A 72089-nucleotide genomic window follows, 5' to 3' on the forward strand; every position below is an offset into this window, starting at 1 on the left:
TAGAATCGTGACAAAAATAGAGAAGAAGATGAACAGTAGAATAATAATATTGATGTGTATGTGCGCGCGCATATCATAATGTATTTGGTTAATAGAGAGAACTCTTTTTTTTTTACTGACCCTCATAATTTACGCAATAATTAGGTGTTAGAGAATGTCTGGTATCAGAATATGTCGAGTAAAGGAAGAGGTACGACCATCCTCAGAGGAAGGTTCTATTACGTGTATATGTCAGGGTTGCGAAATATTTCCTGACGAGTAATTGTTATTCTTTGATAGGTTGTTACGATTTTCTAACATAGCTATATCTTGGAAAAAATTTGACTGGCTCTGGGGTCGATCGGCTGTATGCTGGGAGACTTGCCCTTGAAGAGTGGGCAGCTAAGTCTCAAAAGGTTCGATCGACTTCAGGGTTCACCAGTTGTATGTTGGGAGACTTGCTCTTGAAGAGTAGGGAGCTAAGTCTCGAAGGTTCGACCGACTCTAGGGCCGACCAGCTGCATACTGGGAGTTGAGCCCATGAAGTGGGGAACTGAGCTCCGAAGGTCTGGCCGGTGTTGGTACTGATCGACTATATGCTGAGAGACTTCCATAGGAGAAGTAAGTAGTTAAGTCTCGAAGGTCTGACCGACGCTGGTGCTGATTGGCTATATGCTGAGAGATTTGCACAGGAGAAGTGGGGAGCTGAGTCTCAAAGGTCTGACCGACGCTAATGTCGATCGGTTATATGTTGAGAGATTTGTACATGAGAAGTGAGGAGCTTAGCCTGTAAGTTCTACCGACACTCGGGCCAATCAGTTGTGTACTTGGAGCTGAGCCCATGAAGTGAGGAGTTGCGTCCCGAAGGTTTGATCGGTGTTGGAGCCGACCGGTTATATGCTGAGACACTTGCACATAAGAAGTGGGGAGCTGGGCCCTAATGGTTTGACCGATGCTAGGGTCGACCGAGTATATGCTGAGACATTTGCACATAAAAGTGGGGAGTTGGACCTCGAAGGTCCAACCGGCTGTGTACTGGGAGTTGAACCCAGGAGTAGTGGGTGGTTGAGCCTCAAATGTGAGTGATCTGTCTGACTACGTACACCCTGACTATCTTCTTGACTTTGACCGTCACCTCCCCTTGACTTTGACTGTTATATCATCTTGATTTTAATTATCACCTCCTCTTGACTTTGACTATCATATTATTTTTACTAATCTCGTATTATTTTCGGGACCATCCACGATACGTGGTACTAATATACATACTTGACATTCTTGTTTTTATTTAATTTTCTTTATCAGGTGATATTTGTTCAACATTAGACAGACGGACATCTATTTGAGAGTATACGGAGAGGAACATATATCCTAGACGACTGGGTATGAGATGAGCAACACTCTTAGCGAGAGTTTGACTGAGGCGAATAGAGCAAGTTCAATTCAGTTGAACTACCAAAAGTTTGTTCAAGGTAAATGAGTACAGGGATAGAGATGAAATTAGCTGCAGACTGCGGAGTTATTTGTTTGCATGTATTTGAGGTGAAGGGAATTTGGTGAGAGTGACAATTATGTATTAGAGGTGTCGATTAATTGTGGCTCAGAGCATTGGGATACACTAGCAAGTCTCCAATGCTGCCAAAAAGCCTCTTTTATGTGAGTCTTCTCACTAATGATACATGATACACCATGTGAAAACGGTGCATAGGTGGATCCAACCTCGGCTTAAATTTGTTTGCAACTGTCAGCTAAATAATTCCGGCACGTGTGACTTTTTTTCATTGGTTAAATTCTGAGCACATGCATTAAATCTTGTTCGCAATGGTGTTACCATCTCAAAGAGCATGTCTCATCGAGGACCTAAGTTCACCCCCATCAGTTATTCCTCTTAAACCAAGTTGTAGAAAGATCAGTTCAAAATCTCCCATTCTGCTGCCTCCGAGAGTTCTCATTGCCACTTTGGTAAAACGTCTAGTTTTTCTATTTTTTTTGTGTAATTATTTTTTTTAATGATACCATATGCATATCTTGATATACTTGATTACATTTTATGTACAAATAGCCTCCATTTTAATTGCATTCAATTCGATCAGATTGCTCTTTTAAACCAACTTGAATCTTCAATTTGGTTGATTTGAATCCAATTCAATGAAATCATTATGATGATAAGTTCATTTGTTCTATCTCAATGGACTAATTAAGTTGAAACTAAGATAATGTTCATTCTAACCCTTCCAACATCCTAGTGGCTAAATTTAAGAATATGATCAAGTATTACTTATTGAGCTCCTTCCTTGTGGATGTTAATTATTCTCAAATAGAGAAAAGTTATATTCCTCGTACTAGTTGTACAATTATATTTCAATCTGGCTTTAACTTTCACTTCACTTATTCATTCAGTTGGAGATTAATCATTAGCGATTCTCCCCAAAATTTAAGGCTATGCCCTAAATATTAAAGTGGTTAATAATATCTAATTTGCTTCCCTTATGGTGTTACAACATCTCACCTTGAATTGGATGGAAACCTAAATGTATTTCAACTTTTCATAAACATTTTTTTTAATGTCTTTCGTTCCTCAATTGGCCAATCCCCACTCTAATTCGGGGTGGCCTCTTCTATGTGACCTTGACTTTTCTCGGTTGGAAAAGATTGTGAATCAATTGCTCACCCCTTTTCCAACCCTTAGGCAAAAGCTTCAAAAGAAACTAGAGTTGAGACTTCATCTAAGATAAATCCAATCGTTTCCAATGGTCTAGCATTGAGTTTTTTTAAGTTGCTCACAACTTTCTTATAAGTAATATGTAAACTCACTTCCTTCACCCCAGAAGTGATCTCCTAAACCCTTTGAGATTGCTATAAGATCATGACAGTGATGAGTCTTAGAAAGATGTAAGCTACAGTGTCATGTTTCTCAAACTCTTAGTGAAAATTTCACATCGTGAATAAATTGAAATTAATCACTACACACGGACAATGTTTGGTTCTTCCATGAGACTGAAGTTCACATAAATTTCCTCCCTAGTGAGGTTGGATAGGATTTTAAACGCATCCAAGATTGGGATCTAAAACTCTAGATAGGAGAAGATTGGAAAAAAATGTACAACTTCCACTTCCTTCAAGTCGGTCAAAGAGGATCACACGTTGATAAAAGGAAGTCTTAACTACAGTTAGATAAAGGAAAGTCCAAGTGAGTCAAGGAGGACTGCACGTTGACAAAAGGAAGTTCTAATTGTGGTTAGACAAAGGAAAGTCCAATTGGGTCAAGGAGAACTGCGCGTTGGCAAAGGGAAGTTCTAACTGAGGTTAGGTAAGAAGAAAATTTAAGTGGGTCAAGAGAATTGCACTTGATGATCAAAAGTCTAACAAAAAATTGACACGAGATGGAAAGTTCAAGTAGGTTAAGGGTTGACCAAATACTTGGTGAAGGAATCCAATAGTTTACAATTGACCGAATGTTGGGCAAGAGAACCTATTGCGTCCATAAGATATTTACATATCTCCATAATGACATGATATTATCCACTTTGAGCCTAGACCGTCATGATTTTACTTTTGGGCTCTACCCAAAAGATCTCATGCCAATAAAAATATCATACATCTTTTTAAACCCATAATTTTTTCCAAATCTTTTAAATGTGGAACTTTGACTGAATCCCAACAATTCTTCCCTTAAACGAAGGACCATCATTATTCTCATGGTCTGGGCCTCCCCGTGAGCATCCGACCACTCTTGATCTGTTCTGGGTCTCCTCGTAAGCATCTAGTCACCCTGATATACTTCGGGCCTCCCTGTAAGCATCTAGATTCGGTCACTCTTGACCTGCTTGGGGTCTCCCTGTGAGCATACGGTCACCCTGACATGCTCTGGGCTTCCCTCAACTTCGTTCAAGGTCACCCCACATGATATCTGGTATAGACCATGACTTTGATACCATTTGATGTGCCTAAAAGGAATGCACATATTTCCACAATGGTATGATATTGTCCACTTTGAGTTTAGACTCTCATGACTTTACTCTTGGACTCTATCCAAAAGGTCTCATACTAATGGAGATATTATACATCGTTTTAAATTCATGATTTTTTCCAAATCTTTTCAATGTGAGACTTTGATTGAATCGCAAAAGAACTCTAGACTTGGATTAAGTAAGTTAAGGTTGGATAATCAATTGACCCTAAGCTAATTGATTAGACAATCAATTAGGGCTTAATTCGCGAGAGCATAGAAGGTGCCAGAATTGATTGGGCAATCGATTCTGACATCTTTCTAATCTATTGATTCAATTGATTAGGTAGTGTTGAATCGTTTGGGAAGAATGCTCAATCAATTGGACAGTAGTTTATCGCAAAGTGGTGGAATCGATTGGGGCAATTGATTCTGTCATCCCTAGTCGATTAGGGCAATCAATTAAGGGCTAGTTTGCGAAAACACAGAGTGTTGGGGAATGCAATTGATTGGGAGAAGAAGGAAAGAGTCGTTGCGTTATTTGGACGACTAGATTATTCTGATTTAATATGACAATCGATTGGGAGTATAACTAATTGATTAGGAGCCTTAAATTAGCACGATATAAAGGATTTTGCGAAGATTCAAATCACTTCTTTTCTGCCATTCTGTGTCAATTCTTGAGCTTTCGAAAGAGAAGTGTTGCTGTACTTTCCAAACATCATGAGGCAGTCCAGAGAAACAAGAGATCAAGAGCAAGGTTTTTCATTGTTGTATTTACTTTTCTTATTCTTATTGTATCCTTGTTGTATTTCTCATGTTGAGATTGTACGAGACTTCTCTTTCTTCCGAAAGGAGATTTTCATAGTGTATACATGAGTGAAAAGAGTTGACCCTTAATTTAATCACCTCAAAGAGATGAATACTATCTAACAAGTTAGTATTGCTTTGAGTTATCCGCTGCAACCTCCTCTAGCTCTCGGAATTTTCTAACATAACATTTCCCCAACAAAACTACTAATTGCCTCAAGGTTTGGTGTAATGTTGAAAAGCAAGATACATTTCTCAAACAACTATGATTCAATTCCAAGGACCTACATATGACGATTAAACTAGTAGTAAAATTAGAGATTATGATAAGAGCCATTAGATTTTTTGGATTTACTTGGTAGATAAAATATTAGGTCGGATTGTCTATCTCAAAATTATTTGGGCTGTAAGATCGAATACCTGGTATATATAAATTATGTAGTTTAGCAAACTTTGTATTGTTCGTTGGGAATCAAAATTTGATTTGAATTTAACCAAACTAACCAATTCTGCTTTAAACGTGATCGAACTCAATTCACATGGTCTCTTTCACTTCATCTTAAAATATATACTTAAAAATTTACTTATGAGATAAGACTGGTGTGATATTTTCCTCCGTAATCATATAAAGATAGATTTTTCTCTTCGTATACAAATGTTTAGATACTAAATGAAATTATCAAATTATATAATAAGTACCTTTAAATTAAAATCTAAATGTCACTAAGTTATATTATACAGGTTATCGAATTGTATTATAAGACCTATTAATTAGTTGTATGATAATTTCTATAAAATTAAGTATATATGCCATTAAATTTAATATTTAGATTTATATTTTTTATATAATTATGCTAAGAGACTCAAACAAGACTTTTCCTTAGCTCTGATTTTGTTTTCTTTAATTGTTTTTTTTTTTTACCAAAATAGATACTCTACCTACTCGTAGTATTAATGGGGTAATTAAAGCATTGGACGAGAAGTCAAACATCGTAATCAGTTATCATTATTAATTTATTGCTCGCATTAAAAAAAAGTAATATCAATTACTAAGGGTACGAAATAATAACATTTAATGCCCTAATTGTGATATAGTAGTAAAATATTTAAGAAAATAAATAAAAAGATTTAACTTTACCCTCCGCAAGTAGTTGATTTAGCAAGATCTATCTTTATATGCAAGTTTATTAAAAGCTATTCGGTTAATTAATTTCACAATCAATTTGCAGATCATAAAAAAAAAGAAGATAGATTGAAAGAAATTGAGACGAAGAACAAAAAAGTAAAATGCGACATGATTTGAACATTTAGAAAAGTATAATGCAGTCCGGTTCATAAAATTGAAAATAGGAGCCTGATAATTTGATAAATTGATCATGAATTAGTAAGGCTTCTCTCCCACCACGTTCCCAGGGGGGTCGTAAAGGCACAGCGTGAGCGTCGCCGTCGCTCTTCCCCTGCCACTGCCGCCGCCGCACACCGCTTGCGCGCACCCGACGCTCGTCGTCCTTCGCCACACCACTTGCGTGTAGGTGCCGCAGTCCTCGTGCCCCGCCGCGCACGTGTTGTTCGCGTAGTCGTAGTACTTCCCCTCCGCCACCCACGACCGCACTGCCTCCGCAGGGCCCATCGGGTAGCTCGCCCACGCCTGGTTCGCCCCGTACTGGCTCGACCCCAAGTCCGCGAACCCGCACGCGCTACGCTCCCGCTGGTCCCGCGTCACCCCGCTCGCTGTGGACGCCAGCTGCGGGCTCCATCGGAGCGGCGGCACCCGGACCGCCGCCCGAGCTTGCTTGTGCGGGTCCAGGTATTGATCCGCCAGGGTGGTCGCGGGCGGCGACGGAGACGGCACGGCAAATGGATCTCCCTGGAGCAGCCTCCCGCCAGTGATCACTTGGAAACTAGTAGTGATGGATAGGACACACAGGAGGTGGTGGAAGTGGAGAGTCCTTGAATCCATTGGGGACTCCATTTCTGCAACTGGAGATGGTGTTGATGGTGTGCATATATAAACTATAAATTATATGATTAATTAGTCAAACTTTAATTGTTTACTAACATTTAAAAAGTAAGTATCCATTAATTAAGGTTAATATGGAGATATTTTGAGTTGGCTCTCTGGGCACCCGTACAGAATCGAGTATCGAACTGTGCATGCACGGCCAAACTGCCCCTGGAAGTGTCTACACAACACGTGCGTCCCTGGCAGATGCCCGAGAAGGTGAGGGAGAGGGATCGAAGCGACCTGAGAGAAGGGCCATGTGGGATTGCTGGGATCTGAGGGTGCACTGCCTCGTGCAATGTGTTAAATTCTTTAGATATATAAGTCATTGTGCCTCGGCATATATAAATTATATAAAATAAATATTTTCATATCTTATCCGAAAATTGAGTCAAATGGATTATCGAATGAGATAGATGGAATATTAATTGAATCATAATATCTCGAAAGAAAGATATGCTGAGATGATTTTTATATTGATCAAGTCGTCATAAGTTTTCTGGTAACACTATCTGTAACCAGCGATCGGGTTGCCCTGGTCCCTGGTACCCCGAGGCAAATGGTAAATCCAACGAATATATAAGTAACCGATTAATACTAGAATAATAAAATGAACGAGGAGTGAGTACGAGAACGTACCCTGGTCGAGGGAGCACCCTTAGATGGGGCGCTACTCGAGTTGTTGTGACACGGAAGAGTAGATGGATAAGCCGGATGAAGAGCTGGATCTAATAAAGCGGAGTCGGACGCGTCACGGAGCCGGAAGCGGCGGCACGAAACCAAATGCGACCTCGGCATGCAGGTAGTGATAAAACATCGGTACGCAACCCGGGATAAGACATCGACATATAGGCCAGGATAAGATATCGACATACAGACCGGGATAAGACAACAACACGAAGGCTGAGACATAAAACATCACACAAGTCTGGTCAGAACATAATAACAACGAGGGCTTGGGACCCCGATTGACATCGGATGCATACGGCACTACGGGTCGAGCGTCGGAGAATCGGACCGACGGATCTGAGGTGCCGACAGCGGCACCGACGACGACGTTGGAAAATGCAGGGATGGTCGGTGGCATGCCTAACCGGTGATAAGGGTTGTGGCGACTGAGAAGGAATGGATGAGGCGTGCAAAAAATGGGGAAAAGTGGCTACGGCGATGGACTGTAGTGTCGGCAGCAGCTCTGACAGCTACGACGGCAGCAGGGAGAGAGGAAGAGGAGGGCAGTGAGTTTCTGAGAGGGAGAGGGAAGAGGAAGGAGGTGGTCGTCGTCGGCCGCCGTCGCTCGAGGGTGGCAGTGAGAGATAAGGAAGCTGCCCCTTCCCATTCCTCTTGGCGGCGGAGAAAAAACCAAGCCTCCTCCAAGCGTAAGATGTGGTATGGTTGCAGAAGAACGAGAGAGGGAGAGAAGATGAGGTGGCGGGCGACGTCGGTGCCGATAAGGATCGTGAGAGGGAGGAAGAAGTCCCTCCTCTTGATTATTTCACTTTTTCCCTATTCCCGTATTACATCCTATCTGTCACATGCTTGTTCGGATGCTGCGATTTACCTCCCTCATGATGACCTTGGGTCGGGTACGACGGGGACACTGAGAGCGAGCGTTTCGCCTTTTGCCACTGATACGGATATTGGGAGGAGGGCATAGGAGAAATTAAGATGAAAGGGAGAGGCGTTTTGGTCTTTTAAGAGGTGAGGGGTTTTTGGGGTCTTAAGGGTTACTGTAGCTTGCGGGGAAAGGGGCTGCTTCGGGCTCGTTTCACGCCGCCACCGCCAACAGAAGGGAGAAACTTCTTCTTCCTCATGCTCTCACCCTCCACGCCGGCGCCGCCGCCGGCCATCACCTCCACGCTTCTCCCTCTCTCTCGCCGCCATCCTCGCAGCGCCAGCCACAGCGACGACACTCCCTTTTTCCTCCCCACAGCGATGACGACAGCACCTTCTTCTTCCTCTCTCCCGCGACCCACACTGCCGCCGGTCACCTGTCCTCTCGCGACGCAGCCACCGGGCAGTCCACCTCCATCTGCCATCCCCTCGACTCCTCGCGCACACTGTGCCTCAAGGCCGAGGCCGCCGAAGAACACTGCCGCAGCCCAAAGAGGCTTTCGGCGTCATCGGCAACGACCTCCCTCTCCTCGCTGCGCCGCCACCGGCTCCCCCTCTTTGCTGCGCCGCCGTCGGCAGACCGCCACCGCTCTTCTCGCTCTCGTGCACGCCGCCGCCGAGGCTGTTCGTCATTGATGCCTATCGTCGTCGGGACAGAACCACCCTTTTCTCCCGTTCCCTGCACAGCAGCTTGGTTCGCCGGCAGTCACCGGGCGCCGCGGCCTTGCTTGCCGACGCCTCCACGCGATATAGCATCCCGGACCAACATCCCCCGTGCGACAACAATCCACGTGTCGGCTGTCCTTATGCCGATTTAGTCCAGGCTCCGATTCCGTCTCGTTGTGTGCCAGCCTTCGTGCCGTATCTCGTTCCAGCTTTGTGTGTTGTGGTGTTTCAGCCTTTGTGCCATTGTTATTGGTCGGCATCACTGATTTGATCGTATTATGCTTTTGTTGTTCTCCCGGCCTGCGTGCCGAGCCCGTATCCCGTCCTGCGTGCCGAGCCCGTATCCCGGCCTGCGTGCCGATCTAGTTTCCCGGTCTGCGTGCCGGTCTCTTATCCCGGTCTGCGTACCGGTCTCTTATCCCAGTCTGCGTACCGATCTCTCATCCCGGTCTGCGTGCCGGTATTATATCCCGACCTATGGCTCATCTCCCGGTTCCATGCCACGTCCAGCTCCTCATCATCAGATCCAGCTCTACAGCCTGATCGGAGTCATCCACTCTTCCGGGTCGCGACAACTCGAGCCGCGTCCCATCCGAGGGCGCCCCCCTGGGCCAGGGTACGTTCCTCGTTCATATTTCGTATGCATTTTCATCATTTCACGGCTTAGTCTTGTACTCATATTTTCGTTGGATCTGCCTCGAGCATCGGGGTACCGGGGGCCGGGTCAACCCGGTCGCTGGCTGCAGGTAGCGTTGACCAGAGGACTTTTGAAGACTTGGTCAACATGGGAGCCATCTCAGCACACCCCCCTCTGGGACGCCGCGACTTCGTCAACATTCTCGCCACCTCACCCGACGGTCCATCTGACTCAGCTTCCGGACGGGATCAAATTTGGCGCCGTCTGTGGGAACACAACAACCTGTTCCGGAACGTGAAGAGGGACAATGTCAGAAGGTTCTCTGTCATTATCATATCACAGTCCCGGAGGATCCCGACACTTCGATCCTCACTCCACTGGTATTCGGGAGTCGAGGGATCGAGTGGAGCTTCAGCTGGCTGACAGGTTAGTTTTTCCATTATGTCTTTTCCCTGACTCCACGGGTATTCAGGAGTTAAGGGACCAAGACAAACCCTTAGCCGGTTGGCACAACTTCCCGATTAGGTACGCTACGAGCTCTGCTCTCTTTTTACGATTATAGGAACTGTTATATTTCCCTGATAAAAGAGTAAGAGCCTAGTTTCGTGACCAAAGATTAGAGCCTTCAATTTCTGATCGGACACTAGGGGCCCAGCTCCCCGCTCATACACTTGGGGCATAGCTCCCCGCTCATACTCTAGGGGCACAGCTCCCCACTCATACACGTGGGACGCAGCTCCTCGATCATAGACTCGCAGTACCACTTCCCGATCAGGACCTAGGGGCCTCGCTCTTTGATTACCGGCTAGGGACCTTACTCTCCGATCGGGGACCAGGGGCCCAGTTCCCCCATCATGTGTGCTACAGGCTCTGCACCCTTCACCATGAGGCTCTGCATCCTCTTATTGCTACAAGCTCTGCATCTTTCACCATGGGCTCAGCATTCTCTTACTGTTATATGCACCTCACTCTACTATTATTATTTGCTCTGCATCCTTCACTTGTTGTGCAGCCTCTTACATCTACAGGTGTTGCTCTCTTCACCCACGGTGCTCTGTTTCCTTCTATGACTATGGGCTCTGCTCCCTTATATCGGCTTCCCGCCCTTTATCTTCTCCCCTCACTCCACGGGTATTTGGGAGTTGAGGAATCGTGATAGAGCCGCAGTCGGTTTGCATCACACCGCTGTCAGGTTTCGCTTCTATGGGCTTCAAGGCTTATCCTCCCCCGTTCGGGGTTGGGCTATTACCACCGAGCCCGGACCAGAGTATTACCCTCGGTCTCGCATCAGAATATCACTAACGATCTCTCTGTCAGGCGGTCAGACCAATGCTCATTCGGTCTTCCAGAGACCAAGTCCTGGTCAGACCTTCAGATCAAGGCTGGGTCAGACCTCCAAACTGCTTCTTTGTCAGGCCTTCAGATTGTTTCTGGTGGCCTCCAAACTGCTTCTTTGTCAGGCCTTCAGATTGTTTCTGGGTCAGACCTTCAGATCAAGGCTGGGTCAGGCCTCCAAACTGCTTCTTTGTCAGGCCTTCAGATTGTTTCTGGGTCAGACCTTCAGATCAAGGCTGTGTCAGGCCTCCAAACTGCTTCTTTGTCAGGTCTTCAGATTGTTTCTGGGTCAGACCTTCAGATCAAGGCTGGGTCAGACCTCCAGGTTGCTTCTTTGTCAAGCCTGCGGATTGCTTCTGGGTCACAAGACTCCAGATCGAGTACTGGTTAGGCCTCCAGAGCACCTCCCGGTCAGGGTCCCAGACCCTCGCCCCAGTGCGAGTTATAAGTGAGCTCGGCTCTCACGCTCAACGACCTCTCAGTCGGCGCTCATCACTCGCAGCTCTACATGACACTCGTCATACTCGCTTTACTCGTCTCTCTGCCCGGCACTCAGCTCCCACGTTCCGCTCACTGGCTATTGCTCGGTCAGCATTCGTCGTTTTACTCGCCGCTCTGCTCGGCACTCATCGGGCACGCTTCGTTGCTCTGTCCGTCACTTGTCCCACCCACCGCTCACTTGCCGCTGCGCCCCGCACTCGTCACACTCGCTCGAGGCTATGCTTGGCACTCATCCTCCGTGTTGCGCTCACCGCTATAGTTCGGTCGGCACCCCGCTCAGTCGATACTCGCTCAGTCATACACTTGCTCGGTCGGCACTCACGCGGTCGCGCTCACGACTTTGCGCGTCCATCATTATCTTAATTGCCCGGTCACGATTTACGCTCGTTCGGTCGTACGTTTGTCTATTCACTCGGCACTCACAGCTTGGCTTATCTATCACTCTCTCCATTTGTCTGGTCGTGATTTCTTGTCGCTCGCTTGAATTTATTGGAGTCGCTTGCTCGGCATCGCCTCAGCTACTCGTTCGATGTAACAAGACGAGCTCAGTGATCTGATTTCGCGTTCGGTAGCGATTCGGTTTGGGGCTTGGTCTAGTCAGTCGGACTTGCGCCTCCTTCGACTAGACTTGAAGGGGAGGCTTGTGATACGGATATTGGGAGGAGGGCATAGGAGAAATTAAGATGAAAGGGAGGGGTGTTTTGGTCTTTTGAGAGGTAAGGGGTTTTTGGGGTCTTAAGGGTTACTGTAGCATGCGGGGAAAGGGGCTGCTTCAGGCTCGTTTCACGCCGCCACCGCCAAAAGAAGGGAGAAGCTTCTTCTTCCTCATGCTCTCACCCTCTACGCCGACGCCGCCGCCGGCCATCACCTCCACGCTTCTCCCTCTCTCTTGCCGCCATCCTCGCAGCGCCGGCCACAGCGACGACACTCTCTTTTTCCTCCCCACAGCGATGACGACAACACCTTCTTCTTCCTATCTCCCGCGACCCACACTGCCGCCGGTCACCTGTCCTCTCGTGACGCAGCCACCGGGCAGTCCACCTCCATCTGCCATCCCCTCGACTCCTCGCGCGCATTGCGCCTCAAGGCCGAGGCCGCCAAAGAACACTGCCGCAGCCCAAAGAGGCTTTCGGCGTCATCGGCAGCGACCTCCCTCTCCTCGCTGCGCCGCCGCCGGCTCCCCCTCTTTGCTGCGCCGCCGTCGGCAGACCGCCACCGCTCTTCTCGCTCTCGTGCACGCCGCCGCCGTGGCTGTTCGTCATTGATGCCTATCGTCGTCGGGACAGAACCACCCTTTTCTCCCGTTCCCTGCACAGCAGCTTGGTTCGCCGGCAGTCACCGGGCTTCGCGGCCTTGCTTGCCGACGCCTCCACGCGATATAGCATCCCGGACCAACAGCCCCCGCGCGACAACAATCCACATGCCGGCTGTCCTTATGCCGATTTAGTCCAGGCTCCGATTCCGTCTCGTTGTGTGCCGGCCTTCGTGCCGTATCTCGTTCCAGCTTTGTGTGTTGTGGTGTTTCAGCCTTTGTGCCATTGTTATAGGTCGGCATCACTGATTTGATCGTATTCTGCTTTTGTTGTTCTCCCGGCCTGCGTGCCGAGCCCGTATCCCGTCCTGCGTGCCGAGCCCGTATCCCGGCCTGCGTGCCGATCTAGTTTCCCGGTCTGCGTGCCGGTCTCTTATCCCGGTCTGCGTACCGGTCTCTTATCCCAGTCTGCGTACCGGTCTCTCATCCCGGTCTGCGTGCCAGTATTATATCCCGACCTACGGCTCATCTCCCGGTTCCGTGCCGCGTCCAGCTCCTCATCGTCAGATCCAGCTCTACAGCATGATCGGAGTCATCCACTCTTCCGGGTCGCGACAACTCGAGCCGCGTCCCATCCGAGGGCGCCCCCCTGGGCCAGGGTACGTTCCTCGTTCATATTTCGTATGCATTTTCATCATTTCATGGCTTAGTCTTGTACTCATATATTCGTTGGATCTGCCTCGAGCATCGGGGTACTGGGGGCCGGGTCAACCCGGTCGCTGGCAGCAGGTAACGTTGACCAGAGGACTTTTGAAGACTTGGTCAACACGGGAGCCATCTCAGCACACCCCCCTCCGGGACGCCGCGACTTCGTCAACATTCTCGCCACCTCACCCGACGGTCCATCTGACTCAGCTTCCGGACGGGATCAGCCACAATGTTGGTCGTCCCCCCAAAACCCACAAAGTTCCCATTTTTGAGCAGTGCACTCTTTCCCCTTTAATGCTCTACCCAGTGATATGATGAAATTGCCACTTCTCTCTCCTCTAATTCCACCTCTACCATTAACTTATATCCCGTCCTCATGGGTTGGATCAGCTGGAAGGGTGTCTGACGCTTGCAACGGAGGTTAAGGGGTCGAGGGTCGCCAGTTGCACACGGACGTAAAATCTCAGTCTACTGCGCTTTAAATTCCACTCGACCCCCAGTCGCCCCTCCTGCCCAGCTTAACCGTGATTTATCCCCTCTGGATATCTGTGGGGTCGGACCCAAGAGGCCGCTAAGGTGACGATTCCACCTTTTGCAGCCATTAACTTATATCCATATCAACTGTAAAATAATATTACTCAAAATTAGTATTATTTATTATATAAAAGTTTTAATCCGAAAATAGAGTAAAATTAAGTTATCAATTGTATCTCAAGTTATTTAATGAGAATGTCTTATGTCATCCATATAATTGATGAGATAAAAAATAAATATATATCATCATATTTTTCTCGGAGAATTGATGAGATATAAATGGATTGATACGATTATTTTTATATATACAAGAGTCGAAGCAGATAAATTAATACATTATGATATAAACAGGATAAAAAAGAGAAAATAATAGTAAAAATTAAAGAGGGAGAGGGGAACATAGAATAATGAAAAATTAAATTATGCATCTATGATTTAAAAATGATAAAAAATTAAAATTATTTATAAGTCTTGAAATTATTTTCAGTATAGAAAAAAAAGTCACATAACTTAATTTTAAGCTTCATCAGATTAAGATTTAGTTATTAAAGGTCATATTCTTAATTAACGGATTTTGGGCTTTCAACGTGCATATCAAGGGAAATGCCCCGTGCGCCTATATATACAAGTTTACTATGCTACGGGCTCGTTGTCGTGCGACCCTATGGATTTTGGATGCCTAGATTGAATCGAGGCGTCCGGATTGAATCGAGGCATCTGGATGAATTCAATCAAAATATTTTTTTTATTATTTATTTGTTTAGATATATTATATATATTTAGGGTTCAAAATTTTAAAATTTCAGAACTGACTTATAATGAATTTGAGTCAATAAAATTTTTCTTTTAGAGTTCAGATTTATCTCTTGAATTACGGTGTTCAAAATAAAAAAATTTATATATTCACAGGGTATATTATATGTATTTAGAGTTCAAGATTTTAAAATTTAGGAGTTATGTTATAATAAATTTAAGTCAATAAATTTTTTTTTTTAAGATTCAGACTTCCCATTTAATTTATAATGTTTAAAATTTTAATTTTTAAATAAATATGCCCATAGTAATAGTAATAGTATAGTGTATCTTTAAAATTATATTGATTTAAAAAACAAAATTGAATCATGTACTTCGATACTACTATAGCATAGCATGACTAGATATATCACTGAGCCGCTCCATTACCTAAATAAGCCTTACTGCACTGGGCTATTGCCTTGATATCCACGTTGAAAGCCCAAAATCCTCTACTTCCACAAGGCCTCTCCTTGCATGCTCCGTTTGGAATTGCTTTTTGACGGGACAAGAAGGCTAATGGTGTACTGTTATTGATGATTTAGACGGGGCATTGATGCATAAACTGCTATTAAAAACGGAAGTGAAAGCCCGTCAAGACATTTCAAATTGTTTATGTTAAGAAATTGCTGCCTTCCATAAATTAAATTCAGTGGGTGATCAGATTCAAGTTTCTTTCCGGCTGTTTTTAGAAGATGGTGGCGCTTTTAGTCCACTTCACTAACACAAAGAAAAGAAGCCAGCGCGAAAGCAAAAGCAAAAGCAACGCAACTACGGGCTCAGCTCGCGCCTGGCCGCCTGCCTCGACTCCACCACGTTGCCCTCGCGAGAGTCGCACACCTGCGTGCTAAACCGGAAACGGAATCGGCTTCTGTCCGGCCGATGCCGTCGGCGCTCACGTTCCTCCCCTTCATCAACGGCCGCCAAGCCCTCGCCGCCTTCCTCCAGCTTCGCCAACGCCTTCTTCATGCTCGAGCACTCGCGCTCCAGCTCCTGCACTCTGTTCCGCATGCTGTCCATGTCCAGCCGGAGCACCTGGTTCTCCCGCATCGCCGCCCGCCATGCACCGCCTTCTTCGCCGGTCCCCCTGTTCCCAGCCACCGCTGCTGACGGCTCTGTCGTCTCTTCCTCGGCCACCAACAGCGTCCCCGCAATCACCCGCCGGAGCTGCAGCTGCTCGAAGAAGAGTACCTGCACCACTGCCCGCAGCGGCAGCCGCTCGTTCTGCGCCGCGTGCGTGCATGCCTCCAGCGTCAGCTTCCGGCAGTCCATCACGCCGCACAGCCTCTCCTTCTCTTCCTCGTTCATCCGCGGGTGCGTCTGCCCAAGTTTTTAAAACACAATTTAACAGATAGAAGAACAACAACTACGATTACGTACACTTGATCTCCTTACCTTGAGATAGATGTCGACGGCGCGATAAAGGCCGTCATGGTAAACTCGAGCTTCGTCCGGAAGCGCCACCGCAAGGCCGTAAAATTTGTCCACCTTAAGATTGGCGTCGGATGCTATCTCCGCCAGGTACGCATCCACCAGCTTCCCGACAGACTGAAGCGAACCGGTCGAGGATGGCGTTCCCGCCACCACCGCCGCCGCCCTTTCCACCTCTTGCCCTTCCTCTCTGAAAGGTGGTGCTTGTTCGGCCTCTGTGCCAGCAAGGTAGTAACCGAGGATCCGCTCGACGCAGTCCACGTCGTATAGCGTCTCGGCATGGTAGGAATAGCTCGGGATCAGGAGATTATCCAATGTCGCCCGCTCCAGCTGCAAGGCAATTTTGCGTTCGAGAGCAGTTCGCGCGGCCTCTGAGGCCCGGAGGATGTGGGCGGTCCGGAGCAAGCCGAAGAGGAACTTGGTGGCGGTGGAGGAGGAGGCTACCACCGCCGAGTTCTTCCCTGCAGGAAGGTTTGCGATCACTGTCTCCAGTAGCTCCCGTTGCTCAGTCTCCGATGCTACAGGCGCGGAGGAGTGCTTCCGCCTGGAGCGGGAAAGCCCCGGAATGGACTGCTGAGCATAGGAGATTAGAGATCCTTCGATAGCGTCGGAGTTCAGTTCGCGCGCCTTCATTGCGGCGATCACGCGCTTGTACATCGGGAGGCTTAGAATCGCGAGATCCTCCAACCAAGAACCGGCTCCGGCGGCGAACGAGGATGACCGGACGCCGTTCCTGCGACGGAGCAGCCCGGTCTCGATACCGTTCCAGAGGATCTGCTCGCCGCTGCCGCTGCCCCCGCGGTGCCCTTCGTTGGCCAGCCATCCGAAGAGGGAGTTCGGGTCCGCGGCAGATGCACAGGCGGCGATGGCGTCTATGCATCGTTGGGTGATGGAGAGGTTGTCGGCGAGCGGCAGTAGGTCCTCGCACGACTTGAGGGTCTGGATTGACTGTCGGATGCTGGGAAGTACGGTTTGGGCGAGGAACCTCTCCGTGCGAGCGACGAGGTTATCCTCGAACAAATCTTCGGTCATCTCGAGGTACTCCGCAGCGCAGCGAACCGGCGCCACGTTCCAAGGGCTGAGGTCGATCTTGACGCCATAACAGAACTTGGCGGCCGTCTCGAATGCCTCGCAGTTGGCCGGGAAATCCGCGAGCGCGATGTGTCGATAAGCCGCCTCCTCCATCTCCTCTTCCTCCTTTTCTATCTCCTCGATATCTGCTCCGTCATCACCCTCCTGTGGCTCCCCTGCTTCAACCCTTTCCTTCCGCCTTCTTCTCAGGGCAGTTTTAGGGTTTTCCTCCATCTCCGTGATCAGCCGCTGAATCCTCCCACTCCTCGCCATTAAAGGAAACTGCTCACAGGAATCAAAAATAGCAGCAAGTTTTTCTTGCGAATTTCACATCCAATTCGACGAAGAACCGAGTTGAGGTTCACCTTATGGAGATGGAAACTCATCCCATCTACTTCGATCGCGATATCACTCGGCAATCCCGTGGTGAAACAAAACCTACAAAGATCAAAACTTTCTTATTCCCAAATTACGAACCAAAACAAGAAAAAAAAATGTAAGAGAAAACCGCAATGGAGCGCAAAATTCACCAAGCCTGGCCCTTGGAACAGGGCTCCTCCTTCGCCATCGCCGGTTCCTTCCGCCTAACGAGTCCCCTACTCCGAGAGCTCATGGAATCAGACCACCCCCACAGCGAGCTATGAAATCCCTAATTAGTAATTCCCCCCAACCAGGTGAAGCAGACCACGGCCAGCAACACAAATAGCGGTTTCGGAGACCTTCAGAAGCAAAGTGTTGCCTCCGGAAGAAGCATCTCTTTCAACCTTTGTTTCCATTCCGCCACCATTGCCTTGTCCACAGACAAGACAGGCTGGTTCGACAAGGGCTGATCGAAAAGGATGGATTCTAAAGATAAAGGCGAGAATGAGCAGCGGACGCCCATCAAAAGCCTGCTTTGCTTGGCCATTAAAGCACGGTAGGCGAACCATTCGACCTGAAACTCCATAATTAATTTGCCACAACCACAATAATAGCGAAGTAGGTAGAGAAATGAAGCTCGTTTCAACCAAATCTCCCACGCAACTCATCAGACTTTTGAGGCCTCGTCGTGCAGGCCATTCAGACTCATCGATGCGCATCTACCTCCCGCTTCACAGGGCATGCTGCAGTTAATGCAGCGACCTCCGCCATCGCATTCGAACTCTACAACGACCATGTGTTTGCGTGAATGCGCAAATGATGGATCGGTTCTACCCTACCCTACCAAATGGCCTTGGCCCAATTCTTGAATCTATGATTGCGATCAGTTCTGGTCACTAAATGCTCGTCGTTAAAATTAGCATTGCTGTAATGACTCATGTGAGATTATAAAATGAGAGAAACATGAGTTATACTTGTTCAATTGTGTGAATTCCCAGGTAAGGCTGTTTTCTCCGTGCGTGACAATGAAATCGGCATGGGCTCTGCAGTTACATAAACCATCACTCGAAACAATGAAGGTGGGGACTAGGACAGAGTGTTGCAATAATGCAACTGCTCCCACTTGTTGTTCCATTGAGTTGGTTGTGCATGAGAATCGAGTGACCATGTAACCACAAAAGAGATGACCCTTCTGTGGCTCCCACATGCCTCTGGCTCTTCTGGGCGAAGAGAGCTTCGTAGAGAATTCAAGTGTTGTGACTCGTGTTGCTTTTCACCAACTCTTTAATCAATTATCCGACAGATGACTTCACTCTCGAAGATACAATATGATCGACAAAAGTGGTTAAATATGTTACTGTCAAGAAGTTGAAATGGCCACAAAATCACAATTAGGCAACTAAATTAGTTGCAAAATCACTTGAAAAGGTAGCTGCAATTTCATAGCCAACTCGACCGCTCACAATTTCACCCTTTGGTGTTAATTTCAGAGTCAGACGATCACTCAACCAAACAACCACAACCTTATGATCTCTTGGCTACAATTTTATAGCCAACAAGCCTCTACAATCTTGCGGCTAGCTTAGCCACTTGCCCATAATTTCACGACTAGAAATTTTGTGGCCACTTGACTAAAATTGAGGCCTAATCTTTGATAACTTAAAAATTATCATGTTTGATTTGAATATTTGGTAAGATTTTACCTAAATGAATAAAACTAAAAGTGATACACTAGCATCCCAAATATAAAATATGAGCGAATTCTTTCCGGATTAAGTAGTCTTACCCAACTAATTGTCCAGTAGAACTAACTTTTATTTTATTCAAATTTATTTAATAAGGTAGCAAAGTAAAGTTGAGTTGAGGTTAAAATTATTCAAGTTGTTGAAATAGTAGTTATTTCTTTTTTCTCTTTTTTTTTTCCTTTTAATTTGAGCTTGATTTTAATGAGCTCAGATCCTCTGGTCCAAGATCTCCTAGACAAAAAAAAACCCAACAAATATATTGGTGGAGTGATTTGGACCCCACCTGTTAAACAGGTGGGGTCCAGATCACTCCACTAATAAATATCCAAGGGTCCAGAACTGATCCAGGGATCTTGGACCAAGGATCCCTGCCCCCATTTTAATTTGTTTGATTAGTTTAAATATTTCTACGCTTTTAACTGAAGCTTATTTGATTTTATTTTAAAATTTTATATTTATATATTTTTTAAATTATTTAATGAGAATAAATTTATTTATTCATTTAGATTTTTTTATTTAAATATTTTTCATAATATCTGTTGATGAACATTTTAATCTGAACGCATACGTTTAAGATAGTTTATTTAATTTAATAAATTGTCTAAAATTATTAATTTAATTAGCACACGTAAATTAAACATTAAACTTACATTTAGTTCATGTACAGCCCCACCTAAAATTATTCCTTCAATGCATCACCTACACACTTCCTCGCACAAACACAAAAGGTAAAGCATACAAAGGATTTTAAGATTCTTGGATCTAAATGGATTTAAATTGAATTAATCGTGGCAATTAAAAAAAATATGATAAGTCTAATGGGATAAAAAAACTAAAATACCAATTAACTTTAAGTATCAATAAAAATTTGATCAAAATAAATATCTTTGTACTCCCTATCTCAATGTCATTGAGTTGAGATTAAAAAGAAAAAATCCATAACAAATTTAAGGTACCTCAAAGGAGGTTAAAATTACCTAAATATTTTTTTTTCTTTTATGATCCTTTTTTTAAAAAATTAAAATCAAATTTACAAATATAAAATTACATCAAATCTCTAAATCCAAATTTAATTTCATATTGTGAACATTTGAACGCATATTATATTTAAATTTACTTAATTTTTTAAGGACTAGCAATTTTTTTTAAAAAAAAAAATAATTGAAGCTTGTCTAATTACCTCTACTTATGTTCATTTTAACATTGTGCATATAAATATATTTTGATACTATATCTTCATTTAATCATGTGCTTTTAAGTGTACACTAGACATAATGGTTATAGTCTGATTGAGTGGTATTTTCAAATTATTTATTATTGAAAGCTTAGATCTCGGATCTTAGGGCATCTTGTGAGGATCGTAAATTGATAAAGAGGGATTTCTAAGATAGTGTTGATAAACTGAATTGAACTATCAGGCAATTGAATAAGAGGAATTATGTTGAAAGATTGTTGGTGTAATCGTTTTTGGGTTAAGGTTGATCAGTTTGATCAAGTTTGAGTGAATTCGAGCTTGAATTTCGATGTTTAGAGAATATATTTTGGACAATATGTGAGAAGAGGTCAAGTAAATTAAGGTTGACCAGATACTTGACTAGAAAAGTTCACGTGAATTTGGAAAGACTGTACGTTGGTAAAAGCAAAGACCTAACTATAATTAGACAAAAGAAAGTTCAAATGGGTATCAGAGGACCGCAAGTTGACAAAGGAAAGTTTAAGTGGATTAAGGAGGATCGCACGTTGGCAAAAGCAAAAACCTAACTACAGTTAGGCAAATAAAAGTCCAAGTGGGTCTTAGAAGACCATATATTAGTAAAAGGTAAGTCATAGCTATGGTTAGGCAAAGAATATTCCAAGTGGGTATGGGAGAAAAGCACGTTGGTAAGAGAAAAGTCTTAACTGTGGTTAAACAAAAGAAAAATTCAAATGAGTCAAGAAGGACTGCACTTGGTAATTGGAAGTCCAACGAGAAGTTAACAAAGTCCAAGTGAATCAAAAGTTGACCAGATATTTGGTGGGGAAGTCCCAATAGGTTACAATTGAATAGATATTGGGCAAGGAAATCCTAAACTTGGATTAAGCAAGTTAGAATTAGACAATCGATTGACCTTAAGCTAATCGATTAAGTAATCAATTAGGAGGTTCCTGCGAGAACACAAAAGGGCCCAAATCGATTGATAAATCGATTGGGCCAAGCCTAATTGATTGGGACAATCGATTAAGGCTGCTCCAATTGATTATGATGGATTTCTAATCGATTGGGAGCTTCGTGAAGAGAAATCGCAAAAACAATGACCGAATCAATTGGCCCATTCGATTCAGCCACTTCTAATTGATTGAGTCAATCGATTAGGCAGTATTTTTATCGCAAGAGAAGGAATCGATTAAGGAATCAATTAAGACCATGCTAATCGATTGGGATAATCGATCCCAATCGATTAAGACCTTTCGCGAGAAAATAGAGAGTTTGGGAATCGATTGGAAAATCGATTAATTTAAGACTTTTTGAATTGATTAGGATTGCTCACCAACAATTAGGGTTAAAAAAAAAAAGAGTCGTTCCGCAAGTTGTTGGATGGTCGGATGACGTGATAATTGATTAGAGAATAACCTAATTGATTAGAGACATCAAGTGAGCCCTAGAAAAGGATTTTCGTGAAGGTTTGAAGGTAGAATCTCTCTGACACACTCTACGCTAGTTCTTGAGCCATTGGAATTCAAGTATTGTTGCACTTTCTAATGATTAAGAGGTATCTACAAGCTACAAAAAATCAAGGAAGTTGTTTATTGTATTGTATATTTATTTTCTTATTGTACTTTCTTGTTGTGAGCTTGTACAAGATTTCTCCACCTCTGGATTATTTTTGAGGAGTGTTTGTCATAGTAGAGTGTGTGCTTTGTATGAATCATTAGATTAATCATCTTAGGAGATAGATATTAAGTAAATTCAAATATTAACATTGCTTCAAATTTCTCTACTATAATAAATTAATTAAATAAAATAATTAGAACTAATCTTCTCCTTTGATTTTCGGAGTGTCCTACCAAATTAGATAAGTATCAATCAATTAGAAGGCTTGATCGAATTAACTAGATCATGATGCCAATATATATTAAAAAAAGGGTCATCTCATCTCAGTTAACTGGTTGTATTATTAGATCAAACATTTAAATTTTAATCAATCGAAAAATATTTTGAATAATAACTTTTACTTTTCTGAAAAGAACACTAGACCCAATAAAATCGTTAAACTCGTCAGTTCGATTTAACTATTAGATGAATATTTATTAAAAAGAATGATTTTGTCAAACCATCTCTTGAGAACAAATCTAAAAAAATCTATTATCTTGACCAACTATAACAAATTGATATTTTTATATGTTACTTAACTATTTAATAACTAATCATTTTTTTTAATTTTATCATCCTTTTTAATAGTGGAAAGAAAACTATAAGTAAAAAAATTTAAATGTAATAGTTTGTTTATATTAGTGTGATTTAAATTTTAGATGGAAGAAGTAAAATTAATTCTGACGGATAGAGTTATGGTTTTAATGGCTGTGGGGAAGGGTAGAGTTTTTATTTTTTTAAATAGTTTTTACGGATGATGATTCATAATATTTTTATAAAATCACAAGAGATTAAAAGTGACTTAAGAACCTTCTTTATTCTTTTTTTATAAATTTATAAGTTTTTTAAAATAATAATAATAATCTTCAAGATGAAGTGTTGATTCGGTGGTTTGGAACCATGATCGGATCTAAATGGAAGACCTTATTCTGTTAGCGAAAGTTTTATATTTTTAATTCACAATCGCTAGAAAAGTAAAATATTAAAGAATAAAATAAATAAATAAATATTTACTATCCCCGTAATTAAAAAAAATGTACCAAGAAATTAATAATAAATATTGATTTTTCATTTTTTAAAATTAAAAAATCTCATAATTTTAATCTCTCCTCGACCTGCGAATCTCTCACATCGTCGCCATTTCCGCTCTTCCTTCGCAGGCGAATCCCAGCCATTACTCCTTCCGCGAAGGGCTTCTCCAAAATCCGGTTCCATAGAACCTCGACGACAGCTCCTTCTCCAACGCCGCCAGCTCCGGCGAGGCCATCTTCGTAGGGCACGCCGCATCATCCCTCAACCTCACCAACGACCTGGTAGCGTGGAAGTTGATGCCGTCGTCGTCGCCATCGCCATGAAATGGGAGGACTCTGTTATTCATCAGAAGTCCGGGCCTCTTCCTCACAAACCCGACGCCACGGCGAGTCATTCCACCGGCTCCGCATAGCGCCCGCCGCACGATCCCCGCCGGCAGCTTCACGGCCGCCAGATAGACGAGGTTCGCTAGGCCGCATGGGCAGCAACAGACGACGGCGGTGCACTCCGCCGCGGTTTGCCCGGTCGACTCCGCGATCCGTGCGCCCAGATTCGGCTTATGGTTTTCCTTCAAGAGGAGCGGTACCTGCCGCTGGCACCGGAAGGACCGATAGGCAACGAAGACTGGGGCAGCTCCTCCTCCGGCTTGGTAAGGAATGGGCGCAGGAGGATAAGATGACTCCTTCGCCATCCTCTCCTCCCCCGTCGTTCAGATTTCTCCCAGCTCGATCGACTCCGGAAGTCGATAGAGAATTTATATAGAAGGGAACACCAATTTATATATATAAAAGATGGATAAATATCACGCTTCGAGTCAAAACGATCTGCGTGGACATCGGACGGATATCGACAGATCGATGGAGATGTTATTTGCTGAATTTTGCTGCATCTTCCTGAGGTGTCAATTGGTGGCTAGCTAGTTAATTTTGGGCGCTCAGCTGGATGACCAGTCTACGCGCGATCTAAATTCCGATCGATCGATCGATCTATCGAGCGAGGTGTCGACATGTCAAATTCAGAACCAATTAAGGGACTTTTCATCAGGTTGCTTTCCTTTACCATCATTACCCGAACGTTGACCAGATGCCAACTTCTTCGCATTCTTCCAAACACGAATGACGTCGTCGCGTCCCAAAATTCCCCCGAGTTAAATTCCGTTGCGTCTTCGAATGGTGGCGCCGGCGGCTGTGGCTAGCTGCAGGTTCCTTTGGTCAACGTTCTGGGAGAGGTGGTTGTTGGGCAACGACATATATATCTCTGCTGTGACCGGGTGAGGATCGGAGGAGCGACGGTCGCCGGCATAGGATTAACGGGCGCGAGTCGTTGCTGCATCCGAGAGACGACGATGGCGGCTGTGTATCTCGTGGGAGCATGAAGAGGAAGAGGGCTTCAATCTAATCTCATGATAATTTATATCCTCTCCTTCCATGTCTTCCTTCTACGTTCCATTCTTTAACTTGTGTGGTTGTTGGACAAATTGATTCCTTCTTCTTCTTCTATATGTGTCACAAGATTGAGATCCTTCGTGCTGCCAAATGCCAATAACACCTCAATCGTATGTGCCATCAGGGGTGGATTAAGAAAATAATTATTAAACGTATCATATAATAATAATAATAATCTCTCTAAATTTTCATAAATAATGTATATTAGTCGTCCGAGGATTTAAACTTAGAGGTGTGTTTAAAGAAAAACCAAACTTGAGACCAACTATATATCTGCTTATTTTTAAAGGGCCAAACCATATATATACTAAAACAATAAAAAAATTATATAAAAATAATATTATTTAAAAATTTTGGGGCCCATGTAAATCCGCCCGTGTGCCGCAACTCCGAGGATAGGATAAGAGCTGGACCATACTTGAGTTCATGGACAATTGCCTTAGTGAAAGTCATTTATCTGTCATCGTAAGCAATGCTTTGAATCCAAAATAAAAATGTCCCCTAGGAGGATGCAGTGGCATAAGATATTATTATATGAGGATTTGGAATTAAAATTTGACGTGTACAAGAACAAGTATACATTTTCTTATATTTTGATCATCTACACTAATAACTAATAACTAATAACTAATAACTAATAACTTACTTTTTACATGTTGGCTTGCGGATAAATTGACGAAGTACTAGACGAGCGAATCACTTTTCTATAAAGTCATACAATATTTAAATAACGTAAATATTAGATTTATTTAATCAACTTTGATATTATATTAGATCAAACCAATTTCTCATTGGACTACAAATTAATAGAGCAATTTTTTAAAGATTCATCAACATCATATCATATGTTGATTTATTATAAAAAGATAAAATGATACAATTATTCCATACTATAAAGTAAAAATTTATTCCTATTATTATTTCTTTTTTATTTTTTTTCCATCTAAATCGGGGCATTATAATAATTACGAACTCGTAATTGCTACATAATTATAACAGCTACAATATAATAGTTGTTACGACTGAGCTATCGCATAATTGTAGTTTCTACAACATAGAAAAAATTTAAGACTAAAATTGTTCAGAACTTCTGAAAATGATTTAACGATATTTTTTAACCTGGAACCTAGTCGTTACAGGTTCCACGGCATAACAAGTTGTAGATGTATAAGCAAGTTTCGATTTGATATATTTTACATCTCATAGTTCAATTTAAGTCAAAAGTTATAACATTTCAAAATTTAAGATTTAACATTCACGTTGTAGCAACTACGATTTTGTATTTGCTACAATGTGAATGTTAAACCTAAATTTTGAGAGACCGTAACTTTTGACTTGGGTTGAATTATGTGATACATAATATATCAAAATGAAACGTATTCAAAAATCTTCGATTTGATATATTGTGTATCCTGTGGTTCAACCTGAGTTAAAAATTATGATCTCTTAAAATTTACCCAGTATACACATTGTAGTAACTACAGTTTTGTATTTACTACAACTATGTAGCAACTCAATTGTATCAGTTATGAAATCATAGCTGTTACAACTACATGTTTAACTTTAAAAAGTTATAACTTTTTATTCAGATTTAACTACAATGATATACAATATAAAGTAAAAGTTTATTCCCATTATTATTTCTCTTTTATTTTTTTTTCCAGTCTAAATTGGCTCATTGGCAGTTATGAACCCATAGCTGCTATATAATTATAGCAGCTACGATATCGTAGCTGCTACAACTGAGCTGCCACATAGTTGTAGTAACTACGGTTATGTAGCTTCTAAAACATGCAAAAATAATTTTAAGACTAAAATTGTTTGGATCTTTTAAAAAGGATTTAAAAAATAATTTTTGAGCCTGAAATCTAGTCGTTATGATTTCTATGCCATAACAAGTTGTAGATATATGAACAAGCTTCGATTTGATATATTATGTGTCTCATGTGTTAAATTCGAGTCAAAGTTATAATATCTCAAAGTTTAAGGATTAACATTCACATTGTAGCAGTTATAATTTCATAATTGTTACAATGTAAATGTTAAACCCTAAATTTGGACAAATCATAACTTTGACCTGTTGGTAGTTTTGAGAGCATGAAAACTAAAACGAAGCAATTAAAATAATAATGCGGAAACCATAAACACTCACATTGATCTCCCGAAGAACCGCAACCGAAGACGTCGGTCGATGAAGAAATTGCTGCTGTCGGAAGCACAATCACGGAGCAACCGGAAAGAGCTTCAATATTCACGAACCAAATCCCACTCTGGATGTTCTTCCTTTGTTCGACCAAATCACCTCACAGCTCTCTTCTCTGATCACCTTCACAATCCCTTTGCTCACCTCGATCGCACCCACTCTTCTGATTGCCTTGGACGCCACCATTTATATCAAGCAAGACATCGGTTACCAACCGATGCCTTGATGACAGCTTTAAATGGAGGAAGATGAAGGATCGACACCCCTTCATCTTCCCGACGTTGCAAATGATGCAACGTCTAACATCTCCCACTCGTCCAAGTCAATCCATATGGTCACATAGACCATGTTAGTCACATAGACTACAAGGTGATCAAGTCACGAAGACCGGAGCGAAATTAGTCACAAAGACCAAATAAGTCATGAAGACTTTGTGAGGATTAAGTCACGAAGACCAGAGTAAAATTTAGTCACAAAGACCAAATAAGTCACGAAGACTTTGTGAGGATCAAGTCACGAAGACCAGAGCAAAATGTAGTCACAAAGACCAAATAAGTCACACAGACTTTATGAGAATCTAGTCACAAAGACCATATCAGAACATCCATTCCATACATTAGGGAAAATGGTTCGTGCGACAGCAAGCACAGTGAGCATTCAATTGCTAAGAAGATTGTCACACCTTACTTAGCTGCTCCATAGAACAAATCAGAGACATAAATGTCCATAGAACAAATCATAGACATAAATAGCTTGTCTTTACCCCAGATTAAATTATTTACATCATCATGAACATCTCTAATCCCTCATGTTGACCATATGTCAAGAGCATGTTCAACACCTCCAATTAAACAAATTATTCACAATTACATTTTATGTACTGAACTAAAAATGTAACCGGTACCAGTGAATAAATGTCGCAGATGTAAATCAATCTTAATCTTCCTTTTTAGCTAGAATCCATTCATTCTAATCAGTTGCTTTCCTAGTTATGCTCCATAGACCGAATCATCCATAGCCAATAGGAAACATGCTAAAGTAGCAGACACTGATCAGAACTTCAAGTAGACAGCTAAATAGTCACTTAGGGTAAAATCGAGATTAACTTATAATCTCAAGGGTCTCACATAGTAGAGAAGCAGGGATCCATTCTCCTACAACCCTTCTTGTCGCCATAGCACATGTGGTATGAATCACATGCTGCGATGTTATTCTCTTTACCAAAAAGAGCGCATGTTTTTCCTAATTTTAACATCGTACAGATTATGATCTAGACATTCCCAATGTCTAATCCTGAATTCAACATATGAATTCTAATCTGGTTTCAAGCAGATTCAGTAAATGGTGGGTGCATTTACTCTAATCATTACACAAATGATCTCATCTTGACACTAATATCAAGGCGACCTTAACTTATGGGTATGTCTCTATTCACAGCTACAAAAGTTGTCCCATAAGTAACGGTCTTACCTCTATTCGTACTTAACAAATAGAGATGATTGTCCATGTGAGTGGACCAATCCTAATCTGCCAACATGCTTATCGAGACTTTTATTCGAATGTAACCAAGACATATACACTGAATAGATCATGGAATTTTTTTATTTATCAAAATGTCTTTACAATTGTTACATTCTCCGAAGTCCCAAAGACTTCATATGCCCATGAAATGACTCTTTAGTCAATGGCTTAGTAAAAGGATCAGCAAGCATATTCCGTGTAGGGATGTACTCAAGAATAATCTTTTTCTTGTCAACAATATCCCTTACAAAATTATACTTAATTTATATATGCTTGCCTTTGCTGTGATATTTGGGATCCTTGGAAAAAACTATCGCAGCTTGACTGTCACAGTACACAGTAACAGGACTCCCACTATCCTCAGCAATCCTCAAATGCTTCAGGAACCTTCTTAGCCAGACAGCCGTTGCACAGCCGTTGCACAAGCCACATACTCAACTTCCATTGTCGACAAGGCTACACAAGCCTGCTTCTTGCTGTTCCATGAGATGGCGTCACCATTCAGCAAGAAGACATAGCCAGATGTGGATTTTCTGTCATTAAGGTCCCCTGCCCAATCTGCATCTGAGTAGCCACTTAGGCTCATATCTGATCCTTGGAAACAGATGCAATAATCAGCTGTTCCTTTAAGATATCTGAATATCCTCTTTACCGCTTTCCAGTGTCTCGATCCTGGGTTTGACTGGAAACGACTAACTAAGCCAACAACATAGCTTATATCGAGACGAGTACACAACATAGTGTACATCAAACTACCAATAGCACTGACATATGGTTTCTTCTTCATTCCGGCTATTTCCTCAGGAGTCTTGGGATACATACTTTTGCTCAAGACAGTACCTTTTGCAATAGGCGTCTGTTCAATATTACAATATGACATATTGCAGTATTGCAGCATCTTAGTGATATAAGCTTCTTGAGACAAACCCAAAAGCCTCTTTGATCGGTCTCTAACGATCTTCACTCCTAAGATGTACTCTGCTTCTCCCATATCTATTATGTCAAATTGTGATGAAAGCCAACTTTTAACTTCTATCACACTCTTTATGTCACTTCCAGCTATTAGCATATCATCAACATATAATGATAAAATGACAAGCTTTCCTTTTTCCTTTCTTAGGTAAACACAATGATCCTCATTGATCATTTCGAAACCATAAGATAATATTACTTCATTAAATCTTATGTTCCATTGTCTTGACGCTTGCTTTAGCCCATATATAGACTTCCGAAGTCTACATACTCTTTTCTCTTGACCTTCAGCAACATAACATTCTGGTTGTACCATATAGATTTCTTCGTCAAGATTACCATTAAGGAAAGCTGTTTTTACATCCATCTGATGTAATTCCATGTCATAGTGTGCTACTATAGCTAGGATGACACGTATTTACACAAACTTCACAACTGGGGAGAATGTCTCTTCAAAGTCAATACCCTCCATCTGGGTATATCCTTTTGCAACCAATCGAGCTTTGTATCGATTAATCGATCCATCTGCTTTCCTCTTTACTTTGAGAATCCACTTATTCCCAATAACCCTTCGGCCCGTAGGAAGATCGACTAAATCCCAAACTTGATTTTTTCTCATTGACTCCATTTCTTCATCCATTACAACTTTCCATTCTTTTCTAACTGAGCTGCTCATAGCTTCCTCAACTGTTCGAGGTTCCTCATCGTCAACTGGGAGAACCATTAATGCCTCATTCTCAATATCAAACCTTCTCCGAGGAATAATCTGACGATTACTTCTTCGAAGGTTTGACTGTTGAGAAATTGACTCATTCAGTGGCAAATTACTCCCACTCGGTTGACTAGATTCAGGCATCTCCTGATTTGTTGATAAAGGAACATTATCCTCCTCCTCTATCTCATATAGAGGAATTGTCTTATCAACTTCACCTCGTGTTGGGAACTCAGTTTCTAGAAAAGTAGCATCTCTTGACTCTATCTCAGAGATGGTTCCATCTTGTCGCTCACCAATAAAAACATAACCCTTAGAGGTCTCAGAGTACCTTATAAAGATACTTACCTCTGGGTCCTAGTTTTCCATATTCGTGAGTTTTATCATGAACGTAGGCAGCTGACCCCCAAGGTCTCAGATTACTCAGATCCGGCTTTCTGCCTGACCAACGTTCATGTGGGGTAGATGGAACTGACTTTGAAGGCACTTTGTTAAGTATATAGGTCGCTACTAATAATGCATCTCCCCAATAGGAGATTGGCAAATTAGCATGCGCCATCATAGACCTAACCATTTCAAGAAGAGTCCTATTTCTTCTTTCAGCAACCCCATTTTGCTGTGGAGTTCCAGGGATAGTAAGTTGTCTAATAATCCCTTTCTCATTACACATTGTCTTGAACTGATCAGACAAATATTCTTCTCCACGGTCAGTGCGCAAGGTTTTAACCTTACGTTCCAATTGATTCTCAACTTCATTCAAGTAACGAATAAAGCAATCCAATGCTTCAGATTTGTGAGAAATCAAATACACATGACCAAAACGTGTGAAGTCATCGATAAATGTAATGAAATAAGAACTCCCATTTCTGGCCTTCACATTCATTGGACCACAAATATCCGAATGAATTAATTGCAATGGTGAATCAGCCCTAATAGCCTTACCAAATGGTTTCCTAGTCGCCTTTCCAGTAAGACAATGCTCACATATAGACAAGTTAATCTTAGCATGAGTGTCTAATAGGCCCTCCTTAGCTAATCTATTCATTCGTTCTTGTCCTATATGTCCCAATCTAGCATGCCAAATTTCATTATTAACATCAGCATTACTAGTAAGAGCAATGTTTGAAAAACAACTATTATTATATGGTTCTACATCAAGAACCATAAAACCATTTGTTACATAATCATATCCAATTAACACAGAGTTAATTCGAAGTTCCACACAACGGCTATAAAAATTTACATTGTAACCTAAATCAAGAAGACAAATAACGGAAACCAGATTCCGTCGAATCTCAGGAGCGTACAGGACATCATGTAGAAACAAGGTGCCTCCACCACGTAGGTTGAGCTTGCAAGTGCCAATTCCTTTGACTTCAATTCTTGCATTGTTTCCTACATATATCCATTTGTTGCCAGCTGGTATCCGACGGTACTCCACATATGTAGCTCGATCACGAGCTACGTGGTTTGTTGCTCCTGAATCTACAATCCACAAAGGATACGAATCAGCTAACAACACTGTACTTGCAACATATTGCTCGTGGAAAGAAGACAAAAATGGATTTACCTTTTTAGGCTCAGAACAATCCCGAGCAAAATGACCCTTCTTGCCACAGTTGAAGCAAGTCAACCTGCTCTTAGGTTTTTGTCCATATTTCTTTCCTTTCTTCTTGATTTGGTTTTTCGCAGCAACAGCATTAGTCTCCTTTCCTTTCCCCTTTCCTTTCTTGAACCACTTGTTCTTATTCTTGGAACCAGAACCTTCAGCTACAAAAGCTTGACCCGAAATCCTTGCGGATTCAATCCTCTCCGCCTCAAGTTCCACATGGCGTGAGACATCAGTGAAAGTCTTGATACTCTCACTATGGGTCAGGTTCTGTTTCATCGTTTCCCAAGAATCAGGAAGGGAACGGATAACTGCCTGAACCTGTTGTTCATCGGTCAACGTATAACCTGTAGTCTTCAGCTCTCGAATCATGTTACCCATCTCTCTGAGATGTTGGGCCATGGTAACATTCGAGCGCTTCTTACAACTATCAAACTTGATAGTTAGCTGACGGAGCTTACTCAGACTGACTCCACTGTACTTCTCTCTAAGGGCTACCCAGACAGCATGAGCCGATGGTAATGGCTCATACTCAAATACCAGGTCATCCACCATTGAACTAATCAATATACCCTTAGCAATGGAGTCCTTCTTTTTCCATGCCTTATAGGCATCAAGGTCACGTCTGTGCTGTGTTGTGGAACCATCAACCGGTTCCTCCATGATTTGGTTTACAACCTCCAGAACTTCTTGTTCCCCAAGAACATATTGTATCTTGAGGTGCCAAATTTTGTAGTTATCCCCATATAATTTCTCACCCTTATTGAGTTCAGCTATGATGTTTTTAGTTGCCATGATCTACATAAATAAACAAATTATTTATTATTTCAGTGTAATTCATATATGTGCAACTATTTATTGACTCAGTGTAAATTAGAATTAGTTTACAAAATCAAGTGATAACATTGTTTCCACTCATCATTTGTATGTTCTAATCTAATCAACACTGATCAATTATATTACACATATCCCAACTAATGAACAAATCATTTTATATGAACGAATCATATTTATATGAACTAATCATATCATGAAATGAACTAATCATTTCCAAGTTAGTTAACATATAACATAACTTTTATTATATGATTCTGTTTGTACAAAACAACAGAAATTATTACATGACTCAAAAACTAGATGAGCTTACACTGTTCGTACATACCGACAGTAACAGAACACTAATAAACTAGATAAGTTAGCACTACTCCCACTAGGATAAATGCTAGAGCAGTGGGTAATTGCATCCCATTTATCCCAGATTCTATGATAGGTGGATCAGCCTCAGATGTATCCATCAGATCCATCTCTGGATCTTCTACACATTCCTGAGGATCCTCCTATGATCCTTCAGGATCCATCTCTGGATTGTCCTCGGAATCCATCTCTGGATCTTCCTCAGAATCTTCAGGATCCATTTCTGGATCCTCTTCAAATTCTTCAAGGTTCATTTCAGGATCATCTTCAGATTCTACAGGATTTGGATCCTTCTCTAAATCTTCAGACTCCATTTCTGGATCCTCTTCAGATTCGTCAGGACCCCATTGCAGATGAAGTAGTTGTCTGCACATCTCTGAGTATGAGATGTGCCCATCAGAATCATCCCAAAGTTGGAATGCTATCTGCCTCAGATGTTCCGATAATGAATAAACCAGAGAAAATCTTCTTTTTGTTTCCTGAACTGGATACCCTTCTTGCTCGAGATTCCAGAACAACCAATCGAGCTGACCAATAAGCCTACCGACTCCGTGATCCGGGTCATATTCCAGCTTCTTGATCTCCTCCCACAGCTCATGTTGTCGTTCATAGCGACCAGTCATCGTGTATATCGTTCTTTGTATCTGGAATTGAAAAACATGATGTCAGTACAAAACCGACTGACCAGTACAAAACCGGTCAAATTCAATTCCCACATATAGAACAAAATATACAGTATACACAAGCAATTAAGAAAAACAAATTTCCTTATTTTGGGGAGTCTCATGTGACTGATACATTGGATTGGTCGATCATGAATCCGAATCTTAAGCTTAATCTATTGTCCTCATTAGAACTAATCTAATTGGACCTATGTTCTGTTTTCGTTTAAGCCCATTTGAGTCAATCACAGACTTATTAATCAAACTCAGGTTCGTTTGACTCGTCCAATTGCCCATTGGATTAAGTCTGACTCATTAGAACAAATCCAATGTTTCTGATCAAATTTTGACACAGCGGAACTAATCCGGTCATATTTGATCAGCCCAACTTCTGTAGCCAAGATCACCCTTATTAATTCAATAATAAATTGAGCTGGTTAAACCAACAAATAATTTGAACCAGCTTTAGATATTATTGAATCAAATTGGTCTGCTTAAATTAACTAATAATTTAAACTAGACCGGTGTTTGATTGGACAAGTTGGTATGGTTCCATTTTTGATAAATTGAATCATAATTTAATTAAATATATATTTATTAATTAATAATACATTCCTATATGTATTTAATTAATTAATAAAAATATTTAATTAAATATACTTACTGTTCGTGAAAGAAAAAAAAATGTGCATGCCTTTTTTTCTTACACGTTTTATATATATATATATATATAATCGATTCAATTTGTAATTGAATCGATTCAACAAAATTGCATGCCGCACTGTGCTTCGTCAAATTCAAGCACTTTTCATTCCATTTTCATTCGTTTTTTTAATCGATTCAGATTTTGAAATGAATCGATTCAAATATCAAAAATATTACTGTGCATGATTTTTAATCGATTGATGAATCGATTCAACAAAGCACTGTGCCGTCAATTAAATCGATTCAATTCCTTATTCAATTGATTCAAATATTTGAATCGATTGAACAATCGATTCAAACAAAGAATACACACTGTTAGCGATTTTTGAATCGATTGAAACGAAATTTCAATCGATTCAATTCACTGTTCATCTTCTTCTTTGCAACAGAAGAAGAAAAAACACGAGCTTTTCGGCGTCGTTTTTCATGCTGTCAAAACTATACATGCTCTGATACCATTGTTGGTAGTTTTGAGAGCATGAAAACTAAAACGAAGCAATTAAAATAATAATGCGGAAACCATAAACACTCACATTGATCTCCCGAAGAACCGCAACCGAAGACGCCGGTCGATGAAGAAATTGCTGCTGTCGGAAGCACGATCACGGAGCAACCGGAAAGAGCTTCAATATTCATGAACCAAATCCCACTCTGGATGTTCTTCCTTTGTTCGACCAAATCACCTCACAGCTCTCTTCTCTGATCACCTTCACAATCCCTCTGCTCACCTCGATCGCACCCACTCTTCTGATTGCCTGGGACGCCACCATTTATATCAAGCAAGACATCGGTTACCAACCGATGCCTTGATGACAACTTTAAATGGAGGAAGATGAAGGATCGGCACCCCTTCATCTTCCCGACGTTGCAAATGATGCAACGTCTAACATGACCCAGGTTGAACAATGAGATGCACAATATATCAAAGCGAAATTCATTCAGAGATCTTCGATTTAATGTATTATGCGTCCTATGGTTTAACCAGAGTTAAAAATTATGATCTCACAAAATTTATCGAGCATACATATTGTAGTGGTTTCGTATCTACTACAATTGTGTGACAACTTAGTTGTAGCAACTACAAAATTGTAGCTGCTATAACTACAAGTTTAATTTTTAAAGGTCATAACTTTTAATTCGGATTGAATCACGAAATGCACAATATATCAAATCGAAACTCATTCCATGATTTAATTCAATTCAAAATTTATGACCTCTTAAAATTATAACTTATAATTGTAGCAGCTATGATTTCGTATCTTCTATAACGTGCATATTGGATAAAGTTCGCGATATCATAACTTTTGACTCAGATTGAACCATGAGACACACAATTTATCAAATCGAAGATCTCTAAACGAGCTTCGATTTGATATATTGTGCATCTTATGATTCAATCTGAATTAAAAGTTATGACCTTTTAAAGTTGAACTTGTAATTGTAGCAGTTACAATTTTATAGCTTCTACAACTGAGTTGTCACACAGTTGTAGCTAACTATGATTTTGTAATTGCTACAATATGCATGTTGGGTAAATTTTGAGAGTATATAACTTTTGATTCAAGTTTAACCACTGGATGTATAATATATCAAATCGAAAATCTTTGAACGAGTTTTGATTTAATATATTGTGTGTTTTGTTATTCAACCTGAATCAAAAGTTATAAACCTTTTAAAGTTGAACTTATAATTGTAGCAATTACGATATCGTAGCTACTATAACTGAGTTGTCACACAGTTATAACAGTTACCGTTTAATAGTTGCTATATTATATATGTTAGGTAAATTTTAAGAGGTCATAATTTTTTAACTCAGATTGAGTCACAGGATGCATAATATATTAAATTGAATCTTGTTCAAATATATACAACTTGTTTTCGGATGGAATCCGTAACGGCAAGGTTTCAAGTTAAAAAAATATTGTTTAAATTATTTTTGAAGATTTCAAACAATTATAATTTTTTTTTAATGTTGTAGAAATAATAAAACTATAACTGCTATAATTATATAATAACTCAGTTGTAATAAATATGAGTTCATAACTATTATAACGTGCCGATTTAATAAAAAAAATTAAAGAGATAATAATAAGAATAAATTTTTTAGAGGATAATTGGGTAGACGTCGTTTGACGATTGATTTGACAAAAAGGATGATCTTTTAATTTTTGTCCTTTTTCATTTGTACCGAAAGTCTAATACTGAACAAGGTTCGCCTCCGCTAACATTCGGTACCGGTAAACAACAAGAGAACTTGCTTCATATAGCTCAATTTGTATATTAGCAAAAGACATATCTCTGTCGTGAGCAGGAGGAGGTTAAATTCCACCATTATAGCGAACAACACTCAGAAAAGCAGTCAAGAGAATGTCAAAATATACACAAAATAATCACACTAAAGTAGAGAGTAAAATTCAAACCAGTGTCCACACATTTAAGGCACATGAAAGAATACATTCGCTGCTAAGACGTATTATCAAAAGTAGCTTGACAATCAAGATAAAATCCCCACCGGAATGGTCCCCCTATAGACAAAAAAGAAAAAAGAATACATTTGCCAATGGACAATTAACATCAATACCCCTAGTCGATTTACATATCTGATCTTGTGTTGAGTGTTGGTGCAGTAGGAACTAAAAGTCAACCTTGTGGCTATGCTCTTCCAAGGAGATGCTTTCCATGCCTTGTGTTGATAGATTTCTCTGAGATAGATTTTTCTAGGAGCATCAACAAGCCAACAATACCAACGGAGAGCCCAAAGGTGTATCTGGAAAGGTAACAATCAACAGAGATCTCAATTTTCATCTGATTGAAACAATGAAAGATTTATATGTTTCAAGCGAAATTTGTAAACATACCGTAATTGAGATGGTCTCCAGAAAAATGAGAAGAAACTCTGCATAAATTATTAAAAAAATGCCGTTAGACTTCATATAACAACCATTCCCTTTGAGATTGCCTCAAATTTTGATGAATGAGACAAGATTGTCAATACATAATTAATAATCATTACTCATTAACTGGCTTCACACTTACACTGGCAAGGTCGTGCACCATATGTGAGAGCTACAAGTAGGGGTTCCTAAGCAAAGATTAAAGTTTAACTTTTTTAAGATTTGAGCACAAATGCCTATCATGGCACATTCCCATGGACTTCCAAATGGTCAACACAACACTGGAGACAAATGTTGCTACAAGAACAGCTACAAGATGTATGTAGGAGAACATTCAATGCGAAGAAAAGAATCAATTTCTAGCTTGGAGCTTGTAAAATATGCATAGTCGTAACAAGCATCAAAAAACTATTTTGATTAATAAGATCCACAATAATGCTCATTTGTCGTTACTAATCAAGCCCACAAAACCAACTAATATGAACAAGTCCAAAAAAGATAGCATGACTAATAAGATAGATTCAGTGAAAAAACCCCTACAATTGTGGAAACTCAATAAGAAAGCTACCACTGTTGCATTCAGCATATACCTTTCAATGATCTAATCAAACAAAACACTAACTCATTAGGGGTTTCGAATCACTCATACTTCAAGCCAATTACAATTAAAAAATTGATAGTCCAAATAATTGCACAAAAAAATTCATGAATACTGACTAAATTTTGGAATTTCAGAGGATTATCATAGGATCAGGCAAAAAAAAAGTACTCAATTTCATGTCTTCTTACTGTATTACAAGTTAATGCAAGGACAATCTCATGCAAGAAGAAATTGACACTGGAAGATGACATAGTACTATAAAGTGAATAGCCAAGATTTCTTGTATAATATTGCATCGGAACTACTACGATAACTGTTTTGATTTCTTTGTAACTGTATTCTTGCCTTCTCGGATACGTCAAATTTGCATCTTCTGAATTGAATTACTGAAGTCACATGACTTCTTAACTGTTTCTCAGCAATCAGAAACAGACAGATGTTGAGCTTTTGATCAGACTAACAGTGGAACATTTATGCATAGTTTTTCTCTATTATAATTAAGGTAAAAACCCTTCAGCAGTCTATTTTTCATTTGTGAAACCAAAAAGTCTTTGAAAGATTATCTCCAAATTTGACATGTTCTACGGATGCAAACACCCATCGAGATTCCAAGCATTTTCATGTTCAGCATATTTCATTTTGGTGTCTATAGCAACATTTAAATTGAGTCTAGATAACATAAAAAGTGCGCATTGAAAATATATAAAAAAGAATTGATATTTACCTTAATCATCGAAATGAAAGAAAACCTCTTGACGGTAGGTGGTTTCTTCACAATCCTTCTCTCTGTATCACCTTCCTTGAACATTTGTTGAGCAATTTCTTTCAACAACACTAGCTCGGCCTTATCTATGTTTAAGGAAAGTAAGGACTGCCTCATGGATTCTCGATCAGCCTCAAGTGCCTGGAGCCGCGTAAAAAGCTTCCTTATTTCGTCTTCGTCAACGCCGCCACTTACACCGATACTGTTTTGGAGATCCCTTGGTTTGCTGATATAGTCTTCACTCACCATGCGCACAGCATCCACCGTTTGCACTTGGTCATTAGTATCATCTTTTCCACCACAATCTGACGCCCAGTCAACTGTGGAGGGGCAATCCTCTCCCTTATTGTACTCGAGGCCTGAAACTGGGTCGCTTGGTGACTGTCCCACTATAACCGTCTTGTCCATTACTTCACAAAAATCGTTGCTTGACTTCCGTTCGAGCTGGCTGATTTGGCGGTTCAGATTCTGGAATTGCTCAGAAGGACTCAAACCTAAGGCGTGCTGATCAAATTGGGGATAATCGCGAAGAAGCAGGTCGAAATGGGGGAATGAACAGGAAGCCGTGTCGAGGGAACTCTTTTCGTGCGAGGGAGGCGCATCGCCATCGATATAGATGCCATGGCTGTGAAGGCGCTGGCGGTATTCCTGGAGCGCACGGCTTAGGGCTTCGATGGCCTGGTCTCGCTTGAATAGCAGATCCTCTAGAGCCGCGATCTCTTGCTGGTTGTGCGCCATCTTCCCCTCGGCAAAACGCTTGAACTGGCGTGCCTCCATCAAACTCTCAGCCTTCTCTCGCTGCAGGCGGAGGATCATCGACATAGCCTCAGTGGCAGAGGACGCGGCAGCATTTCGCTCCTCCTCAAGCTCCACCTGTAGTTTCTGGACCGCCTGGTGGTGGTTGATTAGGGCCTGACGTAGGGCCTCCACTTCAATCTCCATCGCCACCTTGGCCACGCCTGCGCCGGCTTCGTCGTCGCCTGGGGCATCGTCGTCCATCCCCTCCAGCTTCCGCTTCATGCTCAGGCTCCATGAAAATGAGGGAGAAGAAGCAGAGCGGCAGCAAAGGCAGGCGTAGGCACACGCCCCGCTCCCTGCCTCTGCGCCTCCTTCTCCTCTTTCCAAGGGTAAGGGTGCAGGTTCCTGGGACTCCATGGTTTCGGGGAGAACATGGAGCATGATCCAAAATCAAGCTAGGGCTCCGAATCGAATTGGGCGCGCGCAGGACAGGAAGAGAAATTGGCCATAAAAAACGTCGTCTCCCCTCTTTTCCCAGTCGCTTTCTACTCTCCCACTCCTCTACGGTTCTCAATATCCTCCCAGCCCTTCCCTTCCCTTCCCTTCCCTTAATTATAATTAGAAAAGAATTAATTCGCAATTAGTTAGATTAAAAAAGTCGATACAAGTCGTCGTTCCAAACCAATGATATCCACCTTCTCGCGATCGCCCAATCGACACAGTGACGTAACCGTCGAGGTTAACGAATAGCAGCGTTAATGCCCTATTTACTCTGCATGATAAATTGAAAAATTGAATCTGAAATTCATTTACAGCAAGCCAGCCACCCTATCGACACCATCGCCCTTCGCCTTGTCCGTTCCCGTAGTGCCCGGTCAATGCCGGCACCTGGTGAGTAATTAATCCAATTGCGATGCCGCACTGCATGGTTGACTAGTTCATCCGTAGACAAGTCAGATGTTGAGCTTTGTCATTAAGAAATCACCCCTAGTTGATGTTGCTCGAGTTATTGAAGCATGATGAACATTAATTAATGATGGGTGACACGCAGATTCGATCCGAATCGATTTATTTGCAACGCCAAATACGAGACAGCCAACAAATAACCGTGAGAACGAGTATAAATAAAGTAGCACATTCTGCAGCTCCACAGACTGGCCTCATCGCCCCTTCTGAGCAAAAGACTCAAAAGGCCAAAACTAACTAGCTGACTGACTGACTGAAGTTGCCGAGTAGCAACCCTTCTCCTGGATCGCGAGGGAAAACGAAAGGTCGAGTGTGTGTGATTGCGCCTGCATGGATGCCACCAAATTAATGATTCATAGAAAGCAACAAAAGGTAGCAACTTTAAACAAAACGTAACATTACAAGCATCATGTAGCAATCAAACACCAGAAACTGTACAGGCAGCAACATAAGAAGCAGACGTTTCTACGTAACAATATAATCAACATAAGTGAATATATGTCAAATGCGTTGGAAAAAATTATCTTGGCTATACACCCTTTTGATAGCTTGGATGCAAAAAAAGATGGAACCACCCCCTTAGCGGCCCCTGGGTTCGGGCCCACAGATGTCCAGAGGGGGTAAATCATGATTAAGCTGGACGGGAGGGGTGACTGGCCGGGGGTCGAGTGGAATTTAAGCACAGCAGACCGAGATTTTACGCCCGTGTGCAGCTGGCGACCCTCGACCCTATGACCTTCGATGCAAGCGTCTAGACACTCTACCAGCTGATCCAGCCTGTGGGGGCCCCTTTTGATAGCTTGGGCATCCACGGTGGATGGACACCTCTCACATGTGGAGGCGTCTTTAATCAGTGGTCATCCATTGTGAGTGCCTAGGCTAAAAAGTCTCTCTTTATATATATAAAGAGAGAAATGATATCTTACCCGACAACTCATGTGCGACCTTGAGCAACATCTGACATGGGCGAAATTAAAATAAAATTCCCTTTTCTCTCTTCTCTCTTCTCTCTTCTCTCTTCTCTCTTCTATGATTGCATGCAACAAATCACTGTGGTGTTGATTTTTAAAGGTAGTATAGTCGCTACAACGTTGTAACAATTATTATATAGTAGTTAATATAACATGTTATAGTAGCTGCTATAACGTTGTAACAGTTATTTTGTAGTAATTACTACAACTACACAGTAACTGCTACTAACGTTATAGTAGTTATTGTGTAGTAACTACTATAACGTAATAGTTACTACACCATTGTAGCAGTTATTGTGTGTAGGACCGTTGACATTTGAGAGAAAGGTGAATTATGTGTATTTTAAAATTCATTCTTTTTCAACTTTTTAAAATTGAGTGCGTGGTGGAATACAATTAAGTAAAAAAGAATAAAAAAAAAAATAAACATAAAAACAAACACATGATGATTTACATGGTTCAGAACCTTCGGCGGCGGCTCATAATTCAAGACTTAGATCTCTTGGACCTATCGATAGGCAATCCACTAAATTCTCTATCGGTAAACTATCAGTAGAGTAATCGAATACAAAGAGAATATAAGGTAAGTGTAAGACCACTCACATCAGTTTCCCTATTACTATATATAAAATTTAGAGTAAATAACTTACTTTATTAAATTTAGACAATCATTTTTCACTGCTCATTATATCAACTACCCTAAAATTTCCATTTTCTTTCATTTTTTATTATTTTCTTCTCTTTTTTTTTATTTTTTTATTATTACATTTACGGAATGAGTGGAAAAGAGAGACTGAAAAGAATCAGTGGAAGGAGAGAGATTGAAAATAAATATTATTTTACTTTTAGGGTAGATGTTTCATTCCCTAAATTTAGAGAATCACTATTCATCAAATCTAAATTTAGGGAATAGATAAGGTAGCTAACGTAAATATTTTTTTAGCTACTCTATTTAAAATTTAAGATAAAATCTTTAGATAGGGTAGCTGATGTAAATGCTCTAACAACTTACACTTCCTTTAAGCAATAAAGTAAATGATTGAAATTAAGTTACCCAACACGATGATGTAGAAGTTGAATCGTCCGTGTGTTGGTGTCGGTCTACCAACAATGGTCAGATGTAGTAGAGTAGTCGTGGTGCAGCAACACAACAATATGCACGTAATCGAAATAGTCAAATGATGAAAGAATCATGTAGAAGTGTTGTATCTTGACTACTGGCCAAACTCTCTTATAAACAGTGTCGAAGGCGCCTCCAACAGCTCCAAGTCTAGCTCCTCTGACACCTCTTATTCATGTGTAAACTTTGTAGTTTATCCGCGAAGAGGGTGCCTCCAATAGCTCTAGGGCGCTTCCGTGCCACGAAAGTTTATCTGCAAACTTTATCTCTGCGAGGATGCCTTCGCCCTATCCGAGGCGCCTCATGCAACTTTGAGGTATCTTTGTGCAACTCCGAGGCACCTCGGCGTAACTCTGAGATGTCTCGGACACTGTTCATCTGAGTTGATTTTTGAAATTTAATCATACAAGTTCATGTTAGCCCAATAATAAAAAAATAATCTGTAAAATAGAGTTAGCACATTTATAAAATAACATTATTAATTAGATTCCGTCTCACTAAGATCAAGATCTAGTCATGTTTTCAGTTTAAACTTTCAAAATTGCTCTAAGTTGGACCAACACTTGTAGTTCCACTAGGACTCGTCCTCACTAGATTATTTTTCTTTAGTGCTTACCTTACTTACCACTGCAAACTTATTGACTATTAACCCACTAAGTCTTCCGGCCAGATGCACCATCTGAACTTCTACCAGTTGTCATATCCAATAGACCCAACTAGCACTACAAGAAATTAGGAAAATAGCGACGAAACATAATATCATAGCTAAATAATGATATTTGCGACTAAATATAGTATCGACGCAAACTTTTTCCTTTTTTTTTTTAAAATATATGTTTGCGATGAAACTAGTGGCGAATTAATTCGCTGCTAAAATATTTGCGACGAAAGTAAGCACCTTTTGTCACGAATTGTTTTTTTTTTTAAAAAAAATGTTTACGACGAATCTTAGCAACGAATTTAGGAACTTCGCCGCTAATATCCGTTATAAGCCCTAATTCTGCTCCGACCCTTTCTTTCTCCCGACGCACGTGATTCTTCCTCCCTCAGCGATTCCGGGATTCTTCCTCGCTCATTCCTGCACCCTCCCTCCTTCGGCGAGACTCCCCCGACGCTGCACCGACCCTTTCTTCCTCCAGACGCACGCGATTCCGCGATTCTTCCTCCCTCATTCCTGTGCCCTCCCTCCTCCTGCGAGACTCCCCCGACGCTGCACCGAATGCCCCGTTTCATCCTTCCTTCTGGCAAGGCAACTCTTCCCTCCTTTCTGCTCCTGTTATTGCCTGTTATTGATGTGGATTTGTGTTCTTCCTCTTGAACGTGCTTCACATCAGTTCTTTCCACGAAATAGGTTCGTAATGTAGTGTTTATTATACTCGTACCTCTTTGCGTCAAAGCTTGCTCTTTTTCATTCAAACCTGCACTGTTCTGCTTCTTGTGTCTTTAGTTTTTGATTTGATTCAAAAGTACATAGTAGACATGAAGCATCTCGGTTCATCTGGTTTCGCAGAAGGATTACATAACATAGAAGATAATGTTAATTTCACAGAAGGAGTGAGCATTAATTGAAACTCAAAACCTTCTGTTAGTTGTGTTTTTCATTTTTATTCATCTTTATGTGCTTCTGTCTAGTTTAGTTCTTTAGTCCTTGGTGATCTCTTGCCTACATTTTTGTTATCCCCGTCCACTCCTCATGTTTGTGTCAAATCTTAGCTTCGTAATTAAAATTAATCTTAGCTTTGTGTCAAATCTTGCCTACCTAGTTTAGAATTGTAATATTTTTTTTTGGTAATATAGTCATTTATAGTATAGATGATAATGTCTAGTTTAGTTATTTACAGTATATATGATAATGATAATGATAATGATAATGATAGATGATAATATAGTCATTTTAGGCCACATATGTAGAAAATTTCTTAGTCATCCAGCCTATCCTTAGATAATAATGATAATTTTTTATTTTAATGCTTAGATGATGATTATAGGGTTCTTTTGATGCTATTAATTAATTTTAGAATTATTTTATTGAATAATATGATTTTTTTATATTATTAATCAGGTTATAAATATGGATAAAGTTGGATAATGATTGAGAATAAAATTGAGCCTGAATATATAAATGAACTAAATCAGTTTTTAGAGGTGGCAGAGAATTATATGATAAGTTTGAATTTATCTAAAATTCGTTGTCCATGTCGAAGGTGTGGCAATTTGTTTAAATATGAGTTGGATTATGTTCGAGGACATCTTTATAGGTGGGGATTTGATAAATTATACAAAGTTTAAAACTTTCACAGAGAAGCTACTATATCATCTATTAATATAAATATTGTCAATGAAGAGGAACATGATCAAGAAGATGATTTTGAAGATATGTTTACTGATTTAAGAAATGCAAAAAATATCAATATCAGTGGACCTCAATTAGATGATATTAATGCAGATGATATTAGAGGAAGTTATACCTCAATGTTTGAAGAAGCACAAAAAGAGTTGTATCACACTTGTACTAATTTTTCTGCATTCAGTTTTTTGGTCAAGTTAATGCATGTGAAGGTGTTAAATGGGTGGAGCAATAAATCTTTTGATATGTTACTTCAGTTATTACAAGAGGCATTTCCAAAACCGAATGCGATTCCAAACTCTCATTATGAAGTAAAAAAAATGTTAAAAGAGTTAGGATTGACATATGAGAAGATACATGCATGTAAGAATGATTGTATATTATTTTGGGGTGAACATGAGAATAAAGATATATGTCCAATGTGCAAGGAGCCCAGATACAAATATGATGGGTTGAATAAGAAAAAGAATGCTCAAAAAATTCTTTGATATTTTCCTTTGAAGACCAGACTTAAGCGGTTGTTTATTGCCAAACATACAGCAAAAGATATGAGATGACATAAAGAAAAACGGGTTGAAACAGATGGTGTATTAAGACATCCAGCAGATAGTGAATCATTGAAAGAATTTGACACATCACATGAAATATTTGCTAGTGATCCACGAAATATTCGCTTAGGGTTGGCTACTGATGGTTTTAATCCATTTGGAAACATGTCAAATGCTTATAGTATGTGGCCTGTTATACTTGTAAATTATAATTTACCACCATAGAAAATGATGAAGCCATCATATTTGATAATGTCTCTTTTAATTTCTGGTCCTAAATCACCTGGGAAAGAGATAGATGTGTACTTACGACCTTTGATCAATGAACTGAAGGAGCTATGAGATGATGGGGTGGAAACATATGATGCATCGACTGAACAAGTATTTCAATTACATGCTGCTGTGATGTGGATCATTCAAGACTTTCCAGCATATGGAACAGTATCTCGATGGAGCACAAAGGGTTATAAAGAATGTCTAGTATGTCTTGATGAAATTAAATCCCAAAGATTACGGAGTAAAATATGCTATACATGCCACAGTCGATTCTTGAATGTGCAACACCCATGGCGTAGAAATAAGAATTTCAATGGAAAGGTTGAACAAGAAGGACTACCACGAAGACTTAATGGTTATGAGATTTTAGCACAGTTAAATGCATTACCCCAAGTAACATTCAGTAAGGATCCTACATTAAGTAAAAAGCGGAAGCGATCTTTGGATGAAACCAATTGGGTAAAAAAGTCTATATTTTTTGAGTTAAAGTATTGGCCAGATTTAAAGTTGAGACACAATTTAGATGTGATGCACATAGAAAAAAACATCTGTGACGCTTTGGTTGACACAGTATTTAATATAGATGGAAAGTCAAAGGATACATTTAAAGCAAGGTTAGACTTGTAGGATATGGGAATTAGAAGTGAATTGCATTTAAAGAAAGTTGGAGACAAATTTAGTAAACCATATGCAAGTTACACATTGACATTAGAAGAAAGACGTGAATTTTGTCAATTTTTAAAATCCGTGAAGTTTCCTGATGGATATGCTGCTAATATATCTAGAAATGTGAATGCAAATGATGGAAAGTTACATGGACTAAAATCACATGATTGTCATGTTTTGTTGCAAAGAATACTTCCAGTGGTCGTACGAAAATTCTTTCCAAACGACATATGCGGCACACTAATTGAGTTATGTGATTTTTTCAAAAAGCTAACTACAAGATCTTTACACTTAGCGGACTTATGTAAAATGGAGGAGGAAATAATCTCCATATTATGTAAGATGGAACTGATAGATCGTTTGGAGCGATAGAGGGGGGGGGGGGGGGGGGGGAAATCGCGCGTTTAAAAATTTTTCTTTAACCTTTTAAAACCAAAGTTGTGCAGCGGAAAATAAGAAAGGGGACAAAGTTGTTTACTTCGTTCGGAGCCTAGCTCGACTCCTACTCAAAGGCCCGCGGTCCTTGACTGCACCGATGGGCAAACACTATAACCCTTCTTTCCGAAATCTTCGGAAAGAAGCAGTGCGTACAATATGCAAGATAGTAACACCCTACTATCTTGTAACAATTTAAGTACAATGCAAGCTTATTACAAAATAAAGTATACCGACAAGGATTTGAAGACGAAGCTAGGTCGGCACTTCTGAATGGAGAAGCTTGCAAGCCGTAGAGCAGTAGCAGAAGCTTGCACAGAGATGACCTTTGAAGCAGAACCGCGTTTTTTAGCTCTGGACCTCAAGCTCCCTTTTATAAGAACTGTCGACGTTCGGTCGACCGATCCATGGGTTCGGTCGACCGAACCCGCTCCCCTCCTTTTGTGCTGAGATTCGCTGAGATCTGATCTTCGAGCATTAACTGATCTTTAATGGTTCGGTCGACCGATAACCTTGTTCGGTCGACCGAACGGTGAATTTCCCTTCTCGTCGAGATTCGCACTTAATGCTCCATTAATGCTTTTATTGGTTTGGTCGACCGAACCTCATTTTCGGTCGACCGATCATGCTGTGATGCCATATTTGCGATCCTGATATGCTTTGCCATTTTTGCCCGTTCGGTCGATCGAACCTTTTTTCGGTCGACTGATAAAAAGCCTTTTTCGGTCAACTGAACCTCCTGTTCAGTCGACTGAACCCTTGGTAAATTGAAGGTTTCTGAGTGCTAGTCGCGTGGCCGCTGACAGAGCCTGATTCTGAGTTTTGAGTCAAAAGTTATGACCATTTGAAGTCCAAGAGGTCATATGATTCTGCAACACAAAGTTAGTTCGATATAACAAGAATATTCCTGCAAAACAAAGTTAGCACAGTTATAATAGTAATATGCATGAGTATAACAGTTAGAACTGTCTTGATCTCAACTTGGAAACCTTCCCGGTTTCTTCAGTTGGATCAGCGACCTTAGGTTATTCCCTTCAGGAACCCGACCTCACTGTCGCTCCTCCAGTTATTTACCTCAACCTACCTGCCAAACGTTAGGTCCTCCAGACCTGTTTGGACTTTACTGTCTGGCCATGACTAGGGCTTTCCTGATTGAGTAAATAGCCTACACACTTAGCCAAATATCAGATCATAACAAGACTTAACTTGAACATTTGACAACATCAAAACTCAGGTTTGATTCTGGTGCACCTTGCACCAACAATCTCTCCCTTTTTGATGTTTGGCAACCAAGGTTCACAGTTAAGTTTAAAATATGCAGAGTTAAGTAAACAAACATTTAACCCTCCCCCTGAGTTCAATAACTCTCCCTAAATTTACTATCTCTCCCCCTTTGACACACATCAAAAATAGGGGTAATACCAACATGTTTGAAATAGTTTAAGAGAAAAACTAAGTTTGAGTTAGAAAACTGATTTGAAAATTTTTAAAATCAAGGTTCTCTAAGTATAAGTTAGAAGTTATTCGATTGAAAATAATAATAAAAAAGGTTGTTTTTTTATAAAAATCCATAAAATATCTAAGCTTTGAATTATTAAGTTAAAACTATTTGAAAATGTATTTTTCAAAAATTATCTAAGAAAAACTTTAGAAGTTAGAAATTTTTAAGAGAAAATAGTGAACTAAGTTTTTAAATTAGTCTTTAAATTTTTTTTTTTAATCTAAGTCAAATTTTGAAGAAGAAACTTTGAAGCAAAAAATATTTTTAATCAAGAACATTTATACTTTTTTTAGGAAAATAAGTATATAATTTTTGAAATATTTTGGAAAGAGAATTTTGAAATATATTTTAAAATCCATAAGTCTAAAAGAAATAAGTTTTGAAAATATGAATTTTGAAAAATTCTAGGAAAGATTGGTTTTGAAATGATGTTGATGCTCCCCCTTAATTAAATAACCTAAAGACCAAGCGAGATATGAAAAATATATGTTAGACCAACATTTTGGAGTAATTTAGTTAATTATTAAGTTAAAATTAATAAAGGTTAGTTTTGAATTGATTAAGATTAATTAATTTAGGATTAAATTTAAATTAATAAAATACGGTGATTAGTTTAAGTTGTTAATCAATTTTAGATTAATTAAAGCAACTTAATAATTAATTGATTAAAATTAATTAATGTTGATTTTTAATTATATTAGATTAAGATTATTTAAACGTGAATTAATTTACGTATTAAATTAGAGAATTTATAAATTAATTGATTAAGTTGAGAATTAAATTTCGATTATTTTGAATTTTGTGTTAATTAGATTTGTAAAGTTAATTTAATTAACTTCAAATTAATTAATGATTTAATTTTTGTTTTAATTAAAATAAATTAGGTTTGAGATTAAAAATTTATTGATTTATTTATAATTTATTGTATAATTTAAAGTTATTTAAAATTAAGTTAAGTTTTAATTATTTTAAGTTTAAAATTTAATTAAGTTTTAACAAAGTTTTATTTTTTAAAAAAAATTAATTAAGTTTTAATAAAGTTTTTTAAAAAAATTTAATTAAGTTTTACAATAATTTTAATTAAGTTTTTTAATAATTTTAAATAAGTTTTAAAATAATTTTAATTAAGTTTTAAAATAATTTTAAATAAGTTTTAAAATCATTTTAATTAAGTTTTAAAATAATATTAATTAATTTTAATAAGTTTTAAAATAATTTTTAATAAGTTTTAAAAAAAATTAAAATAATTCATTAATAAGTTTTAAAATAATTTTTAATAAATTTTAATGAGTTTTAAACAATTTAAAATATTTTTTTAATAAGTTTTAAAATAATTTTTAATGAATTTTAATAAATATTTTATAAATTTTAATAAGTTTTAAAAAGTTTAAAATAATTTTTTAATAAGTTTTTAAAAAAGTTTAAAAAAGTTGAAAATAATTTTTTAATAAGTTTTAATATAAGGTTTGATAATTAATTTTGAATTTAAGTTTGAATTAAAGTTTATAATTAATTATGAATTTAAGTTTGAATTAGGTTTGATAATTAATTATGAATTTAAGTTTAAATTAGGTTTGATTAATGAATTTAAGTTTGAATTAAAGTTTGATTAATGAATTTAAATTTGAATTAAAGTTTGATAATTAATTATGAATTTAAGTTTGAATTAGATTTGATAATTAATTTTGAATTAGGTTTGATAATTAATTATGAATTTAAGTTTGAATTAAAGTTTGATAATTAATTATGAATTTAAGTTTGAATTAGGTTTGATTATTAATTTGAATTTAAGTTTGAATTAAAGTTTGATAATTAATTATGAATTTTAGTTTGAATTAGATTTGATAATTAATTTTGAATTAGGTTTGATAATTAATTATGAATTTAAGTTTGAATTAGAGTTTGATAATTAATTATTCGAGAAAGGTTATTGAACCTATGTTAGATTCGAACTTAGCTTTGGGTTAATCAAGCAGGTGTCCTAAGGATAAGCTTTCAGTTTAGTGGCGAGGCATACGACCTACTTGGATATCATTAGACCACTTGCTGTAGGCTTTCCAAACTGTTCCCGCCCAAAAAACCTAATACTAAATTTTGGTCTAACTAGCCCATGTTTGACTGGGGTAGCTTCGGTCAGATCCACTAAGTCTAGTGCACCAGGTAGAATTCCATATTCAACCTAGACATGCATTCGACAAAGCTTCCTTGACGTACTATCATCCCAATCCATTCCGATGCTATGTTATAGGGTTTGGTAAACCTTTTTCATCTAACCGTTCTAAGCATAAATAAACCTAGTCTTAAGTATTGAGTTTGATTAATCAGGTTGGTTGTATTATTTTTCTACTTGCTCCCCCTGAGTCATAGCTTAGATAAGGTCTATCTAAGTAATGGATTTGACTCTTAGGGACCAAGTATAGATTTGGTTCAATTTGTTTGATTAAAAATTTTGTTTGGACCCATGCTTGGACTTGACTTCTAACTTTTTGACTAATTAAATATAAATATGATTTGTTTGTTTGTTTAGGGTTGTAGCCAAGTCCTAATTTGTTGTAAACGGCTCGTTGCGATCCAAGTACCATATTTAGACACTTGGATCCCATTTCGAATCTTTCCAACGTTTTCTTGAGTCGCTCGACTTGACCTTTCAAATCGGAATTTTCTTCCTCAAGTTTTTCAACTTGAGTTGAAGTTCCAACTTGAACTTGATTGGTCGAGTTACTCAAGTTAACTTGCTCCTTAAGGTGGTCTATTTCCTTAAGTAGCAAGTTATTTTGTTTTTTAGATTTTGTTAATTTTTTAAACAAGCATTTAATTACTTTAACATTTCAGACTTCGAATTGAAAGTTACCTTATCGGGTCCTTTTGAAACGAATGCAAATCCATGGCTTATCTCAGACTCGTCGTCGGACTCTGACTCATACTCATCTTCAGACTCGGATTCAGACTCTTCAGTTTTTGCCATAAATGCTATATGACTCAAGTGCTTTGGTTCTCGTTTTGTTCGGGACTTAGCTTCCTTATTTGGCCCTGCATACAAAGCTAACCCTTTCTTGGCTTGACTCAAGTTAGTCTGTTCATGTAATGTTAATTCACAAAATAGTTCGTCTAATTTAATAATGGAAAGATCCTTCGCAACTTTATAGGCATCTATAATAGATGCCCATAAGGAGTTTCGAGGAAATGAGTTAAGCGTATACCTGATGATATTACGATTCTCAAGTTGATGGCCGATGATATGTAGTCCATTTAGGATGTCCTTAATCCTCATGTGTAGTTGGCTTACCGACTCACCATCTAGCATTTTAATATTTAGTAATGAATTTAATAAAAGATCACGCTTTATTACCTTTGTATCATTTGTCCCTTCATGTAGTTTAACTAACTTATCCCACAAATCCTTTGCATTGTCGAAGGGGCCGACTCGTTTGAATTCTTCTTTTGATAATCCACATTGTAGAGTGTTGAGTGCCCTTGAATCAATTTGTACTTTCTTCTTTATTTCTTCTGTCCATTCCACTGGATTGTTGACTGGTGATGTGTAGCATCGGATAATAAGCCATTGATCAATATCTATTTTGAGAAAAACTTCCATCCTCTTTTTCCAGTACGAGAAATCGCTTCCATCGAATAGCGGAGGACGCACGGTCGAATATCCCTCGGATTGCACCATTTGTTCTTGCACCAAAAATTGAGAAACAAAAAGAATTTCCAAGACTTTTGTCTTGGGATTAGCAGTGCGAGATAAAGAAAGAAAAAAAAACTTAAGAATTAAATAAAACTCTTTTATAGCAAAAGAAAAAGTTTTTAAAGTTGCTCGAAAAACGGTTAAGTAATTTCAGAGCTACCAGGCTCTGATACCAATTGATAGATCGTTTGGAGCGATAGAGGGGGGGGGGGTGAATATCGCGCGTTTAAAAACTTTTCTTTAACCTTTTAAAATCAAAGTTGTGCAGCGGAAAATAAGAAAGGGGGCAAAGTTGTTTACTTCGTTCGGAGCCTAGCTTGACTCCTACTCGAAGGCCCGCGGTCCTTGACTGCGCCGATGGGCAAACACTATAACCCTTCTTTCCGAAATCTTCGGAAAGAAGCAGTGCGTACAATATGCAAGATAGTAACACCCTACTATCTTGTAACAATTTAAGTACAATGCAAGCTTATTACAAAATAAAGTATACCGACAAGGATTTGAAGACGAAGCTAGGTTGGCACTTCTGAATGGAGAAGCTTGCAAGCCATAGAGCAGTAGCAGAAGCTTGCATAGAGATGACCTTTGAAGCAGAACCGCGTTTTTTAGCTTTGGACCTCAAGCTCCCTTTTATAAGAACTGTCGACGTTCGGTCGACCGATCCATGGGTTCGGTCGACCGAACCCGCTCCCCTCCTTTTGTGCTGAGATTCGCTGAGATCTGATCTTCGAGCATTAATTGATCTTTAATGGTTCGGTCGACTGATGACCTTGTTCGGTTGACCGAACGGTGAATTTCCCTTCTCGTCGAGATTCACACTTAATGCTCCATTAATGCTTTTATTGGTTCGGTCGAACGAACCTCATTTTCGGTCGACCGATCATGCTGTGATGCCATATTTGCGATCCTGATATGCTTTGCCATTTTTGCCCGTTCGGTCGACCGAACCTTTTTTCGGTCGACTGATAAAAAGCCTTTTTCGGTCGACTGAACCCTTGGTAAATTGAAGGTTTCTGAGTGCTGGTTGCGTGGCCGCTGACAGAGCCTGATTCTGAGTTCTGAGTCAAAAGTTATGACCATTTGAAGTCCAAGAGGTCATATGATTCTGCAACACAAAGTTAGTTCGATATAACAAGAATATTCCTGCAAAACAAAGTTAGCACAGTTATAATAGTAATATGCATGAGTATAACAGTTAGAACTGTCTTGATCTCAACTTGGAAACCTTCCCGGTTTCTTCAGTTGGATCAGCGACCTTAGGTTGTTCCCTTCAGGAACCCGACCTCACTGTCGCTCCTCTAGTTATTTACCTCAACCTACCTGCCAAACGTTAGGTCCTCCAGACCTGTTTGGACTTTACTGTCTGGCCATGACTAGGGCTTTCCTGATTGAGTAAATAGCCTGCACACTTAGCCAAATATCAGATCATAACAAGACTTAACTTGAACCTTTGACAACATCAAAACTCAGGTTTGATTCTGGTGCACCTTGCACCAACAGGAACAAATATTTCCTCCAACATTTTTTGACATTATGGTTCATTTGGCAGTTCATTTACCTCGTGAAGCCATGTTAGCTGGACCTGTTTCTTCACGATGGATGTATCCTTTTGAAGGATATGTGGGCAAACTAAAAAAGTATGTTAGTAATAAAGCAAGGTCTGAAGGATCTATTGCAGAAGGGTATATTGTAAATGAGGCATTGACTTTCAGTTCCTTATATATGAGTCAAATTGTGACAAGATTTAGTAGGCCAGAACGAAACCAAGATGTTCAACCAGTAACATGCAATTTAAGTGTTTTCACACAAGAAACAAGAGTATTTGACAATCCACATAATCTGAAATTGCCTTTGACTTTGTATAAGAAAGCACATTGGTATATTCTCAACAATTGTAAGGAAGTTAACCAATATAGAAAGTAAGTTTTTACATTATGTAATTTTATTCTTTATATTTCATTATACAATTATAAAATAATTATTTTTTTCTACAGTGAACATCTAAAACTTCTGTCACATAAAGTTCATTCAAATCAACTTCTCCAATACCATGAGCGAGATTTCCCATAATGGTTTAGAGATAGAATGATAAAGCTAAAGAATTTAACAAATTCAGAAATCACAAACAAGTTATATTATTTAGCAATGGGACCTAATCTTGAAGTTCAATTGTATGATGCATGCATTGTAAATGGTATTCGATACCATACAAGATCTCGTGATGCTCGCAGAACTACTCGGAACAGTGGGGTTAGCATACCATCATCTGATGACGGGGACAATTTAGATTTTTTTTGGAGTGTTGAAGGATGTTGTTCAACTATTTTACTCTTTCAGATATAAAGTAAAATTATTTTGGTGCGAATGGTTCCAATGTAATCCGAAAAAAAAATCAATAGTTGAAGAGTTTGGTCTGTTATCTATTGACACTTCTAAAACATGGTACGCTGATGACCCATTCATTTTAGCCAACCAAGCAAACCAAGTTTATTATTTAAATGATATAAAGCGTGGTGGCCATTGGATGGTAGTGCAGAAGGTTCAACGCCGAGAAATATACGAAGTAACTGAAGTTGATGAAGTATCAGAAGAAATTGAATCCGGAAATACTTTCAATATTGAGACTAACCAAGATAATTCTTCTAATGAAGCAACTTTAGTAGTTGGTGAAGAATTAGAGATATCCCAATTTTGTAGATTAGATGTTGAGCATCAACATATAAATATGTCAAATGCACAAGTGGAGCTTGCTAGGGATGCTTAAAGTTTTCTTAATGATGAGGATGAAGATACTGAAATTGATAGTAACACAGATGATCAATTATCTCTTTCAGATGATAGTGGTGATTAATATTTATGAACATGGTATATATGTTTTTCTTTATTTTTAATTCATTACTTGTAGATATCTATATATGTTGATGCATATTTATTGATCTATATATGATGAATATGCGACAGTTATGCTGTCTAAGAGGATTGAGCATTTACCAGTTTTGGAGACACCTATAGATGATAGTTCTTCCAGTGGTTAGTTGTTTTGTATTTAATTTACAAAAATTTTATTTAAATATTTCATTTGTTAATTGTTAACACTATTACATTTACAGGTCGATCGATACGTAGGGAGACACGTGGCGCACATTCTGATCGGCTGCGACGCCAGATCAGTGATCAGGGTAGATTGCCCGTTACTTTCCGTCAGAGCGATGGGCATCCCATTGGCCCTAATGCAGCTTCATTTATGACTGAATTAGGCCTCTCGGTAAAGAAGTTTGCTCCCTTACAAGCTAAGAGCTAGAAGCACATCCCCGCTGAGAATAAAAGGATGATATACAATCGAATATCAGTAAGTATAAGTAATTCAACGTATTTATAACCACTCCTTTATTACTAACCATGTGCAAAATAAATTTATTTTTTCAGGCTGCTTTTGATATAAATTTTCAGGAGGGTTTATCGTCGGTCATGAAGGAGACCGATCGATTGATGAGTGCACGATATAGAGACAATAGATCTAAAATGCATAACCATTATAAGAAGCTATCGCACCTTCCTCCTGCTGAGCGCTAACAACATATTTTGATTGAGTTCTGTGAGACTCAAGATGATTGGGACTACATGTGTACTCTATTTGAATCTGAGGCATTTCAGGTAACTCATTTTATAACAAATGTCTTATGTATATAAAAATTTAACTATTTGTTCTATAACTATTGTTTTGTTTATACAAAATTTTGTGTTGTAGAAACGATCTACAATAAATGTCGAAAATATAGGAAAACTCTCATATAACCATCGCAGAGGTTCTAAATCATTCATTCAGTATAGTTACGACTGTGTAAGTGTTTATTTTATAATTATCTTATATTGTTTGTTGATTAAAATATTAACACATTATTTGTTTTAGACCGATCAGTCACAAAGAAAAGATCGGATTACTGTCTTTAATGAAACTCATTATAGCTCAAAGAAAGGGTGGATTGGGGACACGACAAAAACTGCATATGTATATTATGATCTTATTTAGTGAATTTGTTCTTAACTGTGCATAATTATTTTTTACACTATTTTTAACATATTTACTTTTTCTAGGATGATATGGTGAGACTACGTGATGAGTGTATTCTATCACAAAATCCAGAAGATGACGTCGATGTAGTCCAAATTGCAGATACAGTTTGTGATCAAGTCCATGAGAATATTATTTAATAATTGCCGATACAATTTTTATTTTTTGAAAGTATATATGACATGTTGTCTTGATATTTTTATATGAAATGTTGCCCATCTTCTTTCAATACATACTTGTCTCAATCTTTCCATCAATTGCTATTAATATTATATGAAATTATCTTCTTCAATTATGGTCCATTCACATAAAGGTGTTCACTTGTTGGCTGACAAAGAATTTGCTTAATAATTTTATAAAAAAATCTCTAACTGACCTGAGTAACAATGTTAGCATAAACTTAACTGCATAAGCATAAACTCCAATTTGCTTAACAATATTTGCTTTGAATTTGTTCCTCCATTGCCTTAGCTTCTTGACTTGAGCAGCTGCATAAGCATAAACTCCAACTTCTGAGCTGCATATCGATGTACATAACTCAGATTTCAGGATCATCTAGCATGATAGTATTACGATGAAACAAAAAATGAAGTGAAAAACCCTTGTAGCAGCTCCATGCATATAACGAGGATGCAAGAAGAGTTGTGCTGTGGCCCACAATGGTGTGATTTTTGTCCTCTCCTATAGCATAATTCATTTGAAGGAAATTATAACAACACGGAATTTGTTAATTATTGTCATATTAATTAGTTAAACTGAAAAGCACCGTTAAACTATGAGCTATCTCTGAATTTATTAATTCAGAAAAATTAAAGTACATTTTGGTAGTGTAGTGCAAGTCTTGTGATAATTTACAAAATGGCAATAGAATGCAAATTCACCTGGAGTTCTTTTGCAAGAGCTACCACTGCATCCAAGTTTGCATTTGTTTCCTGTGAAACAAAATTTCCCATAGATTAGGTGAAGGTAGGTATCAAAATTGTCTGTAAATCATCAATCTAAATTAATGTATACCTCTGCTAATACTAATCATAATAAAGAAATTAAACAATTAAAAAAGAACAACATTAACTTACTGTCAACGTTTTACCATCTGGAGCAATATCTTTATCATGGAAACACCATTTGTCAACACCAAGCTTCTCTGAGAACTCAAAGTGTGCTCTCACTGTATTCAGATGCATATATGTCATAGGTTTATTGAACTAAGACGAATTTTCTATTTTTAAATATTATGGTAGCATTCAGTTGCACCAAATTTAGTTTAAAAAAAGAACAACACCATTTACTACTAATTGGTGAAATATCTTATTTGGTTATTATTTATTGTTGAGTTTAACTCTTATCCACATGCTCAATATATCATCATATCATATCATATATTTTATTATCTTCAAACTTTTGTATTAGGTTCTCGGTACTCGGTCTGGATACATCAGAGGACTTGGAAGTGGGCCGAAGCCAGTTAGGTCTATTTCAGATGCTACATCCTCATCCAGATCAACTAATGCTGCATTGCGTGAAAGACTTGAATCGACCCAAGATGAGTTAGCGAACACCAAAATTCAGCTAGCAAACACTCAAGATGAGTTAGCATCAATTAAACCAAGACAAAAATATGTTTGAACAAATACTTAGCCGATTGGCACCTGGAGCATTAGATTCCTTGATCCATGAGCTCCACCTCCTCCTCTTCCTCTTCCTCCTCCTCCTCTGTCTTAGGCTTTGATGTTGTAGACTTTTGTATAGAAACATGATGTTCTGGAATTGTTTTGAACTGGTTTGGATTTTTGGTTGTGAACTTGGTTGGATTGTTGGTTGTGAATATGTTTTGAATTTGGATTGTGAATATTGTTCTTATATTTGTGTTGCAGTATGAGTTAAATGTTAGAGTATTTGTGAATTTGTTGTTATAGTTTGTTATAGTTGTGATGATGGGTATATATATAAATCTGTACAGAGGATACAAATGAGCATCTTTTTTTTTTAAAAAAAACAAGAGGTTAGCGACGAATTTAAGCAAAAGTTCGTCGCTAACCTAATATGTTAGCGACGAATAAGCAAAACTCGTCGCTAACCCGACCGCATTTCAAAAATATTGAAATTGGGGACGTAATTTTTAGCAACGAATATATATAAATCGTAGCGAATATTTTAGTGACGTAATAAATAAAATCGTCGTTAACACTAACTATAGCAACGATACTCTTTAAATCATCGTTAAATATTTTACAGCGAAATAATTTACTTTAGCGACAAATAGTTTAACGTCGCAAAAGTATTAGCGACGAATTAGGCACCATTCGTCGCTAATAAAAGTTTATGACAAGCTTATAACGACAACTCTAGAGACGAAATTGTATCGTCTCGAATATTTTTGAGCAACGAAAAAATATTATTAGCGACGATAAAAATCGTCACAAAATATCTATTTTCTTGTAGTGTAGACTTCTTGCTAGATATCAACCTATCTGATCTTTCAGTGCCAGTTATCAACCAAATTGGACTTCAGCCTAGTGTCAAGTCCCAACGAGTCTTTCAGTCCTACACACTTGGTAAGAGGTTAGACAATACAACATCTAACTTTAAACCATTTGTTATTTATTAAAGCCTAAGTTTAACCGTTGGTGTTTAATTGCACTAACACTGTGTAGTAGCTGCTACAACGTAGTACTAGCTACAACGTTATAACAGTTATATGCAGTGGCTGCTATAGCTACACAGTAGCTACTATAAAATAGTAGTTGCTATAAGGTTGTAGCAGTTACTGTATACTAGCTGCTACAATGTATTAGCTACTATAATGTTGTAGTAGCTAATACGCAGTAATTGTTACACGTAACAGACGTGTAGCAACAATTATACCTTTAAAAATTAGTTTTACAGTCAGGGTAGACCTGACCACGGTTCAGAACCGACGGTTCGACGGTTCGGAACCGCCGGTTCGACGGTTCCAGGCAGGTCGACTTTAACCTTAACCGCCCAAGACGGTTACGGTTCACGGTTCAGAACCGCCGGTTCACGGTTCGTCACGGTTCGTCACGGTTCAAGATTAATATGTTAAAAAAATTAAACATTAAAAATTAAACATTAAACATTAAAAAATAGAAATTAAAATTTATTAAAAAATCAAAGCCCTTTAGGGGAATCAAAGCCAACGTAATTCTTTTACATTTTTATCCTTTTACATTTTCATTCACTTGCATTTCCTGTTCCTGTCGTATTTGTTCCTTCAGTATCAAAATCTTCAACTTCGTCATCTGAAAGTTGCATTCCTTGGATTCTTTTCTCCGCTCTGGTCCAATCGTCCAGTAATGCTTGGGCTTCCAATGAGTCGGGAGACAACGTTGATCGTCGTTCATCTAATATGTTGCCGCCGGCACTGAACGTCTGCTCCATAGCAACAGTTGACACTGGACAAGCTAAAATTTCTATTGCGATCACGGAGAGAACGGGAAACCTTTGAGCCTTCTGTGACCACCACTTTAAGATATCGAAGTTTTCGCTATCTGCTTCATTAAAATCAAAAGAAGCCGTAAAATAATCCTCAAGTTCCTGTGTGGAACTTGAGGATCCCCGTGGACGTTTTGTCCATTCTTTTAATAAAAGTTGTGCTTTTGTAAGTTTTAAATTACTACTAGTAGTTTGTTGAATTTCAGAAATATTAATTTGTGTTCCATATTTTGCATAATATTGATTATAAATATCATATAAATAAATTCTAACATTATATATAATATTAGCTGGATCAGGGGAAGAAGAATCTTTAATTGGAATTAAAGCATCATAATATAAAGTTAACATTTCTCGTAAAACTTCTAATTTAAATCTAGGATCTAAAGCAAATGCAATTAAATAAATTTCAGAAATTAAATAAAAATATTTTTCCCATTTAGTTTTCATAGCTAAGATGCAAGGAGATAAAGATTCATTATTAATATGTTCATTTAAAACTAATACTATATTAGAAAAATTTTCTAAAACTAATTGAGCAGTGGGATAATAAACATCGAAAAGTTGTTCGGTTGCATCATTAAATACTTTTAAAATTTCACAAATACTACTACAAATATTCCATTGTTGTGAAAATAAATATATATCAGTATTAGTGTTTTGTGCAAAAAATGAACATAATAATTCTTTATATTGAAATGAATCTTGTAATAATTGGTATGTTGAATTCCAACGTGTTGGTACATCACGTGGAAATTTTTTAGGTCTCATTGCATTAATTTTACAAAACCTACCCCATTGTTTCATTATAGATGGATGAGACCATAAATAAGAAATTGTAATTCTAATTGGTTTAATATAACTTTCTAAAATTTTTAAGCCATCTTGAACACATAAATTTAAAACATGGCATACACAACGAATATGAAAAAATAAACCTCTAATAATAGGTTGACAAACAAATTTTAGATCATCTATACAAGCAGTATTAGAACTAGCATTATCTAATGATATTGAAAATATTTTATGAGTTAAACCATATTCTTCTAAAATTAAACATAATAATTGTGCGATATTATGAGCATTATGTGATTCATCAAAAACTCTATAAGCTAATAATTTTTTTTTGGAGGTTCCAAGAGTTATCGATCCAATGGCAAGTCACACCCATATACGAATGTGTTTGCCAATGATCACTCCAAATATCGGAACATAAAGAAACTGTATTATCTAATTTACTAAATTCATCAATTAAATTCTTTTTTCCTTGTTTTACTAATTTTTTAATTGTACGAGTAAGTGTAGTCCTAGGAGCACGTTTAGCACATGGATTAAGAGATTCTTTACAAAAATCTTCAAATGTGCATTTAGATCCAAAACTAAAAGAAAGATGTTCTACGGAAACAAATTTAGCTAATGATTCTCTTAATTTATTATCCGAATATAAAAATAAGCCGGAATCGGTACTACCGCTAGTTGAAGAAAATCTTGATAATTGTGTTTGAGAACGGTCGAGTCCATATTCCGTCGGGTGCTTCGTTTCTACATGTCGTTTCAATGACCCATAGCCGCCGCCGGCTTGGAATTTGTAGGAAGCATTGCAGTGCTTACATTTTGCACGCATTTCTCCCGACGGAAGAGTGACCTTCTCAAAATGTTTAGTAAAAATAGAAGACTTTAGAGGAGGAAGTTCCCGAACCTTAGAAGTAATTGCATCGGTACTTCCTTGTGTTTCGGGTGTCGGATTCGGAAGATGCTCGATCTCATCATCGGTGGATTGAATGTTGGGGTTGGGGTCCTCCTCCCGCGGATTCATTATTTGCTTTCCCTTCCGAGCTCGAGATGATGCACCTCCGCGACTTCCTTCCATTGTAATAGAAAATTGAAAACTAAAGCGTGTAGAGATTAGAGAATACGAAAATGAGATTAAGAGTAGAGAAGATGTGTGTGAAAAATGATGAAATGAGCTCTCTATTTATAGAGTTTTGATAGTAATGGACACTAAATCATAGCCATTGATCAAAAAACGGTCAAATGATCCTAACCATTGAAAAAAAATACCTAAAAAACCCTCCCAACGGCTACGAACCGCCGGTTAACCGGCGGTTCCAACGGCTATGAACCGCCGGTTAATCGTCGGTTCAAGTCGTTTAAAAAAAATAAATAAATAAATTTTGCGGCTGAACCGCAGGTTAACCGGCGGTTCGCCAGTTTTTACACCCAATGAACCGGAACCGGCCCGGCAACTTGCCGGGCCGGTTCCGGTTCGACCCGGCGAACCGGGTCAACGGGCAACCGGCCCGTTGACCCGGTTACGGGCCCGGGCCGGGTCCGGGCCAGACCCGGGCCGGGTCCGGGCCAGACCCGGGCCGGGTCCGGGCCAGACCCGGGCCGGGTCCGGGCCAGACCCGGCCCGGGGGCGGGTCTAAGTCAGGGGCGTAGCCACCTCAAGCAGAGGGGGTGCGACCACCCCCTCTCACATTATATATATATATATATTGAATTTTAAAATTAAAATATATAATAATAAATGGATGAACTAAATTATAAGATACGAAGTAAGGAAGTTAAATTAAAATTGAATCGGGTTTGAACTAAATCCAATGGGTGGATACGGAAATAAGGATTATGTTGATTTAAATCGGGATTGATTTGAAGTTGAGGTATGACCAAACCAAATTTAATGTTTAAATGAGTTCGATCGATTTAAAAGGAATTAGGATATATATTTTTGGCAAAACCTTTCATTTTTTTTTCTCCCTCTCCTCCCTACACACATTGCAACCCCTTCGTCCATTTCTCATTTTTATTTCTTTTTCTTTCTCTTCTTCCCCATTTGCTTCTTCTCCTCTTCTCTAATATAAATAAACTTACAATTTTTTCCACTCCTCTTCTAAAGCACAAGAACTCTCTTTTCTTCTCCTTTTTCTTCTCTGATAAACAAGAAATGCAGCACCAATTGCTGCTCTCTTCCAACAACAAGATTGAGTAGCCCTTAGCCCCCATATCTTCTTCCGCTTTTTGTATTTTTTAGGATTTTGTTGGCACTGCAAGAATAGTCATGTTTTGTCTTATCTTATTCTCTTTGTGTCATTGTCGAGCTCACTGAAACTAGTTGAAATTGCTAACAATGAAGGTAAAGTTCTCTTTTTTACTTCTTTCTCTCTATCTTATATTTTTTATTCTTCTTAGAAGTAATGGTCTTCCAAGAGGAGTAAGTTATTCCCTTCTTCTTTTATGAATTTTTTAAAATTGTCCCTCCTAATAAAAAATCCTAGCTACGCCACTGATTATAGTGATTGTTGCATATAATTATAGGAGAAAGAAAAGATAATTTAATTTTAATTTAAGAAAAAAGAGAAAAAAATTATTATATACAAATAAGAAAAATTAAAAGATCATCCATATCAGATTTTGCTCGCGAGCACACATATTAGATTTAGATTTTGCTCACGAGCACACATATAGGATTTTGCTCACGAGCACGCATGTAATGAGTAAAGCATGCAAATAAAGGATCATATTATATTGCTCCCCGTATACATCATGCTATTGCTACCTCTTATATTTCTATCCACGTGTATGTACATCTCGATATCTCTAATCTTAATTCTCTCTTAACTCATCTATATAACATTTTATATATATATATATATATATATATATATATATATATATATATATATATTGATGTGACTGATCAAAGATACCAAAATTAATTATCTTATCAGAAAAACTTAAATTAAGTTAAATATGAATTGGATCCGGCCCATATTTTTCTTTTCTAAGACATGGATTTAGCTCTAGTCAAATACCTTCATCCCATTCATCCTTCCAAAGCTACATGAGAGGAAAGCTCCATATAATCACTTCTTCTTCATTTTCTATCTTTGAAAATTATTTTCAAAGCTTTTCATTTTAAACCAACATCAATCTGCTTCAAGACAAGTTTTCTTAAAGAACTCAATTAAGTTCAGACATCTTTCCTAGCTAAATCAATCGACTGATCTTAAATGTCAACTGATTGTTTTAATTTACTTGACGACCATCAATTTCATTGGCTTCGACCTAAAACAGATCAGTTTATACATAACTAGTGATCATGTCTGAAATCGGAGAAGTTGACGTATTGAACAGATGGCTTTGAGGTTGATCATGAGGAGATTTCGAGCTAGAGGGAATTGGCACTGTGAGTGAGGTTGCGCGACAAACAAGAATGAAGGAAGAAGAAAAAGTTAGCGACCGAGCTAGGAAGGGGTCCTTAGTGCATACATTCCGACGCTCAAATCAAACGAGAAGATAAGGAAGAGAGCAAAGAACAATGGAGATGAACAGTCGATTCTGAGAGTGTAGCAAACTTGTGTCTATAGGTAGAGATAGGGCTATCTCAAGATTTCACGAGGCCTAGGCAAAAAATTAAAAAATAAAGTTCTTTAATATATTTTTAAAATTTTCTTAACATTTTTCCTTTAGATTTGAGACCGAAAATAATATTTTTTTAAAAAAATAATTTTTAAATTAGTTTTTAAAAAGAATTAAATATTATTTTTAAAAAACTAGCGGGTATTTTGATAATAATTTTATTTTTATTAATAAAATTATTAAAATTTTTAATTTTTTTAGTTAGAATGTAAATAAGAGTTTATTAATTTTAATTTTAATTTTAAAAAATTTATTTTTGTTAAAACATTTTACTTTGTATTTTATGAATAAAAAAAATCTCTAATTCATATTATTATCGAGAAAGAAAAAGAAAGAGCGAGGAAGAAATATTATCGACAAGGGAAGAAAAGGACGTTCTCTATTAGTATCATCGGTGAGAAAGGAGAAACATATAGAATCACTGATGAGAAAAAAAAAGGACACAATGCACTGATGAAAGAATGATTAGAATTTTTAAGAAATATTGAGGAGAAAAGAATTCATTAGGTTTTATAAGAATAATGTTGCTAATTGCAAAATAAGATGAGAATGAGTAATAATAAAAAAATGTAAGAAATATGTTAACTTAAAAATGAATTATATTTAAAGTATAAAAGTATGGTAGGCAATTAATGCGGAAATAAAGATAGGTACAAGTATCAATAATTAATTAATTGATAAGGTATCATTAATGAATTAACAAGACATTTATAATTAATTAATATTAATGATGCTAATTTAATTTTTTCAATATCTTCAATTAATTAATAGCCCCAATAAAATTAGGCCCCTAGGCATAAACCTTAATGACATATGCCTTGAGCTGGGCCTGGGTAGAGATCCCTTATATAATGTTATTTTTTTTTCTCTACATGACTATCAATGTATTTCTAAAATAGAACCAACCAATCTGACACACCGCAGTCTTTTCTAAATTGAACCCACCATCTCTGAGCTTGTAGAGTAGAAATTTCCACCATATGAACATCATAGTATGAACGCCATATAGAATATTCTGAGAGCGGTTACGCAAAATGCCAAAAAATAAATATCAAGCCTTTTGGGATGACAAGTTATACTTTAATGGTGAACTGGCAAATTCTCCTCTATTGTCCGATTGAACATTGCTTTTGGACAGGTTAAGTCGGCTGCGGAAGGTTGACCATATTGGAGACTCGGCATCCGATTAGACAAGAGTCCGGTCGGGTCGTATGTCTAGAAGCTTCGATCAGGTCGAGAGGACTTGGTTCTTCATTGAGCCAGAAGGACTCGCTATCCAATCAGACAAAAGATCTGATCGACTAGGGTACTAGGCCGTCCATGCGGTCATGCTACCCCCAAATGCTGACCCCTTCTTAACTTTAATCACCACATTAGCTAATTAGCTTTCTTGACTTCGACCCCAACTTCAGGAGCACTACTGTATTCGTCGTATCAACTAGAAAACGTGTATCCAAATCCAAAATATAAGGATGCGTTTGGTACACGCGTTTTTTATTTTCATTTTCGGGAAAACGCACATTTTCTAGAAAACAGAAAATGACTTTTTGTCATTTTCTATTTTTCTAAAAAACGTTAGTTATTTTTTTAAAAAACAAGCACGAAAAACGCAAACCAAACACCATTTTTCAGAAAACACGCGTACCAAACGCACCCTAATTCTCTCTAATTCTCATCTTACATGTTTTCAAGGTGATCTTGTTCCATTCCTTGAGATCTTGATGATATGCCTCCAGCCTTCTCCTGATTAATCTAGGTCAACTAAGTTAACATCTTTTGAAATATGTAGATGTTCTTTGACATTTGTTGAACTTGCTAGGAGATCTAATCTCTTAGACTTCCAATTGTCAAGACGATACGTTCCACCTTTAGGACTTCTTCCAAAGTACTAAATCCTACTCGACATCTGTCGAAATTTCACCTTCCAAGAGCTCACTGACTTCCTGTTAGGTATTTGGTCTTTCTTAACATGCCAAAACTTCACTTACCAGGCATCTAGTCCTTAGATCTAGCAAAACTTCATCTTTCGAACATTCAATTCTTCTTAATAATACACTTGGTCTAATTTTTATTTTATTTTTTCTCCTTTTACCCTAGGGCAATGATATAGTGATAAGATATCTTTTTAATTTCTTAATTATCATGCGTCTAAGGATTGAATCCCACATAAATTAATAGATGAATTTTAGTAGTTGATCTAAAAATACTGGATTGATGGATTGTCCACTATAAGAGTTTCATGATTTACCCTGATAGTCAGTAGAAATTTTCATGAAACCAAGTCGGTCATCCTTAGAATTAGTCAGCGTAAGTTGAATATCTAGTACCGACTAAAAAAAATAATCCACATGAGTTCATCAATTAGGTTTAATTAACGACCTACATCGAGTCAATTAAGCGGTAGGCTTAAGCTTACATTTTTATTTTCTATGGCATGACAGTGTGAATTAAAATTGATGCCTAAATTATTCAAGGCGGCTTGACCCGGACTTTGTTCAATTTTTATCATGAGCCTACTGGACTCCTTCAACGCACCAATCCATCATCAGTTGTCTATATAAACAATAAACAAAATCAACTTGATGTAGTCAAAGTATGAAATATGTTATAATGTAATTATTCAACTAAAAAAAGGCAAGATAGGAAATTAGTGGTCTTTTGAAATGAAAGAACTTGCAAGATAGAATTGAGATTGGTCTGAGATGATCAGTAGGCTTTGTATTGTTTGGTAATATATTTTGAGTTATTTGGATGACATTGAGGGCTTTTTACATGGGGATGGAATGAATGCTCTTTAGATAATAACAAATGTGATATATAAAAACGAAGTGTGCATGGAAGGAAAAAAAAAATCCAGAAAGGCACACTGAAGAGATATTTCATCAATCACCGCACTAGCGTTTTGCTTGCATGAGTTTAGAGAGATGATGGGGCTATTGGCAAACCTCCTTAAATCTAACATTTATATGGAGGGAGTGAATGAATCTACCAAATGACAACTATTTGTCATTACTGATTTTCATGAGGGAGTAATGCCCTCCGAGTACTTAAGGATACCTCTGGGTGCTTATGGATGTCTATTTTACTACTGCTGGAGGGCATAATTGATGATATTTGGATCTGCAATGTCTTCATGTACACATTCAAGCATACGCCAATAGCATGGGCAGAGATGTGTAAATCAAAGAAGGAAGGATGACTGAGATTTAGGGATTTGAAAGTATGGAACCTTATATTACTAGCTAAAGTACTTTGAAGAATACAGGACAATCGATAAACTCTCTGGATCGAGTGGATTCATTGTGGTAGGCAAAGGATACGGACTTCCGATTGATAAAGAAGCTACTACAAATTCAATATGTTATCTTGACCTCAATTATATTGGGGACACATAAGACGCTACTTGTCAACATGGTTTAGGCAAGGGCACGCCGGAGTGATAGAAGCAAACACCTTTTTCAGGGCCGAACATTATGAAGTCTTAGGCGAGTACACTCTACAAGATGTATTTGCAGCCTAACTTGTTATTCCTTTACGCTTTGGATGCTAGTGCATAGACGACTGCCTACATAGGATAGTTGGAATATATAAAGTATTAGGGTTGCACACTCTATGGTTTAGAGGAGGAGACATAGAAGCGCATTCCTTTGGATGCTAGCCTGTTGTGGATTTATAGAGGATGATTCAACGGTGATTGTGCATGCAGTAAAAAAAATATAGAAAATGAAACCTGTAAATTAAACTAAGAAAATTGGAAGAGAAAGAAGTTGTCGTAAGAAGAGTGATCATTAATCGAATCACCCTTCATAATTTCACGAATCAAATCCTGCACGAACGATCCTCTTGATCTCTTGATGTTCTCTTCTTTTTCTCTCTCACCCCTCTTTTCAATTGGCTTGGGATATATAAGCGCGGAAGATGAATGGGTTGGAAGAGGAAGGGGCGCCCTTTCCTCTTCTTAATGTCAACACTCTTTTATCTTCTTAATGTCAACATTTCTCACCTGTCCAAGTCAATCCATAAAGGTTATTTAGTCATAAAGACCATATAAAAACATTCAATTCATAATTCAGGGGAAACAGTTTATGCGATAGCAAGCACACTGAGCAATTACTGTAAGAAAATTGAATGAATCTGAGACATCAATATCTTGCCTTTACCCAGATTAAATTATTTATATCAATATAAACATCTAGAATCCCTTATAATGACTATTATGTTGAGAGCATGTTCAATATCTCCAATCAATACAATTATTCACAATCATATTTTAAGTATTTAACAAAATATGTAACTAGTCGACCAATGAATAAATATTAAAGATGTAAATCAATATTAATCTTCCTTTTTTAGCTAGAATCTATTCATTCTAATCAGTCACTTTCCTAGTTATGCTTCATAGACCGAATCATCCATAGTTAATAGGAAACATGCTAAAGTAGCAGACACTAATTAAAACTTCAAGTAGACATCTAAATAGTCATTTAGGATAAGATTGAAATTAACTTATAATCACATGGTCTCACAAATTAGAGAAGCAGAGATTCATTCTTCTACTACCCTTATTGTCGTCATAATACATGTGGTATGAATCACATGTTATGATATTTTTCTCTTTATAAAAAAAAAGAGTGCATATTTTTCTCAAAATTTAATATTGTATAGATTTTGATCTAGACATACCTAATGTCTAATCTTGAATTCAATGTATAAATTCTAATATGGCTTTAAGTAGATTCAGTAAATGGTGGGTTCATTACTTCGATCATTATTAATATATAAATGATCTCATCTTGGCACAATTATCAAGACGACTTTAACTAATGAGTGTGTCCATATTCATAGTACATAAGTTGTCTCATAAGTAACGGTCTTACCTCTATTTATACTTAACAAATAGACATAATTGTTTATGCGAGTGGACTAATCTTAACCTGCTAACATGCTCATCGAGACTTTTTATCTAAATGTAACAAAGATGTTTATACTGAATAGATCATGACATTTCATATATCTAATTGTCTTTACAAAATATTATATTTTATGAAGTCCCAAAGACTTCACATGTCCTTAAAATGACTTTTTAGTCATTAACTTAGTAAAAAAATTTACAAGCATAGCATGTGTAGGGATATACTAAAGAATTATCTTTTTCTTATCAATAATATCCCTTAAAAATTATACTTAATTTCTATGTACTTGTCCTTGCTGTGATATTTGGGATCCTTGGAAAAAGTTATAATAGCTTGATTATCATAGTAAATTGTAATAGGACTCTTATTATCCTTAATAATCTTCAGATACTTTAGGAACCTTCTCAACCAGACAGTTTCTTGCACAGCCACTGTCCAAGACACATACTCAATTTCCATTGGCAATAGGCTACACAAGTCTGTTTCTTGTTGTTCCATGAGTTGACCCCACCATTCAGTAAGAAAACATAGCCAGATGTGAATTTTCTATCATCAAGATCTTCTGCCCAATCTATATCTGTATAGCTCTTCAGGCTCAGCTTAGATCCTTAGAAACAGATATAATAAGTTGTTGTCCTTTTGAGTTATCTGAATATCCTTTTCACCACTTTCTAGTGTCTCAATGGGTTTGATTAGAAATAGCTAACTAAGAGAACAACATAACTTATCAGGGCGAGTACACAACATAGTATACATAAAACTACCAATGACACTGTAATATGATTTTTTTTCTTTATTTTGGCTATTTTTTAAAAAGTCTTGGGATACATACTTTTGCTCAGAACAGTATCTCTTGCTGCAAGTATTTGTTTTGCAATCTGACATTTGAACTGTTGTAGCATCTTAGTGATTTAAGTCTCTTGAGATAAACCCAAAAGTCTTTTTGATTGATCTTTAATTATCTTTACTCCTAAGATGTACTCAGCTTCTTCCATATCTATTATAATAAATTGTGATGAAAAGCACAATTTGACTTATATCACACATTTTCTATTACTTCCAGCTATTAGCATATCATATCTATTATATCAAATTATGATTAAAACCACATTTTGACTTCTATCACACATTTTCTGTTACTTCCAACTATTAGCATATCATCAATATATAATGATAAGATGATAAATTTTCCTTTTTTTTCATTCTTAGGTAAAACACAATGATCCTCATTGATCATTTCGAAATCATAAGATAAAATTGTTGGTGCATCAGGACCTAGCAAAAGGGGGTGAATTGCCTATAATATTTAAAATAACCTTTCTCGATCTTTAGATATGATTAGTAGCACAATTAAATCTAATAATAATAAAACTGAACTAAACTTAAAAAGGAAGATTGAGAGGCCATAATTTTACTTGATTACAACCTACGTCATTGTTAATCCAAGGTAGTGAAAGACGCTAAAAGATTTCCTTCGTTGCAGGCAAAGAAGCCTCTTACAATCTTTGAAAAGCCCAAAGAAATGCTAGGAAAGTATTACAAGAGTTGTAGTTCAAGTTCTTAATGATTTCCTAACTCCAGGGATATTTTTATATCTCTTAGAAAACTCTATCCAAGGCTAGAAGGCGTCTTCAACATGGTCCAAGACGCCTTCCATCAGATAAGTCTTATCTGTTGAAGATAAAACCTTATCTCCGCTAACGGTCATTGGATGACATCTTCTATGGGTTGGAGACGCCTTCGTACTGTTCATCGAACGTGTCTTCTAAGCTTTTGAAGGCGTCATTGGTACTATTCATCTAAAAATGATTAACTTCCCATGTTAACCATTTTTCACTCCACTCGCTTGGGTGATGCTCCTGCCATCCGGAATTAAGCTCACTTGAACCCAACTCCGGTTTTCTTTTCGAGTAGCCTTCCTCCCCAGCTTCTCGTCCCTCAGACCACCTCGCGCGTCCTTTTCATCCGCCAGTGTTCTTTTTCATAGCACCTCGTTCTTCGGATGCACCGAGCCTGTCGACTCCCTTTTTGTGTCATTTTTCTTACTAGCCGTGTCTTCCACTCGACTTCTTGTGTTCCTAAGTTCCCGCACACTTAGACACAAAGATCAAATATATACAGGACCTAACTGAACTTGGTTCACCATATCAAAACTATCGCAGAGTACTTACAATTTCCCCCTTTTTGATATGCATCAACCCAAGTTCAAGTTAGGGGGAAAAAAATACAATAACATAACTAAAGTAAATAAGTTGCAATTCTATGAATTACCAAGTTTACAAAAAAATAACCAAGTTTGCAAAAAATAATCCTAACTTCCCCTTATCTTGTACCTATTTCTCCTCCTTTGATCACATCAAAAAATTTAGGGGGAAAAATACAACAAATAATTAAGAAGAATAAGTTAGACCAGTAAAAAAAAGTTTCCTAAAAATATTATTTAATATAACAAAAATGTTTTATTTTAGTAAAACAACTATTTTTTGAAGATATTTTTTTTAAATCTAACTCTAAAAATTTTGCTAAGTTTCTTGGATATAACAACACTTTCTTTAAAGGTAAAAAAAATAAAAATTTCTAAATTTCTATTTTTTAAATCTTTTAAAATTAAAAATTTATTTTTCATAAAATAATTCGTAACAATTCAGATAATATTCAAAAAAACTTTGAAAATTTTTATAAAGATTAAGAATGTTATATTCTTTTATAGAAAATTAAAAGTTTTAAAAAATAAGTCTGTGTAATAATTTTAAATTTTAAAATATAACCTTTGATAATTTCATAGAAAATAACCAAAAAAAAATTTCAAATTTTTTTTTAATAGAAATACTTATTTTTCTATAAATGTAAAAATTGTGAATAAGAAATTTGAAAAAAAAAATTACTTGAAAATTTTTTTCTAATTAAAACAACTTCTATCCTAATAATTCAGAAACTTAGAAATTTAATCTTAAAAATATTTTAGAACCAAAAATAGATTCCTACCTATTGAATTTACTAAAAATTTTGGAGTACATAATTCCTAGGGATTTCCTGTACTAGTTAATTGTTGGTTAGTCCTGGGAAAATCGTACCGGTTCCACTGTACAAAAAAATTTTGTACAAGTGTCGAACCTTTTCTTAAATAACCTATTGTGTTATTTAGAAGTTAAATTAGGAATCGCAAACGGAACTTAACATCATTGATTCCAAATTTAACTTATCTGTTCTTAATGGTTTAGAGTTGAATCGCAAGCGGAACTTAACACTATTGATTCAAATCCACCTATGTTATTAATTTCATTAAATTTTAATTTCCAAAATTGGCTTCCACCGCCTAGACAAAGCCTTTTAAGGAAAGCTAATATTTAATTTCCTTAAATAACTCTAGGTTAACAAAAAAGAACAATCGAATCACAAATTCAAAAAATAAAAGAAAAAAAAACA

General features: G+C 38.2%; 4 protein-coding genes across 4 annotated transcripts; all 4 read right to left on the reverse strand.

Annotated features, from left to right (window-relative positions):
• Positions 1-6015: 6015 nt before the first annotated feature.
• Positions 6016-6743, reverse strand: LOC121983307 (STS14 protein-like). The gene has a single exon (XM_042536246.1). The coding sequence runs from the start codon at positions 6708-6710 to the stop codon at positions 6120-6122; it is 591 nt and encodes a 196-aa protein (XP_042392180.1). The 5' UTR covers positions 6711-6743; the 3' UTR covers positions 6016-6119.
• An 8642-nt stretch (positions 6744-15385) lies between these two features.
• Positions 15386-18551, reverse strand: LOC121982089 (BTB/POZ domain-containing protein At5g66560-like). Its single transcript, XM_042534982.1, has 4 exons — positions 17809-18551; positions 17644-17716; positions 16172-17560; positions 15386-16096 (listed from the first exon to the last, which is right to left on the reverse strand). Exons 1-4 carry the CDS (start codon positions 17889-17891, stop codon positions 15548-15550), a joined length of 2094 nt encoding a protein of 697 aa, XP_042390916.1. The 5' UTR covers positions 17892-18551; the 3' UTR covers positions 15386-15547.
• Positions 18552-23408: 4857 nt separating this feature from the next.
• LOC121980083 lies at positions 23409-23957 on the reverse strand. Its single transcript, XM_042532051.1, has one exon. The coding sequence runs from the start codon at positions 23955-23957 to the stop codon at positions 23409-23411; it is 549 nt and encodes a 182-aa protein (XP_042387985.1).
• Positions 23958-36643: 12686 nt separating this feature from the next.
• On the reverse strand, positions 36644-39887 carry LOC121982090 (myosin-binding protein 7-like). The gene is made up of 3 exons (XM_042534983.1): positions 38509-39887; positions 37148-37185; positions 36644-37056 (listed from the first exon to the last, which is right to left on the reverse strand). Exons 1-3 carry the CDS (start codon positions 39724-39726, stop codon positions 36942-36944), a joined length of 1371 nt encoding a protein of 456 aa, XP_042390917.1. The 5' UTR covers positions 39727-39887; the 3' UTR covers positions 36644-36941.
• Positions 39888-72089: the final 32202 nt, after the last annotated feature.

The sequence above is a fragment of the Zingiber officinale genome, chromosome 5A (genome assembly GCF_018446385.1).
Source record: "Zingiber officinale cultivar Zhangliang chromosome 5A, Zo_v1.1, whole genome shotgun sequence".
Classification (NCBI taxonomy): Eukaryota; Viridiplantae; Streptophyta; class Magnoliopsida; order Zingiberales; family Zingiberaceae; genus Zingiber; species Zingiber officinale.

Excerpts from the sequence above, each read along its gene's own strand:
- LOC121982089 (XM_042534982.1), bottom strand. The coding sequence starts at position 17,891 with ATGAGCTCTCGGAGTAGGGGACTCGTTAGGCGGAAGGAACCGGCGATG. Across the intron at positions 17,717-17,808 it reads TGTTCCAAGGGCCAGGCTTG|GTTTTGTTTCACCACGGGAT; the intron begins GTGAATTTTGCG and ends TGATCTTTGTAG. Across the intron at positions 16,097-16,171 it reads CCGTCGACATCTATCTCAAG|ACGCACCCGCGGATGAACGA; the intron begins GTAAGGAGATCA and ends AAACTTGGGCAG.
- LOC121982090 (XM_042534983.1), bottom strand. The coding sequence starts at position 39,726 with ATGCTCCATGTTCTCCCCGAAACCATGGAGTCCCAGGAACCTGCACCC. Across the intron at positions 37,186-38,508 it reads CTTTCATTTCGATGATTAAG|AGTTTCTTCTCATTTTTCTG; the intron begins GTAAATATCAAT and ends TAATTTATGCAG. Across the intron at positions 37,057-37,147 it reads TGGAGACCATCTCAATTACG|ATACACCTTTGGGCTCTCCG; the intron begins GTATGTTTACAA and ends TTACCTTTCCAG.
- LOC121983307 (XM_042536246.1), bottom strand. The coding sequence starts at position 6,710 with ATGGAGTCCCCAATGGATTCAAGGACTCTCCACTTCCACCACCTCCTG.
- LOC121980083 (XM_042532051.1), bottom strand. The coding sequence starts at position 23,957 with ATGGCGAAGGAGTCATCTTATCCTCCTGCGCCCATTCCTTACCAAGCC.